This window comes from Papaver somniferum, chromosome 7, assembly GCF_003573695.1.
Source record: "Papaver somniferum cultivar HN1 chromosome 7, ASM357369v1, whole genome shotgun sequence".
Lineage (NCBI taxonomy): Eukaryota > Viridiplantae > Streptophyta > Magnoliopsida > Ranunculales > Papaveraceae > Papaver > Papaver somniferum.
The window spans coordinates 145,616,734-145,688,822 of NC_039364.1; the positions used below are offsets into that span (position 1 = coordinate 145,616,734).

The 72,089-nt window shown below is 37.9% G+C and overlaps 1 long non-coding RNA gene across 1 annotated transcript; it reads right to left on the reverse strand.

The window, feature by feature from the left end:
- Positions 1-24,538: 24,538 nt before the first annotated feature.
- On the reverse strand, positions 24,539-26,891 carry LOC113293042. The gene is made up of 4 exons (XR_003332018.1): positions 26,413-26,891; positions 26,001-26,079; positions 25,666-25,890; positions 24,539-25,272 (listed from the first exon to the last, which is right to left on the reverse strand). It is a non-coding gene; the product is annotated as an uncharacterized LOC113293042 (long non-coding RNA).
- Between the last annotated feature and the right edge of the window lie 45,198 nt (positions 26,892-72,089).

Sequence of the window (72,089 nt, forward strand, 5' to 3'; positions counted from 1 at the left end):
GTGATAGATAAGTTCAAGTCTCCACATAACTTTTAGTCGATGAATTTCCACTAGTTCCTTGAGTAGTTCCTCGTCTTTGTATGATGATCGCATGGATTCTTGATCTCAACTATACTTTATATCCTAGTCCGAGACTTAGCTAATAGTAGACTAGAAATCAAGACTTATAGTTTTGATCGCTAACATTGACAAACATGCTTGAGATAGCAACGCATGCGAGTTCGACCGAGAAGCGCTCTAACAAATTGATAAACCGTACTTATATTCCCGAAGAACATCCTAGGGTTATCAATCACCTCACAATAATCTTAATCGATTAACGAAACAATATATTGTGGAATCACAAACGATGAGACGAAGGTGTTTGTGACTACTTTTCTATCTTCCCTATTGGATATATAAATCTCAAGCCAATATTATGATTGCACTCAATCACGATAGAAACAACAAGATTAGATCACGCAACTACAGAGAACATAGTTGGGTCTGGCTTCACAATCCCAATGAAGTCTTTAAGTCGTTAACCTACAGGGTTTCGTGCAAACCCTAAGTTTAAAGGAGAATCGACTCTAGCTTATACAACTAGTATCACACAGGAGGTGTGGGGATTAGGTTTCCCAGTTGCTAGAGTTCTCCTTTATATAGATTTCAAATCAGGGTTTGCAATCTAAGTTACCTTGGTAACAAAGCATTCACTATTCACCGTTAGATGAAAACCCGATTAGATTCAAGCTAATATCTTTCAACCGTTAGATCCAACTTAGCTTGTTATATACAAATGAAATGTAACTTCATTTAGGTTTGAGTAATCGTACCTAAACCTGTACACTTAGTCGGTTCAACAATAGTTAACCGATGGTTAGCCATATGAGCACTTTTATATCAATCTTATTCATCTTTACCATAACTAGCTCAAATGACTCAAATGAACTAGTTAGAGATTTGTTCAATTGCTTAGATCTTATAGAATTATACAAGACATAATCGAAGCAAAATCGGTTTTAATTCACTCAAATCGATTCATGAACATTATAACCACAGTTTGCAAAGATTGCATTCCTCATGATATAAATGTTTTAGTTCATGAACAAACCGATTTTAGAAAGTAACCTACCTAAGTATGGAAACGGATAAGCGTACTTAAGTAACCGGATTGAATTTGTTTTTCACTTTCAAACTCCGGCAGAAATTCACGGACGTGAAACTTCCGCCAGGTACGCATACTTACCCAGATTTCCATCAACCGCTAGTACGCGTACGTGTACGCATACTTTGGGTTCTCGGTTTTTGACTTTTACACAAATGTGAGAACACTATGTTTATATCCAAAGATGGTTACTTGTTCTAAATTCTCATTTCAATCGCTGAAACTTTCTTAGAGGATGTTAAAATAGTTGTTATTCATAAACTATTTTCATCAAAGTGATTTTCAAGTTATTGAAATAATCACATGACTTCCGTCACGAGTAAAGATGAACTTGGCTAAAGTGAAAGCTTACCAACACATATTTCGATAAATAGATAGGCGAGATAAACTCGGCTCGAAATAGCAAATGTGTATAATTGAAGTCTATATAGCAATACGACTTTTGCCTCGAATATAAAATAGAGTAGATAGACTTTTGAGTGGTAGAAAAGTTCAAGTCTCCACATACCTTTTGTTGATGAAGTTCCACAAGTTCCCTTGAGTAGTTCTTCGTCTTCAATCGATGAATGTCGTGGAGTCTAAGGTTCAATTACACTTATTATCCTAATCCGGGACTTAGCTATAAGTGGACTAGAAATCAAGACTTATAGTTTTGGCAACTAAACTTGACAAACAAGCTTGAGATAACAACGCTTGCGAGTTCGACCGAGCAATGCTCTAACAATCTCCCCATTTGTCAATTTTAGTGACAAAACTATCAATACATATGGAATACAAAATAAATAAACTTTGTAGCTTCTCATCCAAATGCTCGATCTCCTTGGTTCTTCAATATTCCTCGAAATCTTCGTCACTTCCAAGTACTCCAATGATTCTAAAGGTATTCAATTCAGCATCATCGTTGTTAAAGATCTGTAGCTATAACAATGACAAAACAAAAATCTCAATTATTGTTATACGGTGTCATAGTATTATTACACAACATCAAAGTTCAATTGTACCACAACTTCAATAACAATACTATGATGATATGTATCACCCACTTTTAGTCAATACTTCATCTCACATCAAAACCACTCCCCCTTACATAATGATCTGAAAACCATATGTATTTGTAGTGTGAACTACATATTAATTCCCCCCCTTTTTGTCAATAAAATTGGCAAAGGTACGAAAATTAGTGGGATTCTAATGAAATTTCCATAGAGATACTTCATGACCAAAAGAAAAGCACATATCAACTTTTTTAGATGCAATCATATAGTCGAAACTAAATGCATTTATCAAGGAGTTTATAAAGATACAAGATAACCTCTATAATATTCCACAGCCGCACTCCCCACAAAGATTTGGAAATTAAACACAAGTTCAAATAAGAACTCTCCCCCATAAAATGTCATTCCTGAAAGAACAACAAGAGCGACCTTACTTTCACAAGAAAAGAAGGATTTCAGTGAAACCTTTGATACCTAATAGAATTGTAATATATGCATAAACAAATATGAAATTGAAACAACACTACACTGGCGTTCGAAGCCTTGATTGCCCAAGAGATATAAATGAGTCCATGGGAAAACGACTAGAGAACTAATGAACCAAAACAACACCTATAGACTGCAGTAAGTGTTAAAACGTAGCGTTATCTAAAGGTTTAGTGAGAATGCTAATTGTTGTTCAGAAGGCACAAATTCCATATTGATGATACCATTTTCGTAGAGATCTCTAATAAAATGATACCTTATATCAATGTGCTTAGTTCTTGAGTGCTCAACAGGATTCTCAGTGATGTGAATCGTACTTAAGTTATCACAAAAGATCTTCATTATTCCAATGTCAATTCCATAATCAGCAAGCATTTGTTTTATCCATAGAAGTTGAGTACAACACGAACCTGCAGCAATGTATTCTGCTTCGCATGTAGACAGGGATTGTGATTTTTGTTTCTTGTTGTGCCAAGCCACAAGATTCAACCCAACATAGTAAGAAGTACTCTTTCTATCTTCTACACATCATGCCCAGTATGCATCTGAATAGGCAGTAAGATCAGTGTTAGTATCAAAAGTATAGGATAGACCATACCCGCTAGTATGTTGAATATATCGTATGATCCTCTTGTATTAGCAGTAGAATCTCTTCCTCCAATAATACTGTTGGGATCATGATTCCTTTGAACCCAGAGGTGTCGTGGAGGGACACGTTCTTGTTCAGTAGGAGTAGCCTGATCAGTGCTCTTATCCTCGTCACAAGAAATGTCAGGATCAGTAACAGTTGGTATGACTTCAACTGATTCTGGGATTTCTTTGACTTTCTCAATTGTCTCGGTTGGAGGCAATTCAGCAGGAGGATTATCATGATGAAAATTACTAATATCATCAATGATAACATTAGCAGATTATATCAAAACTCTAAAACCATGACTATCGGAAGCATAGCCAAGAAAGATACCTTCATCACTTTTAGTATCAAATTTCCCTCTCTGTTATCGATCCTTTAGAATGTAGCACTTACTTCCGAACACTCTGAGATAGTCTAAGTTGAGTTTCCTCCCGTACCACAACTCATAAGGAGTGTTTAGAGTTATAGACCATAGGTAGACACAGTTGATCAAATAACACGCTATGAAATCAGCTTCTCCCCAAAACCCTGAAGGTAAGTTTTTGTTATGGAGCGTTACCCTGGCCATTTCCTGAATGTTCCTATTCTTTGTTTCTGCAACTCCATTAGCTTGAGGAGTAATGGGTGGTGAGTATTGTTGAATAATCCCCAGTTTGTCACAAAATTCAAACACCTTAGTGTCCTTGAATTCAGTTCCACGGTCGCTTCTAATTCTCTTTAGTTTGCGACCTTGTTCATTCTGGATTCTATTAACAATAATCTTGAATTCATCAAGGGTTTCATTCTTATGAGATAGAAATGCTACCCAAGTGAATAATCATCTACCGTAACTAAAGCATACTTCTTACCCGCAACCGTAGGTTGTTGAATAGGTCCTAAGAGATCCATATGAATTACATCAAGTGGAGATTTAGTGAGAATATCTTGAGATGATTTATGGTGAACTTTCGTTTGTTTACCCTTTTGACAGGCACCACATACACCATCAATCTTTGCATTTATTTTGGGAACACCTCTAACAAGTTCTTTATTAATGATCTTAGTTAGAAGGCGATAATTGATGTGACCAAAACACTCATGCCAAAGATGTGTAGATTCCACCTTAGTCAAATTGCAACAGTTACTGAACTGAGTATCAAGAAGATAACAGATGTTTTTACCACGAGTTCCCTGAAAAATTACTTTCCAAGTTTTGTCTACAATGTCACATACATTCGCATTGAAGACAACTCTATGTCCTTTGTCACAGATTTGACTAATAGAAAAAAGGTTCGCATTCATACCTTTAACGTATATTACATCATGGATTTCAGGAACGCCGGGAAGTTTGATCGTCCCCTCCTTGCTTATGTAGCAGCAACTCCCATCTCTAAATGTTACCGGACCTTCTTCAAAGTCGCTTGAAGTTACAAACCACGAGAGATTACCAGTCTTATGTCGGCTACATCCACCGTCAAGAAACCATTTGAAAGAGCGGAGTTGATTTTAGAGCAAAAGCTCCCATACTAACACTACTATCCCGTTTAGGATTTATTGTTAGTTTTGTACACCCTTTTAGAGAAGTAAACATTTGTTCAATTTTCTCATGAAGATTACTTGCAACCTTTAAACTTTTACGGAAAGATATACATATATGTTGAAAATGATTGTAAGAGTCATAGAACATACATTGACCAACATCTTTAATCTTGTTTGAGTAGTTCTGAGTCCCATCAGGTTTCACAAAGCCTAAACCTTGCTTATCATCTGACTTGCAACCATTCTTCAGAGAAGAATAAAAGGAGGTATTCAAATACATTGAAGGAATTTTGACAGATTTCAAATCCTTATACATTGCAATTTCTGCAACAAGATCAGAGTTGATCCGGATTTGTTCATCCAAATTTTTCTGGAGAATAACAAGTTTTTTCAGAACTTTCTCTAAGATCATAATTCAATCCTGGTGAAGCGTTTATAGAGACTTTACTGTCCATAGAGTCAGATCGCTACATACACAGACTTATGAGGTCTTTAAACGTGTTTGCCTGCTCTGATACCAATTGAAAAAGCGGGGGTCTAACAACCACACCCAATATTTTGATCAGCAATCTGTATGGACTAAATCTAATATACTTACAAGAGAATAAACTAAACAGTTAGATTCAATCTTAAGAAAAGTATATTAAAGAGTTATATCTCAATCTCTCAATTCAATCTGCAATCGAACATGTTAGAGCATAGCTCGGTTGAACCCACCAAGCATTGGTATGTCAAGTTTGGTTGTCATATTTTAGTGAATCAAAACTCATGTTAAGAGTCACTTGATTATGTACTAGAGTCAACTTCGCATAGGTTAGCTTGAAAGTATTAGGATACAAGATTTTACAAGTGTTGCGAAGACTTGAAAATGTGAAGAAGCAAGGAGCTACAACGACAACATTATCCTTCCACTTGAGGTTAGTGATATTTGACTTGAACTGTTTCATTCCCTAACATATCTTTCAAGTCGTGCATATTGAAAACAAAACTGCGAAGCATGTTTGAACTCTAGATAGACATAGTATTAGGGAATACAATACGAGGTTTATTTCTTAACTATTAAACTTTGTAGATAAGACATCGACATAATCGTTTAAATGCTATTGTGATTATGTATGGGTATGAGGTGAATATTTTATCCTAGGGAACAATGTTTTACATGTGTTCTAAGGAAGTAAATTCATGAACTTGGTTTGTGAATCGAAAAAGGAAATCGCCAGGTGTTATTGGTATTGTTATTCATTGCATATCTTGTGAACAACCAATATGTGTGATTAGTATAACTGTTCATGACTTGTTTGTGTTCTTGGTAAAACTATTCACAAAGGCCTGACTTATGTATTGGTATGATCGAGTTTGTGGTTTTATGTCTGACCAAATCTGGTAAAAGGGGAACCGATCCTAGTAAGAGGTGCAATACATCACAAAGGAGAATCAATCCTTGTATGAGGTGCAGCAAGTTTATAGCAAAAAGGGGAACCGATCCTATGGACATGTGCAACACGTTTTTAGGCAAAGGGCAACCGATCCGATGGACATGTGCAACACATATAAGTTAGATACTATATATATGTGGGTAACGGATCCTAGTACCTAGTCAACCGAATTTTGGAAAGCTAGTGTGACTATGCACAATACTCACATGGAGGTAGAACCGAAACTTGTTTTGGTAGAACCGTTACACCCATGATTTGTGATTGAGTGTTCTTAATCAATCGCATAGTTCTTGAAAGTCAGGTGAACCAATTCTAAACTTGTTTGGAAGTGTGGAAAATTGGTCTCAAGGTTGTAAGTATGAAAGAGGACTTACAAAGTAAGGATGTCGACATACTTTGAACACGTGCTGTGAAAGTTAATCTTTAATTGTTCAAAGTTATTCCTAAATAGCTAAGGGAAGAGAATCCCAGGATTGAAACATAAATAAGTTAAAAAAAAAGATAATTAAGGTTATTAATTTTATTTTTAGGAAAATAAGAATTAGTAGTGTGCATTTACTAATTAGAGATTTTCCAAGAGATTTCGATCATTATTTTTGGACAGAGCATTTCCAGGAATTATGGAAACCGAATTTGTGCTTTAATGAATATCTTGAGAATTTTTTAGGTTTTGGAAATTCCTTGGTGTCCAAACTTCCTTTTCTATAAATATTGAAGTTTGCATTTCTAGCAAACTAATCATTCATAACAGCAAACTACCTCTTGTTGTGCTGCTACTGGTGAAGCCGCCTATTCGGAGAGGAGAGTAACCTAATTAGGCGAAATCTCTTATGTCCGCTCGTTTTAAATTCTTCTTTGGGATTGAGAAGCTCTATTAGTACCGTTGGTGGGAAACTAGATAATTACGATTTATGTTTTGTTTTCGATTGATTTGATTGACTGACGGTGGTTGAACTTTGATTGCACCTAGTTTGTTTATGCTTGAGGATCTTCTCTTCTGATATAAGATTCACTCAAACTAGTTCAGAATTTCGACATGGATCTTTAGACTGTTGCTAGTTATAAAGACGATCTTGTGATAATCCATTGTTAACAGACTCCGTTATGTGCGTGATTGATCACAAGAGATTCAAGTGATTGTGTGCAAGTATTTATTGAAGATCTAAGAATATTTGAAGACAAATAAGATATTGAAGATTTCTGATTTGAGGTTCATAATCTTTGGTGTGCACAATACTTGTTTCGGTAAAAAGAGGATCCAACTATAATCGATTTTATCTTTGTGATAGAATTGGATTGATTAGTTGAGTAGATCGACATCAACACAATTCTTTGGATTAAGAGTGTTGTTGGCAAAATCTTAACGATTACTTAGGCAATTGAACATAAGATAGATCTAAGGACCCGACGGAGGAGTTTATGTTAAGATAAACAGAAAAGCCTTTGTCCGACTCATATCACTTGGTTGAAGAGAGTGGATACCAAACAGATTTGTTGTTCCTTTACTATTTGGAATACGAACCAAAGGAATTGTTCCAAGTACGTGACTTATTCATAAGTTGGAGGCGTGGGAATACAGACGGAACTAGGTCAACTATAGGTTTAGTTGTTTGGTATCAACTATACGAAGTTAGGTTTAATTTTGTGTAGCGGATTAATCCTGAGAGTATTCAATTTTGGACAAGGTTTCGGGGTTTTTCTGCATTTGCGGTTTTCTCGTTAACAAAATCTTGTTGTATCATTTACTTTTATTTTCTGCATTATAATTGTTTTATTATAATTGAAGTAAATCACACAAACGTTAATTCCTATTTACTTGATAAGTGATCCCATTGTGGTTGGTTAAGTCCTAACCTATTTATCAAGTAAACATACTTTGTTGTTGTATTGTCTCGATCTCGTATCCATAGACGATCACACGAAGTGGGAACCGATTAGTTGCATTGTTTCGACTCAGTCCATAGACAATCACTTTCGGAGAAAGGACTTATAGGTAGGAAAAGTTTTAGATTGAGGTATATTTGGGTACCCTCGTCTTTTCAATTGGTATCAGAGCAGGAAAACACGAAAAGAGCTAACAATCTATGTTTGGTGCGATCCAACCTATAAGAAATTGAATCTAATGTCTGATCCAGTTAAAGTTGAGCAAGAAGATGATATACTTCTTAAAGGGTGTTTGTTTTCAAAACCTGATAAACAACTCTGTACTGTTAGTTCACCAGTGGAACACAACTCAGGAAATATTAACCATGATGTGTTAATGAGAAAACAAATTGTTGAGGCAAACAAGTCAGATTCAGATGACAGTGATGAGATTAAATTTTTCATAAAGCTTGCTGAAAAATATAATTTAAAGGATAATATCTAGTATCCATCTACCGAAAAGATCGTCAGAGATTCCTTGATTCATGTAGATGCTGAATCTAAAGGACTTGAACTTTCTCAAGCCAAAAAAGATATATTAGTCAAAACAAGGATACGTGATTCTAACCTCCAGAATCTCTTAACTAATATACAACATTATGATTCTAATTGTCTAACCACTCACAAAAATCATGATGGATGAGTTTCTAGGGGTAATATTATGACTAGTATCCGGTCAAGACCATTTGTCATCCATGATGACAATGATTATCTCTCAGACAGAAGTAAAGATTTCAGATCATGTTGTTTTGTTGTTGATCAACTGTCTAAGATTGAATCCAGGAAACAATCTCATCAAATGATGATGTCATGTTCCAAGAAATTCCTGGGTCGATATAAGAGTTCTGGTTATTTCACAACTCAAAAAACTTCAAGTCACGATTATGATTTTGATCATCGAGTTGATTATTCTATTAAATCATATCACTCCATCTGTGACACAGTGAAAGAAGTTTATTCTTGGAAGAATCTGAAAAGGATAGATATTTAAAAATATCATGATGGATCATGTTCCATAAATTCTGAGCTATCACTGGCTCACTCCAACAACTGATGTTGGCCTTTGGAATTTCCCTAGATGTGCTCAATCCAAATAAAAAGGGAAATTCTTAATAGGAGCACAAGAATTTGAAGAACGTATAATTTTGTACTCCTGATTATCTAAAGTATTTTATTTTAATACTTGGAATATATTTTTATCTTTGGGAAGTCCCTGAGAAAAGTTTTTGAAAAATATTTTCAGAACTTCTACGTCATACTGTTTCGGAAAAAACTCTTATGTTGTTTCCAAAAGTATATATTTTCACAAATAAAATACCGAGATTGTGTATTTCATTCTTGGAAACCAAAGTTGAATTAGTATATAAAAACCATCTATAGGACCGATACTCTTATATGTTTTGTTTACGGTCAAAGATGGGTGAAAATACTATTGACATTGAATCTCAACTTCGAAAACTTGAAACATTTCCAGTTGAGTTCAAGTGTTATTTCTCAAACGAACATAAAAAGAATCATATTTCTTTTTAGCTTATGTTTATGTTAATGGGAGATTTTAAAGTGGCTCGTTAGCTTTTGGGAACTGCAGTAGTGAATGAAAAATTGCTCGAGTCAAACCTCTTGAAGTCGATTGTGGAATTGAATCTTATAAGTAGGAAAAAGTTTAGATTGAGGTATATTTGGGTAACCTAGTCTTTTCAAAACAAATAATAATTTGTGAGCCCGATTGATTAAGATAACTCCTATAATATTCCACAACCGCACTCCCCACAAAGATTTGGCAATTAAGCACAAGTTCAATTAAGAACTCTCCCCCATAAAATGTCATTCCCGAAAGAACAACAAGAGCGACCTTACAAATTACATGACATGAAACATGAATTTGTATCCAGAAAACTCAATTAAATTAACCTCAAAGGAACCTTAATGATTAATTTAATCAGAAATGCTCAACATAAGATAACTTACGGAGCCGTATAGTCCTTTTCACATAGAAGTGGATCAGGGAAAGATCAATACTGCGGAATATTCAAAGATTCATTCTATTTTTCATCAATATTTGCATAATAATATCATAGACTTAACCTTTGACATCAAATTTCATTCTATTTTCCATCAATATTTGCATAATGACATAATAGACTTAACTTTTGACATATATGGGACAATCATAGGTCATGGACGTAAACACACATATCCCATAACATTATTTCCAATATATAAAACCAATAAAGATTATATACTTCAAAATCATCTTCCAAATAAACTTTAGAATTTAAATAAATAAATCTAAAAACATTGCAAGATGAAAATCGTTGGCAATAGCTATGTGTAATCACAATATGTGTTATTCCAAACCTTAGTTATCCTTCTTAAAACACAAGAATAAATTCTTATAAGAAGTTTCCTAGACAAAATATAAATCAACAAGCTAAAAAACAAAAGAACCCATAAACCAGCAAAACCGATCATGAACTGAAATCAAGAAGCTCTCCCGGAATCCTCACGAGTCTTGAGACCTTTGAGCTTGTGATTGACAACATCCACTTCTTCTTCTTCAGAGAAGATATCCTCATTGAGAAGATATTCAACACGTATCTTCATGAGAACAAGGTCGGAGTTAACCTTTTTCTCTTAACACATCGAGACCCTTCATAGTATCAACGAGCTGCAATTTTCCTTTCTCAAAGTATTTAAGAAAATCATGAACCACTTCGGCCGAAACCATCTCATCATTCTCAACATCTTGATGAGTATAGGCATAGTAGCATGAGGCATCAGGATTTTGACCATCAACGTCTACTAGGGTCCCTTTGGACTCGAAACCAATACCTTTATCAACAAAACCTCTTGCACAATCACAAGTGCGAGAAGGTGAGGACATTCTTGACATAATGAAAATAACCAGAGTATGCGTTCATGACTCAATAGGTTTGGTATTTAAATGGTTTCTTAGTGATGGTAAATTTTAGGGTTTGTAGAAATGGTTCATGGCTAGCAATATTTGGTTACCCGTACGAACACAATCCGAATCCAACAAAAAATATAAAACTGTAACGTACGTTTCTACAAGGTAAAACGAATACAGCAAAATTTTGCTACGTGAAGAAATTCTTTCACAATTTTTGGCTCAATAAGTTTTATATTTCCTTATAGAGAAAAATTTAGAGCACAAGAGTATCAGACAACTTAGTTGCAACAAAAACTTTTTCAAGAAAAATAAAAAATAGACAGTCGAAGTGATTCTCGAGACAAAACAATACTTAGACAAATATATCTGTAGACAATAGTTTAGATATGGCCGATAAGAAAATAGCTCAACTAAGCATACGAGATTTTACCAATAAGTGTACCTGATTATTATCAAATCTTACTCAACAGGATTTTTCATGAGTAAATATTCAACCCTTGTGATTAATTAAGATAAGTATGAGCTTTATACTCATCAAATGAATATTATTCATGGTTAATCCTCTTTTTGCTTCTAATTTTTGGAGGAAACCTTTTTTTATGTGAAAAAGTATCATAAAACTTACTATCATCGATGTATGAGACTAAGTTCGAATTCTTACCAGAAGAAGTTTGTATGGAGGATTTTGACAGTCTGTTGATAAGATCCTCGTATCCTTAAATTATCAGATTAAGGTTGTCCTTCATATCTCCAATGTTGTTTCCACCTACTAGTACCTTTCTCACATCTTGAACATCATCCTTCACTTTAGGTTGAGAAGGACCTTTCCGAAATCTCCTTCACCGATTTGTATTGATGCTACAATTTGTCTGAACTTTCGACGAGCAAATTGAACTGACTTTCCCGGAAGAATTCATAGGGTGAGTACTAAAACCAATAGGTTTTGACATCCGAATGTCATTTACACCTTTGAGTATTAAGTCTAAGGTGTGCTGAAGTCGACCAAAATAATTGTCTTTTAACTCCAGTTTGATCTTTTGTTGAACTTGTCCTTTTGAATCACAAAAAAGACATACCTTCAGATCACCGGAGTGATTTGAGTGTGTAGCATTAGTAACATCTTAGAAGATTTCTTCCTTCCATAAGATGTGGTAATTCCTTGATCAGAGGATGAACCAAGCATACGTTTAGCAATATGAAGGGTTTGCAGTTTAGCTTCTGGAGCTGTTTCCATTAGAGAAACATGATTAGGACTAGTCACGTTTTCTAATATCATAACAAAGTCAGAAGTAGTTGGCATGACAGACTCACCAGAACGTCCTTTATCTTGAATAGAGAGATTACTCAATAGTCATTCTATTTCACGGGCATCTTCCTTGAGTTTAGCCTCGAGTAATGTTCGGGATGAACAAACTACATCATTTTCCTCACGAAGAACCCTTAATTTGGAATCACGATCTTTTACCATACCAACCATTGTATTGACCTTGTTTTTCAGTATGTTGATTTCAACTACCTGGATTCTAACAAGTTTTAGAATCGTTGCACTTTCTTGGGATACTTCCCTCTTTACTTCAGAATCAGATTCACCAGTAAGATAATCAGGATAACACATATCAGTACTTGTCTGTTTCGTAGGAACAAAATGTTCATCTATATGTGAGATCGATAAGTCTTTCTCTTTAATAGATTTCATGGAAACATAACTTTTGTCCCTGGTGATGCGTTTAACAGAGATAACACTACTCTCCACAGATTCAGATTGCTATAAACACAGCTTATGAGATCTTAAGCGTGTTTGCCTGCTCTGATACCAATTCAAAAAACGGGGATCTAATAACCACACCCAATATTTCGTTATGGCACTGTATGACTCCAATATAATTCAAAGAGAATCAACTAGACAGTCAGACTCAATCAAGGAAAATTCATCTAAGAGTTATATCTTTGTTTCTCAATGTAATCAGCAAATCAAACAGATACAAATCCACGAGCCTTATTATTATGAGAAACAACATGAACGGTACCAAAGACCAATGTTCAAGTGTCAATCAATTTATACCAACAACCAAAGGTTGGATTATCTAATTGATTGAACTACACACAACCTGTGATATTTTAATTATATAGAAAATATAACGCGGAAAAGAAATAACATAGACACCAGAAATTTTGTTAACGAGGAAACTGCAAATGCAGTAAAACCCTGGGACCTAGTCCATATTTGAACACCACACTGTATTAAGCCGCTACAGACTTTAGCCTACTACAAGTTAACTTCGGACTGGAATGTAGTTGAGTCCTAACAATTCTCACACTGATCAAGGTACAGTCGCGTTCCTTACGTCTCTGAATCCCAGCAGGACTTTACGTCCTTGATTCCCTTATCTGATCTCACCCACAACTAAGAGTTGCTACGACCCAAAGTCGAAGACTTGATAAACAAATCTGTCTCACACAGAAAAGTCTATTGAATAGATAAATCTGTCTCCCACATAAATACCTATGAGTTTTGTTCCGTCTTTTGATAAATCAAGGTGAACAGGAACCAATTGATACACCGGACTTATATTCCCGAAGAACAACCTAGTAATATCAATCACCTCACAATAATCTTAACCATATGGTAGCGGAACAAGATATTGTGGAATCACAAAGAATGAGACAAAGAGCTTTGTGATTACTTTTTATCTTACCTATCGGAGATTAAATCTCGAGCAAATATTAGAGAAAATAGTACTCAATACGATAAAACAGAGTAAGATCAGAACACGCAAATAAAGAGAAAATAGTTGGGTCTTGCTTTAGAATCCCAATGAAGTCTTTAAGTTGTTAACCTATAATGGTTTTAGAAAAACCTAGGTTAAAGGAGAATTGTCTCTAGTCGCAACTTGTATCACATAGGAGGTGTGGGGATTAGGTTTCCCAGTTGCTAGAGTTCTCCCTTATATATTCTTCAAATCAGGGTTTGCAATCAATGTTACCTTAGTAACAAAGCATTCAATATTCACCGTTAGATGAAAACCTGATTAGATTCAAGCTAATATCTTTCAACCATTAAATTGTCTTATCTTGTTACACACAATTGAAATATACCTTCATTTATATATGGGTAACCGTACCTAAACGTATACACTTAGTTGGCTCAACAATAGTACCGAAGTTAGCCATATGAACACTTTCATATCAACCTCGTTCATCTTAATCACAACTAGTTCAAATGACTCAAATGAAACTAGTTATAGAGTTTTTCAATTGTTTATATTCTCATAGAAGTACACAAGACACAATTGAAGCAAAATCGGATTTGATTCACTCGAATCAATTCATGAACATTATAGCCACGGTTTGCAAAGATTGCATTCCTTATTATTTGAATGTATTTGTTCATGAGAAAACCGATTTTAGAACTTAACCCACTCAATTATGCAAACTGGTACACATACCTAAGTTCTCGGACTTGGTCTTGTTCGCCAGTATGCAAAAGGGTACGCATACTGTCGTTCATGACCGAACTCGGTAAAAATCAGTATGCATACTATAGTTCCCGGACTTCAACTGTTGAATCAGTACGCATACGGGTATGCATATTAAATTCCCGGACTTGGATACACTTGCAACACTTAGCATACAAGTACGCATATCGTGCTATATCCAATCAATGGTTAATTGTTATAAACTCCTATTTTAGTCATTCAAACATTCTTAGAAGACGAGAATAGCTGTCTCACACAAACTATTAGCTTCAAAGCAATTTTCAAGTGATCAAATGACCAATACGAAACATTCTGAGTCTACATAAAATGATTGTCTCACACAAATCATATAAGATGTTACCAGGCGATTTTCACATGATCATCTTTTGACTTTCGTCAAGAATAAAAGATGAACTTGGTTAAAACGAAAGCTTACCAACACATATTTCGATAAATATCTAGTTAAATTAAGATCGAAATATCAAATGTGTATAAATTAAAGTCTATACATCTATACGACTTTTGTATAAATAAGAGATAAAATATAAATAGACTTCTGAGTGATAGATGAGTTCAAGTCTCCACATACCTTTTGATGATGAAGTTTCACAAGATCCCCTTAGTAGTTCTTCGTCTTAAATCTATGAACGCTGTGAAGTCTAAATCTCAAATACACATTCTATCCTAATCTGAGACATAACTATAAATAGACTAGAAATCAAGACTTATAGTTTTGACGACTAAACTTGACAAATAATTTTCGACCATGTGAAATCGTCGAAACAAAGTTGATATGTTCTCTTTTAGTCATGAATTATTTCTTTGAGAATTTCATAATGATCCCATAGCTTTCATACCTGATATTGACAAAATGGGGGAGAATAATTTGGTAGTTCACACTACATACATATGGTTTACGGATCATTATGTAAGGGGAAGTGGTTTCATTATGAGATAGAAGTATTGATGAAGGGGGAGTGATACATATCACCATAATATTATTGTCAAAGTTGTGATGAAATTGGACTTTGATGCTGTGTAATAATATTATGACATTGTATAACAATAATTGAGAACATCTGTTTTCTTATTGTTATGACTACGGATCTTCAACAACAATGATGCTAAGTCGAACACGTTCAGAATCGCTTGAGTACTTGGAGTAGCGAAGAATTAAAGGAATGTTGAAGAGCCAAGGAAATAAAGCATGGTGGACGAGAAGCTACAAAGTTTATTTATTTTGTAATCCATATGCATTGACAGTTTTGTCACTAAAATTGACAAATGGGGAGATTGTTAGAGCATTACTCGGTCGAACTCGCAAGCATTGCTATCTCAAGCTTGTTTGTCAAGTTTAGTTGATCAAAAATATAGTCTTGATTTCTAGTCTACTTATAGCTATGTCTCGGATTAGGATAGAATGTGTAGTTGAGCTTTAGACTTCATGGAGTTCATCGATTGAAGACGAATATCTACTGAGGAGAGCTTGGAGGAACTTCATCACCAAAAGGTATGTGGAGACTAAAACTTATCAATCACCCAGAAGTATATTATGTTCTATCTCCTAATGCGACTAAGTCGTATAGCTATATAGACTTTTACATTATACACATTTGATATTTCAAGCTGATTTTAACTCGGTTATCTGTTTCTCGAAATATGAGTTGAAAGCTTTTGCTTTAGCTATATTCATCGTATTCTTGACGAGTTTAGTTGGAGACAATTTATTTGTTGGAAACTAAATATTAAGTCAAAAGATGATCATGTGGAAATTGCCTTGAAACATCTTACATGATTTGTGTGATACAATCATTTGATGTCGACATGGAAAGTTTCGTATTGATCATTTGATAACTTGAAAATTACTTGAAGCTAATAGTTTGTGTGAGACAACTATTTTCATCTTCTAAGGATGTTTCAATGATTGAAATGGGAGTTTAGAACAATTAACCATGTCTGGATAAAACACGGTTTGCATAACTAGTATGCGAACTGCTTTGTAGTGATTCTGGTCCGGGAATTTTGTTTGTGTACCTAGTATGCAAATGGTTTTAACTGTAAAGGTCCGGGAACCTTGTTTACGTACCTAGTATGCGAATGGTTCTACCTGAGTTGGGTCCGGGACGGCTGGTCGCATACCTGGTATGCGAACGGCTGGACATGCCAAGGTCCGGTGCTGTTGTTTGCGTACCTAGTTAGAGAACACAATGGTTACGTTATAAAATTGGTTAAGTATGTTTCTCATACTCATGAACTAAAACATTTATGAATTAAGGAAAAAAATCTTTGTAAACCATGGCTTAATGTTCTTGAATTGATTCTTGTATAAGTACTTTGTACAATTACGAATCAATCACATTTTGTTTCAATTTGTTCATATATATATATTTCTATGAGATACTGGACAATTGACCAACTGTATTTGAAACACAATTAGATTCATTTGATTATCTTTCATGTTTGACTGGTCATCATATTTGATCTAGAAGTGTTAGATGAATATGCATGGTTAAGACAAAAGTGTTCATATGGCTAACTTCAGTTAACTGTTATAGAGCCAACTCAATATACACGTTTAGGTACGGTTAGTCATATCTAAATGAAGGTATATTTCATTTGTGTGTAACAAGCTAAGACCATCTAATGGTGGAGATTAATTGCTTTATGGGCTTTTTTATGAAGTGACCAAGTTTTTGTACAATATTTAATAAACTGACCGTTTTTTGAAATTGTTTTATAAATTGGCCGAGTTTGACATTTTCCATCCCGTTTTTTTGAAAAAACGGGTGACACCGGTTATCTCAAACGCACCAGTTGTAGAAGACTTAAAAGCCCCTAAAATTTTGACTAACCTAAATTCGTCTCCTGTTTCTTCTTCCCCGACCTTCAATTCCTTCTATTCATCTCAAAATTCAAACGATACATCTCTACAAAACCAATTCTAATTAAAAGTATCCAGAATATCAAATTCATTCAACTGAAAATGAAAATTTATATCCACATAAAATTACAACCATCCAATTCACGCAGTAGCAAAACAACTTGATTGATTTGTATGGTATGAATAAAAGATTATATAATCAATTTCATCACTACCCCATCACCAAAAACAAAAACAAAGCAGTACTTTTCATCACCATGATTCGATGCTTATCCAGTACCACCCATAGCAACAAAGCGAAACCACCAAGCTACAAATCACGACCTTACTTTATCAAGATACCATCAAATGATCATTACAAACCAAGATCAGATCCAACAACACCAAATAGTCATAAATCAATAAACCCCCAATTTTGAAGAACCCTAAAATTCGATTTTTACTCCATGTAAACATTAATACAATTAACCATCTAATATGAATAATACGAAGATAAATAAACACTGGGTTTGATGTACATACTCAAATCAAAGACCCATATTGCTTCAATTTACAATTTCCCTTCTTCGTCATCTTTTAATTTCAACTTTTATAACCGTAGTCGAACAACAAAATCTGTAATTAGGAGTTTGTGCCGTCGATTGAGATTCACAGGGTTGGTTGAAGATCTGATGTAGCAGGTGCTGCTTGAATTAAATTGGATGAACTAAACAATTGATGATGCAGCAAAGGTTTTGTATGAATGGGTTGAGCTAATTGACTACGAAGAAGAAGTTGCTGATGATGTAAATGAGAAGACCCTATTGCTGTTGATGAAGAACAAGATTTAGATAATGGGTTTTTGAGCAGATTTACCTGTTTTGGTTTTGATGGCAATAGCAATAACAACATACCTAAATGAAGAAGAGGTAGTACTGTTTTCTTTAATGTATGCACTTGTAAGGATAAAATGGTCTTTATACCATGAATAATTGACTTAGTCAATTGAGTAGACCAATTTGGTGGGTCCAAGTGTCAAATTTAACGGAAATGCCACTTTATAAAAGATTAAATTTTTTTGGCCGGTTTATTAATTATATGGTCGGAAGTTGGTTAGTTTGTTAATTTGCCCTTGCTTTATTTTTAAGCAGACTTAGCTTAAATCTTAAATCTGGATTTTATCTAACGACGAATATTGAATGCTTTGTTACTAAGCTATCTTAGCTTTGATTGTAAGCAACCATGATTTGAATGACTATATAAGGGAGAACTGTAGCAACTGGAAAACCTAATCCCGACACTTTCTTGTGTCCTAGTTGCGTATTAGAGTCGATTCGCCTTTAACCTAGGTTTTTTACAGAACCATATTAGGTTAACGACTTGAAGACTTCATTTGGGATTCGTGAAGCCAGACCCAACTATTTTCTTTGTAGTTGCGTATCTGATCTTACTTGTTCTATCGTATTAAGTACTATCTTCTCTAAGATTTGCTCGAGATTTATCTCCGATAGGTAAGATATAAGTAATCACAAAGTTCTTCATCTCAGACTCTGTGGTTCCGCAATAACTTATTCTACTACCATCTAGTTAAGTTATTGTGAGGTGATTGATATTTCTAGGATGCTCTACGGGAGTGTGAGAACGAATTATCAATTGGTTCCTGTTCACCTTGATTTATCATAAGACGGGACAAAACTTCATAGGTACTTCTGTCGGAGATAAATTTATCTATCAGAATAGAATTATCTGTAGGAGACAGAATTATTTATAAGTCTTCGACTTTGGTCGTAACAACTCTTAGTTGTGGGTTAGATCAGCTAAAGGAATCAAGTGCGCAGAATCCGGCGTGGTTCTAGAGGCGTAAGGAACGCGACTGTACCTTAATCGGTGTGAGACTTAGTTAAGGCTCAACTACATTCCAGTCTGAAGTTAACTTGTAGTAGGCTAGTGTCTGTAGCATCTTAATACAGTGTGGTATTCAAATCTGGACTAGGTCCCGGGGTTTTATGTATTTGTGGTTTACTCGTTAACAATATTTCTGGTGTATGTATTATTTTTTTTCCGCATTATTTTTTTATATAATTGAAATATCACAGGTTGTGTGTAGTTCAATCAGTTGATAAATCCGACCTTGTTTGTTGGATATAACTTGATTGACACTTGGGCGTTGATCTTTGGTACCGTCCAAGTTATTTCTCATATCAATCAGGATCATAGATTTTTATCTATTTGATTTTCTGATTGAATTGAGAAATAGAGATAAAGCTCTTTGATATATCTCTTGATAGAGCTCGCTATTAAGTTGGTGCTCTCAGAAATATATTAGAGGTTAGTCCATACATATTGTAGAACGAATTATTGGGTGTGGTTGTTATACCCCCGTCTTTCACTTTCTTACCTCCTTGAGACACATGTCTTCTTTATTCCTTATTACAAAAATGTCATTCCTTTCCTTAATAAGTTATCCTTGGCTCCTTGGTCAAACACCTTTTACCCTCATTGACCTCCTAATTCTCCATATTACCCTTGGATATTATATTTAGGATCGGAACAAACCACTTTTTGGACCGAGTCGAGTCCCCAGTCCCTTTGTGGACTTGAGCTTACAAATCATGTAATGACCTCTTGGACAAAGTAGTGAATTTTCATGTATTAACATTAGTCCCCTGACTGTTGAAGAGGCGTAGTCTCATCACCAGTCATACCAGTTGATAAGGTATTACTCAAGATGAGTACATCGTTTTGGACGTAAGTTTATTATGTGTGATGACGCGTACATCTAGAGAGAAACTTAGTTAAAATGTTTACGCGTTACTTAGGAACAAATATATTTGATAGGTTTAAGAAATAGTGAGGTTTATCACGCAATCTGTCTCATCTGTGGTCAAGGTCACCGGGAGGAACTATAAACTTCGAGATCGGATTTTCGTATAAGAAGAAATTTGTGTTCAACTGTCTTAGCGTTCGGATATAAGTGAGGGTAGTAGTAGGGTTTCGCTTTTTCTCTCCAAAAATCATGAATTTTCTTACTTCTAGTCGAATCGGATTTTGTGAAATTATATCTCGTTTTCCAAAGTCAATTCTTTGGCTATGGAAGTCATGTCTTGGAAAACTATTGTTTTGATTATGGTGATGTTAAAGGTAATTCTCATGGTTTAAGCGATCGAACACTCGTCATCTAATGTTGAAGGGTTTTGTTAATGCTTGTAAGTTGTAATTGGTTTTAACATTAACCATTATATGCTTAATTACATCGTCGTACTGATCGACGGGCATTAACCATTACGAGGATGAGTTATGCCAATTAATTCGTAATGCAGAAAACTATTGAGAGAAAACGGTGTGTTGGATATGCTTATTTACTTTAAAGGGTTTTGGCATAAAGTAAAAGTTAGAGAAAACGGGTGATTGTGACGCGCTTATTTGGTTATCCCAAATTAATTTGGATTTTCATTTTCGCGGCATAATTTGGCATTTAGTATCCATTTTTGAGAAGTTCATGAGGAGTCGTTGGTGTTAGTAATTTAAACGTCAGTATGAATGAGGATTATTTTAGGATGCTAATCGGGTTTCGATCTCCGCTAGTAATAATCCTGCCTTGCATATGCTTACTTCTTAAAGAATTCATGTCATGTGCGATAAGTATTTGTGTAAGTATGATGAGTGTATGAACGTATTACTAGTCCACTCGCACTCCCCCCTCCTTTTTTGTTTTTTCCCTTTTTTTATAGCAAAAAAAATAAAAAGAAATCTTTATCCCTCCCGTATCCCCCACTTTTTTTTTTGATAGGGAGAGAGAGTAGGAAAGCAGGAGAACTAAGTGTAATTACTTCTCTGTAGAAGGGTAGCTGACTTTATTATAGGAGACGCGGCCCTGACTTCTCTTGTGGAAGGAGCGGCTCTGAATTCTCTGCGGAATGAGCGTCATCAAATGGACCGATATGGAGGTCATTCTCACCACCATAGTCAAAATTATCTGGTCTGAAGTGGAGGCCGCTTGGGTCATTTACCCTGCCACATTTATTGGTGTTGGGTGTTGTATTGGTCGAATAAGGGGACTTAGTCCTCCGCCGCTCTTTGTGGCCATTTGTAATTTTTGGACAAGGGGATAGATGCCCGTTGTCATCTTCTTTGTTGATGTATTTTCATAATTATCTGGACTGGGATGGAGGTCGCTCAATCCGTTACCACCATCGTAGTCATGTACATTCATGGTCGACCAGATGCACGAAGCAGTCTGTAACCTTTTTACTCATTCATTTATTGTCGATCAAATGTGCGAGGCTCTCTGTGACCTTTTTACTCACTAACACATGGTCGATCAGAGGCGCGAGGCTCTTCGTGACTTTTTCATGTATTGAATCAATAGCCATCCGGACGAGCAGAGCACTCCGTAGACTTTTTTATGTTACCGATCAGATGCATGGAGCAGTCCGTGGTTTTGTATTTGATAGCCGACCAGATGTGCAAAGCACTCCATAGACTTATTTATGTTACCGATCATATGCGTCGAGCAATCCATGGTTTTGTATTTGATAACTGGCCAGATGCGCAGAGCACTCTGTAGACTTATTTATGTTGCTGACCAGATGCACGGAGCAGTCCATGGACTCTTTTATGTTTCCGATCAGATGCACGGAGCAGTCTGTGGCTCTGTTCAGCGGCCTCTGCGAACCATATTTCAATTTGGTATCTAATCATGAAATTCAAGACAAGATGATATTGATGCTTTTTAAAGTTATGAAGTGCCAACCTACACAACTAGGTTACTCATGGAACATAAATATTGATATTCAAGTAACCTTTAATTTAGGTGCTTAATGATTTTAATTAAAAAAATATAAGAGATGTACTTTGAACAAGCGGAACAAGAGTAAATAGGAGTTTAAGGAGAGAATTTGCTAAAGCGGCTATCTATCATGTGGAGTGAAGGATTAGAAAACAAAATAATTGAGAAAGTCCACAGGTAAACAGGATGTAATATAAACAGACAGACACTTTTTATGCTTTAAAGTTAGAAAATAAGCCACACTTTAATGGTATTTACAAGTGCCCATTTTGAAATATCAAATCACAATAGGTGTTATCCAGGCAATCACCCGGCATAAATAACAGTTGATCAAAGATTCAATAGTAACACGCAGTGTGTCAATAAATTGACACAATATACATGTGACTAGGTTTGTTTCTATGATTTACGCTTCATGCTTTACAAAAAATGTAGGGTTTTGTTAACTTGTTCACCATGCACAAGTTAAAAGCCTTTAAATATTATTATTTTTGCCTTGTATTCGTAAATGTTCCAGGGAATCAAGGTAGTTCTTGGTTGAGAAAAATTTTTATTGGTTAAGCAAAAATTTTAGAAAAAAAAAAAATCTTTCCTGTTTTACCTTTCAATGAAGTGTTATTTAAATTAATTACAAGGGAGTAGCATCAGTAGATTGCTACTTTTCACAATGACTATATAATCTCTTCGCATTCGCCACTCTAAAAGATTATCATTATTTCCAGGTTCTTCCTTCCATTCGAAACACTAGAAAATTCTATTGTTATATCAAATGATTTTAAAATTAAAACTATTTCTTACATGATTTGTAGATTTCTGGGTCTAATTAGTTAAAACATGCTAAACAAAAAAAAAGAATGATCATACACACTTAACGTTTTTTATTAATAGAATAATCCATTACACATCCATAACAAACAACAACAGAAAAAAAAATCATATTATAAATCTGGATTCGAGAAATTATGATCCCATTTTATTTTTTTTTAAATAAAACTCAAACCCAACTTGCCAAACCCTAAGTATAATATCTACCTATTTTTCTAAGATCCTACATATCTAAGGAAATCTGTTTGAGTCTCCAATCTTATAATTGCTTTATGAATGTTGGGAAGAATTTAGATGAGAAATTATTAAAAAAGAGGACGAGACGAACCAAAGAGAGGATGAAGAGAAAAAATAAATTAAAAATCCACTTTCTTATCAATGATTCAATGCCATTAATTACCTTAGCAAAGTTATTATCAAAAAACTCAATGGGTATATATGAAAATTATTTTTATATTTAATGATATAGTTATATCTAAAAATTATGAAAACAATAACAAAAATACCATTTATATCCCTCTTAACTTGTGCATGGGAGCACAAGTAAACAAAACCAAATATGAATGTGTTGTAAATGTGCAAATGTATTCTTCACCTAAACAAGTGTTATGTGCACATGTATAATAATTACGTAGACTAATCATAACGGAACATGTGTTGTTGAATAGAGTTTTTTCTATTAATTCCAAACAGCTGTAGTATCGAAAATAAAATGGATGAGGTCAAGTTAGGGGTACCCAAAAGATGTGGTGCTTTGGGAATGAAACGATTTCACTATGATGGAGAACTGGTCCAGGAGTAGTCGTGTCGCCTTTTGACCTGGCACGCCGCACTTTCTAACTACATCGTTCCATCTTCAGTCATAAGTTGTGATTGTTGGGCAGTAGGTGGCGGATGCACTCATGCCTCGTAGTAATTGACACATAATACCACACTAGATAGTAACCCGTGCTCTGCACCGGGATTGTAGTCTGATTTGCGTTCGGTCAGGAGCTTGTTCACTGTTTAAGACACTGAGCCGATGATAAGGCGCCAAGCTTTCGCAATTCTTAATTAATGCATATATACACACAAGTTTAATAGTTAGCATGAAATACACTTTTCCAATTTTCATAGCATCGATGATCAACACAGTTTCTTCGTATTATTGTAATTGCAATTGCATTGTGGTCTGGATATACAAATACCCTGCAGGCCTGCAGAACTTTCATTAACTACACGGATAAGTAAGCATTACCAGTATAAAACAAATCAGTTGTGTCAGTGGGCTATCATTTATGCTGTACGGAGTTTGATCCATTCACAATGATGTTGGCATGTCACATTTTCCAAATATCCTGGTCCTCTAAATAATGAATGGTTCGAAGGAAATGAGCGGTACTCTGGTTTCATAACCTAAGTAGAACTAAAAAAAAAGATCCAGTTTTTGTTACCATGTTTGATTTTTTTTTTTCTGTTGTTGGTGGCAGTTAGGGCATACTTTCTTCTAGGTGAAACATGGTGGTAGTTAGCATTGTGCAAGCATTTATAATGCAAAATAGAACCACAAAGAAAAATCCAACACATGAAACTTGCACTTGTTGAATTGTTTAAACAATCAATTGGGAAACCAAAAGCAATTCCTCCAACAAAAGTGAAAGTTGGTAATTCCTTATTACTATTGCCAACTTAGCTATACCATTTATAAGCATAAATATAAGCAAAGCAAAGTAGCCCCCAGCCTCTCTACCATTGTCATGATTGATGTAAGAACCGTTCCACTGTAGGTCGTGCACGTCGTTTGCCTTCTTAGATTTGAGCCAGAAAAGTCCTTATGAAGCCTTGATACCAACTTTAATCTGCCTTTCTGAAACATCTCACAATGCAGCAGCAAATCACACCCCTATACTATAAGCCCTAACACCTTTAATTTACCATAAGTTCATAATTCGGATCAGAAAAGCCCTTATTCTTAATTAAATATTCAATTTTTATCCCCACGATGACAACACCAAGAATCTTTCTCTGTACCCATGAGGAGCTTCACCCATATACATGCTAATGACTTATGTGAAGCAGAAAAAGTATCTCACAGAGCCCTGGCTTATATAAATAGGTTCTAATTACTTCAAATAACATAACAACAACAAAAAATATTATAATTCTAGAGAACTTACTGCTTCCACACAAAATTTTCGAACCAAATGTACTCTAAGGAAATGAATTTTTAACCTGCTCATCATGCCACCACATTGCGCAGGTGACCGATTACATTCATTGCAACCACATGCCCCTGAAAATTGAAAAATGATAAAGAATAAGAGAAAGTAAAATGTTGTCAACATGTAAGGTTCAAAAGGAATTAACTAACTGCTTACAAAACCTTATGCCTTAACAGCTGTTTAGTTATGTTATTGACATACACATACATCACTCAGGTTGAAGTTTTGTTTTCCTAATCTGGGCCATATTTTTTCCTACCCATTATGGTAGTTCAGAAACATAGATTATTTTAGTATTACGGCAAACCACTTATATTAATGTTCAACTACACAGTCATGCCTTGTTTGCAAATGTTTGTACAATAGCAACCGATCTCAAAGTGTCACTCATTTCTAAATAAGAAAACAAAAAGAGAGCAAGTGGGCAATTAATGATGACATCGTTTAGTCCAAGGCGTTCATACCTTCTGGTATCTATGTTTCTGAATCCGAAATGCTATTCGCCTTCCTATTCTCCACCTCCCTCTAATCTAAGCCTTACATCTCTATCGAGATTCACATTCAGGTTTAGGTGGGGTTCACCATTCCCTTAATATGGGGTTTAGATTGTAAGGAGGTAAATAAGAAGGTGGATTACAGGGAGTTGAATAACATTGCCGTTTCTAAATGATATCTTGACCATCACCATCCTGTCCATAAACATAGAGATCGACATTACAAAACATGTAAAGTTTATTCCATGGTTATCACACATAAACTTCTGTTAGTTATTAGAAATGTATAATAGCATTGGTACTACTTTTTTCACATTAAGTGGATAATGATTAGTAGATGGTTGCTTATGTAAATCCATTACGCCGTTGTTCTGAATCTTCACACTGCAAAAATAAAAAATGTAAAAAATCCTCTCATTCATTTCCTCAGTTTCATATGAAATTCAACATGTGTGTAATAATACCAAATCAATTGCATTTTTATACCAAAAATCCGAAAATAAAATTGAAAATCCACTTTTTCACAGACGCAGTTGTACTGCAAAGTGCAAACCTTAGTTTATATGACTACACTAAAATCCTTCATTTGTAAGATGAACAGATCAAAGTTAAAATAAAAATTGTGACAGGTTTTTTATCTCTACAAATCTCAAATACAGATGTATTTGAAAGCCAAATTGGGAAAAATTAAATGAGGGAATGATTAGACATGTTTACCTGAATATTAGAAAGAACAATGCATCCACTTTAGTAATTAGCAATTGTACTGCACATATCAAATGAAAATTTAAGAACCCACAAAAGTATTTGTCCAATGGAACTACAAAACGTAAGATATTATCGATCTCCAATTCATCGCTGCTCACTTTGAAATTTCAAAAAACCTAAACAATTTTAATAAGGAAGCAGAAGGAATCATTATAACACAAATACTAAGCAGAAATTAAAATCATACGAATTAGATAGACAGGGAGACAAAAAAAAATATTAGGGTCTTCACAGCAAACAAAAAAATCAAAGATTAAAAGAGAAACATAATACATGGATTATGATTTTTCATCTCTGCATGATTTAGTTTTGATTATCTAAGCAAACAAAAAAACCAAAGTTTAAAATAAAAACAGAATACATGGATTATGATTTTTCATCTCTGCATGATTTAGTTTTGATTATCTATATTTCTCTATATCGGTAAGAAGTTGGGATTAGTTTTGAAATTTTTGATTATAGTGCTCCTACACGTAGGAAGTAGTTTAGGAAGTGGGAGACTTGGGTTAGTTAGGGTGGGTGGAAACTCTGACGTGGGTTAAATTGCGGGTGTAAATAAGGTGTATAAATAGTTTAGTTTTGGCTTTTGGGACCACAATCGATGAAATAGCTCTAGTTTACAATATCTACACCGTAAGTGTCCACATAATTTTTTGTGGGGTCAAAATGAATGAGAATAGAGTATTTAGTTTCGATTATCATCTTGTTGGATTTGTAATCGTATCATGCACTCATAAAATTAGTAGCCATCCCTCTTCTCCATATATTTGAAGTTTATTTTCCGTAAAGCATTTAAACTGGCCATAATAAATTGTTCGATGATCGTACGCTGAGATTTTAATTATAAATTAAAATAGGTGATTGAATGTAACTTTGAGATTATTATTATTATTATTATTTTTGAAAACCCTAAAAAAGAATTTTGCATATAATCAAAGAAATTAAGAAAAGGGTTAGAACTTATTTGTATAATTATTTGGGTTGATGAGATTCCTGATCTATCAGCCGATGGTGATTCCCCTTAGTATTCTTTTTGAATCTGGGAAAGGCGGATAAGCGATGTGGTGGATTGGTAGTTGGAGAAGGGGAAAATGGTTGATGTAGTTTAGTAGTGCTGCTGTAGTGGCGCGACAGTGGTGGACGCGGAGGTGGTTTGAAAAAAAAAGAAGGTTTTTCCAGTAAAGAGGGCCATGATTGAGAAGTTGTGAAAAGAAGGAACAATGAAAATAGAGAAGTGAGATAAGACAAGAAGTGAGGTGTTGATGTAGAGAGGAAATTCGAAGAGAAAAGAAAGACACGGGTGAATGTGAAGGACGCGGAAAGAAAAATGATGAACGGCTATAACAGAAGGCGTAAGGTTGAGAAGAAGGCTCGAATGTTTTAGGGTCAAATGTGAATGGGCAGTTGTTAGTACCCAAAAATTACTTCCAGACAACAAAATTAGTCATAAAAATCCAAGGTGATCATTTGTGGTATAAAAACCTAGGGGTGTAAATAATACCCGAAAATATTCCGCCTGCCTGTATCCGTCCGAGCCCGTCTTTACCCGAAGTAGCCCAAAGCCTGTTATGGCCCGTCATGGACCACCCGGCCTGGATTAATTTATTGGGCGGTCTCGGGCTTTTATGATGCCCGGCCTGATACCCGGCCTGGTGCCCGGCCTGAAAGCCTTCTATGTACCATTAATCATTTAATATCCTCTTAAAAGACTTAAAAGTTACAATTTTATAATTGTCAATTTTATGTCAAGAAAAATAAAATATATAATTGATTTTTTACTTATAATTAACCTTTTCAAAACATTAATGGTAATATATTTTCTTATTAGAAAGTTTATTGTACTCTAATTAATTATTTATTATAGGCTAAAATTAAATATTTGTCAGTGTAATTTAAATATAAAATAATACTATCACTTATGATATGCGATGTTGGAAAGGAAAGGATATTGTATTTAATACCGTTCATTTGAAAATTTAAACTTAAAAAAAAAAAAATCAAAATAGTGATCTGTCCGGCCCGATCTGGCCTGCCCGTATAAAAAGCGGGCTTTGGGCGGTTTTTGGGTAGCAAATTATCTACTTGTGCCCGGCCTGTCCGGCCTGAATTTGTTTACGGGCTCACAAATATTAAGCCTGGCCTGCCCGGCCTGTCTTAGTTTTTGGGTCGGGCAGCCCGACATGCCCGAATTTACACCCCTATAAAAACCCCGTTAAATGTTGGGATCCATTAAAACTCCATCTTAAACAAAATTAATACAAAAACGCCAAATTCTTAAAAGTTGATACAAAAAATCCAAATTTTAAAATTGGTTTCATCAAGTTTTATGATGAAACCAAAATTGGTTTCATCAAATTCTTTGAGGTTTTTATGTTACTTTTGTTTTTTTGGGGTTTTTGTGTTACTTTTGTTTTGGTGGGTTTTTTGTGGATGGAGAGTGACATCTTTGGGGCTATAACTCGCGGACCGTCTGGGCAAAGCAAATGCACCGATGTGGTACTTTCTTTTTAGGTTCGAAATTCAAAATCGAATAGGACAAGCCTAAACTACGATAGTAACCGTTCCGTCCTGCTTCGACCACGAGCAGAGGAAAATGGGTTGATCTTAAGGGAGGGAAGCAGACAAGTTTTGAGAAATGGCAATGGTATTGAATTATGTGTGTTGGGTATTGAAAACTATGAAGAATAACAGAGCTTTTTTGGTATGAAAGCTTGTTATGTTTTCTGAATAAGCTATGTATCATATTTATAGTAGTTTAGAATACAGAATGCCAATAAGTAGTGGAGGTCGTGAGTTATGGAGAGATGGAGATGATGGGATATTGCGAGATAATTTAGGTAAGTTTCTGGAAATCCCTTTATGTTGCGCCCACTATCTCTCCAACTGTTGTAACCGTCATACCACTTTATCTTTTCACATGAGGTGTTGCCATGCCACATGTTTCCGTAGGCCACTAGACCAACACCCCATGAAGAATCTCCCCATGTGACGTATTTTGATGTTCCTTAGGTGTTTTGGATGAATTATATATATATCATCTTATTTAGGCTAAATCGTAAGGGTTGATATGTCATATGCCTTTTAGGCGTGTTAAATTGGAGTTGTTGTGAAAACAACTTAGCCAAGGCCATCCGTGGTATTAGGGCATGCTTGTACCCTGTTGAGACGTACCATAACAACTTGGTGCATTGCGGCTAGTTAACACGCTATAATATAGCATGGGATGCTAATGGCATAAAAGCGGCATAGTGCGTGCGTGTTTTGTGCCACAACTAAAATGGAGAAAAATATTCCATGCCATAATCTACGCGTGAGATACTGGAGTACTAAATTACCACGTGGCCTTTGAATGACCTATTTATGGAGATAAAATAACAAGTGGCGTAGTGGCCCAAAAGTGGCAGCACGTTAGCGCCTGATTTGGTAAGTGTAGTAGTCTACACTGATAAAAGGTTCTAACAATGGTTCACGTGAAGGAAAGGGAGGAGATGAAGATAAGAAGATCAGAGAAACAGCAGGAGATAAGAATTGAAAATTAAGATTGGAGAAGAATAAAAGATGGAGAAATATAAAAGATTGACAGAAGAAGGAAGAAAAAGCTTTACTCAATAATTCATGCCACAAAACAACAATTCGAAAAGAATAAAAAGGACAGTCACGTGAAAAAAAGTTACAACAAAATAACTAAAGGCATCTGTTCAAGACTAAGGGCTAACAAGGAGGGATGCCCATAAGGAGGGACATAACAACTACCTAATACTCCACAAGATTCTTGTCCTCAAGAATCAACTTAGGAAATTGGTGATGGATAGTCAGAGTATCTTCCCATGTAGCCTCATCTGGTGTGGAGTGCGCCCACTGAACTAAGACCTGTGGAATAGGTTGTCTGTTCTTCATGAGTGTTCTTTTGGCTAGTACCTGCAAGGGAGTAACCTTCAGAGAACTTTCTTTATCAGTGGATGGCAGAGAAGTCTAAGGAAGAATGCCAGCACCCAACTTGAGCTTAATTGAGAGACATGAAAAACAGGGTGAATCTTAGAGTTGGGTGGCAGTTGCAATTTATAAGCTACACTGCCAATCTTCTCTAACACTTGAATGGGCCCCCAAAAAATTGCTGCCAACTTGAGGTTTCTTCTAAGCTGTACTGAGGTTTGTTTATACGGCTATAACCTGAGATATACTAAATCTCCCACCTGAAAAGATCTTTCCACTCTTTTCTTGTCAGCTTGTTGTTTCATTCGATGTTGAGCTTCCACTAAGGCATATTTAAGTAAGTCACTCATAGCCTGTCTTTTCTGTAGATACTCCTCAGCAGAAGAAGTAGACATCGCAGGTGAAATAGATATGCCGAACTGAGGTGGCGGATATCCATATAAGGTCTCAAAAGGGGTAAGCTTCAGACTTGTGTGATAAGTGGAGTTGAACCACCATTCTGCAATTGGAAGCCAAGTGACCCATTTAGATGGTCTGTAGCTAGTCATGCACCTCAGATAGTTTTCTACAAAAGCATTAACTCTTTATGTTTGCCCATCAAATTGTGGGTGATAGGAAGTACTTAAATGTAGTGTTGTGCCCATTTTGTTGAAAAAATCTTTCCAAAAGTTGCTGATGAAAATGTTATCCCTGTCTGACACAATAGAGCTAGGAAGGCCATGGAGTTTATATATGTTATCCAAGAATAGCTTAGCTACAGATGAAGCAGTAAATGGATGACTCAAGGGTAGGAAATGACTATATTTAGTGAATCTGTCCACCACAACCAAAATTACCTCTCTGCCCTCAGATTTTGGAAGTCTAGTTATGAAATCCATGCTTATGTGATGCCATGCTTGGTCTGGAAAAGGTAATGGTTGGAGAAGACCACCAGGAAAAGAGTTGGAGCTCTTATGTTGCTGATAACTATCACACTCCTTGATGTACTGGAATAATACCCTCTTGAGACCCACCCAATAGAAGTACAGTTTAGATTTTTGGTAACTAGCTTGAGTTCCAGAGTGCCCTCTCACAGAAGAAGAATGGATGGCTGCCAAAACTTGAGTTCTCAAATCCCCAGTAAACCCAATATAAATTCTGCCATTGTATTTAAGCACCCCTTGCTCCAATGTATATAAAGGAACTGCTGTTGGATTTATGAGTAACTTGGGAATCAGATCAAGTGCAAGGGTGTCAGAAGAATAACTCTGAATTACCTCTTGAATCCAAGTTAGTTGTAGTTGAGAGATAGCAGTACATGAGGCAGTGGTAAGTTGAACTCTAGAGAGTGCATCAACCACCCTATTATCAGTTCCCTTCTTGTAAGATACTTCATAATCATAACCAAGTAGCTTAGATAGCCACTTTTGTTGCACAAAAGAATGCAGTTTTTGTTCCATGAAATACTTGAGACTTTGGTGGTCAGTAAAGATGGTGAATTTAGTTCCCAAAAGATAAGGTCTCCACTTGGAAACTTCCATAACCACAACCATTAATTCTTTTTCATAAGTTGAAAGAGCAGCAAACCTGACCCCCATGCCTTTGTTGAAGTAAGCAATTGGTCTTCTAGTCTGCATTAGAACTGCACCTACTCCATTATCACAGGCATCAGTTTCAATCTCAAAGGGTTTTGAGAATTCATGCAGTATCAAGACAAGAATAGTTGTAACAACAACTTTTAATTGATCAAAAGTTGTTTGTGATGCAGAGTTACATTGAAATTTATTCTTCTTTAGGAGCTCAGTAAGTGGTTTGGAAATGAGGCCATAATGTTGAATGAACTTTCTGTAATATCCAGTGAGACCTAGAAATCTTCTTAAGGATTTGAGGGTTGTTGGGGTTGGCCACTTCAACATGCATTCAATCTTTTGTGGATCAACAGAAACTTCTTTTCCATTGATAATGTGACCCAAATACTCAATCTAAGTTTTTCCAAAGGAGCACTTGCTCAGTTTTGCAAACAAGGAGTGTTGTTGAAGAAGTTGAAGAGTAAGCTCCAAGTGTTGCAAGTAAGATTGTAGGTCATGACTCTAGATTAGGATATCATCAAAGAAAAGCAAAATGAACTTTATCAAATAAGGTTGGAAAACATCATTCATAAGTGTTTGAAAAGAAGCTGGTGCATTGGTTAAACCAAAGGGCATTACTAAGAATTCAAAATGACCTCGATGTGTCTTGAAAGCAGTTTTGTGAGTATCGGCAGGAAAAACTCTAATTTGATGATAACCTGCTTTTAAATCAATCTTGGTAAAGAATTTAGCTCCATGGATTTCATCCAATAATTCCTCTATAAGTGGTATAGGAAACTTGTCCTTGATTGTGAGAGCATTCAACTTCCTATAATCTACACAAAATCTCCAACTTCCATCCTTCTTTTTAACTAAGAGAATTGGTGAAGAAAAAGGGTTGTGGCTAGGTTGTATAACCCCTGTGGATAGCATTTCCTACATAGTTTTTCAACTACTGTTTTTTGGATATAAGGTATTTTGTAAGGCCTTTGGTTAGGTGGTACAGAAAGTGGTTTGAGTGGAATATGGTGGTCATGTGCTCTTGAAGGTGGTAGGGAGGTAGGTTCAGAAAAAACAGAAGTATAAGATTGAAGTAACTCAGTAATTTGTGGAGGAGTAGGGGTGGTAGTGGGGTTAGCAGAAATTGAGTATAACCGACCTATCATCCCATGCTTATTTTTCTTAAAAACATTGTGGGCAACACTGGCTGACATCATGGAGATTTGAGCAGACTCATTATGACCTTGAAGTGTGATATTGTCACCCTTGCTAGTTAAAGAGAATGTAAGTTTATTAAAGTAAAACTTGACTGGACTGATTTCTTTCATCTAATCCACCCCCAGTACCATGTCACATCCACCTAGAGCAAGTACTCTGATATCAAACTGAAATTGATGGACCTGCATTTGCCATGAGAGATGGGCATCTTGCCTGACTTAATAATTTATGACCATTAGCTACAGCTACTTGAAGAGGAGTTGTTGGCTCCATGACACATCCACATAATTTGGCTACCTCAGGGTCCAAAAAATTATGGGTGCTACCACTATCAATGAGAATAGTAATGGGCTTCTTCTTAATGACACCATGACTTTCAATAGTGGAATGAGATATGTGACCAGCCAGAGCATGTAAAGAAATTTCAATCTCCTCCTCAGTGGTGGTAGTTGGTGGTGAATCTTCTGGGGAACTGTCTTCTATTTCAAGAATCTCCTACTCATCAGCATCCAACATAAACAATTATTGTCGAGTACATTTATGACCAGTAGTATAAACTTCATCGCAGTTATAACATAATCCCTTCTCCCTGCAAGCTCTCATGTCAGTATATGATAGTTTTTTGATTGGTGGAAGGGTTGAATTGGCATGTGAAGTGGTGGGAGTGACAGGTTTATAATGTTGAATTGGGTTGAAAGAAGAAGGAGAGGTTTTAGTGGTGGTGGAGGAGGGAACAAACACAGGTGTAGGTTTAAAAGGAAACTTGTTCTTTTTAGCAGTTTTTATCAACAAGGCTTCCTGCATACGAGCTAGATATATAGCTTGATCTAATGTTGAGGGTGAGAAACATGCATACATAATTCTTCTTTAAGATCACTTATAAACTAGAAGTAAAATAGTCTTCAGGAAGGTGAAGAAACTTAGCTATCATAAGAGCTTTAAGCTATTCAAAGATTTCTTGATAATCAACAACAGAACCATTCTGACTGAGTTTGTTAGATGCACCTACAATGTTATCATGACCAAGTTCTTGGAAATGAGAACAAATATCCTTAAAAGAATCATCCAAACAACAACAAGTTTGCTTTCATGATAGTATTGAAACCACACATCAGCTCTAGTATCTAAATAAAGAGAAGATAAGTTTACCTTTTGTTCGTCATCCATGGTGTGCATCTGGAAATACTCTTTACATTTTCTGATCCAAGCTCTTGGTCTGTCGCCATTGAATCTCGGAAACTCGATCTTAGGTTTGGAATGATAGTAACTACTCTCCCCATTAGATGTAGAAGTGCGGTGAAACCCACTGTTGTCTCCATGGTAATGAAAGAGAGGAGTGCGAAAAGCGCCACCAGGAATTGACCCTATTATTCCTCCGCTTTGATCTACACGATGTTCACCCTGGTGAGTAGATCTCTGATCTAGAATTCATTGAGCAAAAAGGACATTCTCTTTAAATACTCTTTAGAAGGTTGCTTGTGATTTTCTGTAACTTGTTGCAGAAGGTCTTTGTATTTTTGATCTAAAGTGACAATCGTCTGAACTAAGTCTTTCTGTTGGGTAATGAGTTCTTTTTGCTGGTATACTAACTCATATTGCTTCACAGAAAAATTTTCCTGGTTGGTTGAAGATTCAATCTGTTTGAAAGTGAGTTCATCCAGACGTTTATATATTTCTTCTAACCTCTCTCTGTTAGCCATGAGAATGAAAGAAAGAAAAAAAAAATTCACAGGATTGCAACAGCTCTGGTACCAATTTGTAGTGGTCTACACTGACAAAAGGTTCTAACAATGGTTCACGTGAAGGAAAGAGAGGATATGAAGATAAGAAGATCAGAGAAACAACATGAGATAAGAATTGAAGGTCAAGATGAGAGAAGAAGAACAGATAGAGAAATAGACAAGATTGACAGAAGAAGGAAGAAATTTACTCAATAATTCATGCCACAAAACAACAATTCGAAAAGAATAAAAAGGACAGTCACGTGAAAGAGAAGTTACAAAAAAATGACTAAAGGCATTTTTTCAAGACTAAGGGCTAACAAGGAGGGGTCATAAGGAGGGACATAACAACTTCCCACTACTCCACAAGATTCTTGTCCTCAAGAATCAACTTAGGAAATTGGTGACGGATAGTCAGAAATCTTCCCATGTAGCCTCATCTAGTATAGAGTGCGCCCACTGAACTAAGACCTGTGGAATAGGTCGTTTGTTCTTCATGAGTGTTCTTTTGGCTAGTACCTTCAAGAGAGTAACCTTCAGAGAACCTTCTTTATCAGTGGATGGTAGAGAAGTCTGAGGAAGAATTCGAGCACCCAACTTGAGCTTTAATTGTGAGACATGCAAAACAGGGTGAATCTTAGAGTTGTCCACGACAGTTAAGAGAGGAATGGTGGGGTCATAACGTGGCCATGAGATAAATATGTTAATTCATAGACTAGGGGAGTTGTAGTGGCATAATTTAAACCCAAGGAGATGTGTGTCATGTTGTGGGACTAAGGTGGCGCTAAGAATATCTTAACAAGGTGCGGTCATAACACGCCAAAGCTATCCAAGGTGATTAGGACCGAAATATCTAGATTTTACCTGAGCCATTAACCTTTATAGCACATGTACAACGTTGTAGCATGTTAGTGGCCAACCATAATGGGTGGGCCAATGCATATTCAAGTCGTGGCACGTTTTTGGCTAATTAGGGCATATAAGTGGTATAATTTGGCCATAGCCGTGAATTAGGGTTTAGTCTCAATTCCACCAAAGCCATTGAAGTTGGATTCATATTTTAACATTAATGGTTGGAACCAAGTTGTATTTATATGGGGATAAGGTGAGATCAAATCTCTTAAAGCCGTTGATTGGTCGTGGCCCCCTAATAACGCATTAGGGTTTTGTACTCTTGGCCATGACGTGTGTATGGCCTGTGGGAGTTTTTATCTCAACTTAGATTGGAGAATTGGAAGTTTTGGACGTGATTAAATTTCCATAACCATCTAGGTTGGGATTTCTCCTAGTTTTTAGGATCTAATGGCCTAAAAGTAGAGTTTTAGGTTGGACAAGACTCTCATTAGCGCGCCAAGGAATTGTGAACTTGGCCACCACGTGTTTATAACATGTGGGAATAGTATGATATGTGTTATGGCCTTGTCCGTGGTTGCCAAGATCCTAAAATAGCGCGCGGCTTATGCGATGGACTTGGTCGTGGCTGCCAAGGTCCTAAAATAGCACGCGGGACAATGTTGTGGCCTTGGCCATAGCTGACAAGGCCAAAAATAGCACGGGGGGACCATGCCGTGGAATTGGCCATAACTTCCAAGACCGAGAATAACGCGCGGGACCAGGGCCGACCCTCCCCTTAAAGCAAGCCAAGCCTTTCTTAAGGCCACACATGGGAGGGGGCCACAAATTATCAATCATGATAGATAATCAAATGAATCTAATTGTGTTTCAAATAGAGTTGTTAAATTGTTCACTATCTCAGAGAAATATTCATGAACAAATTGAAACGAAATCGGTTTGATTCGTGATTGTACAAAGTACTTATACAAGAATAAATTCATGAACATTAATCCACGGTTTGTAAAGTTAATTGCATTCTTTAGATCATAAATATTTTAGTTCATGAGTATGAGAATCATACATAACCAATTTTAGAACTTAACCATTGTGTTCACAAACTGGGTACGAACAACAGCTTCGGACCTTGGCCTAGTCAAGCCGTTTGCAAACCCGGTTCGCGAACAACCGTTCCGGACCCAACTTAGGTAAACCCGTTTGCATACTAGGTACAGAAACAAGAGTTCCAGACATTCTCAGGTAAATCCGTTCCCATACCAGGTACGCAAACAAGAGTTCCGGACCTGAATCATCACAATACAGTTCGCATACTGTATATGCATACCGTGTTGTATCTCGACATGGGTAATCGTTCTAAACTTTTATTCCAATCATTGAAACATCCTTAGAAGACGACAATGGTAATCTCACGCATACCATTAGCTTCAAGTAATTGAATGATCAATACGAAACTTCCCGAGCTAACATCAAATGACTGTCTCACACAAATCATGTAAGATGTTCAAGGTAATTTTCACATGGTCATCTTTTGACTTAATATTTAGTTTCCAACAAATAAATTATTTTTAACTAAATTCGTCAACAATACGATGAACATAGCTAAAGCAAAAATCTTCCAACACGTATTCGAGAAATAGATAAGCGAGATAAATTCGGATCGAAATATCAAATGTGTATAATGTAAAATTTTATATAGCTATACGACTTAGTTTCATTAGAAGATAGAATTGAATAGACTTTTGAGTGATAGACAAGTTTTAGTCTCCACATACCTTTTGTTGATGAAGTTCCTCCAAGCTCATCAGTTGATCTTCTTCTTCAATTGGTGAACGCCGTGAAGTCTAAAGCTCAACCACACATTTTATCCTAATCTGAGACATAGCTATAAGTAGACCAGAAAATCAGTATATAGTTTTGATCAACTAAACTTGACAAACAAGCTTGAGATAGCAACGCTTGCGAGTTCAGCCGAGCAGTGCTCTAACATTTTCATTTTCCCAACTTTGAATAACACTTCCATTTTTTTTTACTCGAAATCTTGAGTGCAATTTTGTGTCTCTTTAGTATGAATTCTCATTACCTGAAAACGGGGTTCCATTGCCCATGAAACAAGGTCCTTGCTATTCTTGAGCCTGTGCTAAACTAATTTAGCTTCAGCTTGCTCGCAAAACTTGCCCAAGTATTGACCAAGACCATGCAAGGAATGTGTTTTTTTTAATAATATTTCCTCTAATCAAAGCCAAGGTTTAGATTGCCCGTGAGTTTGCGCAAGTATCGATTAAGATCGTGCGAGGAATATTTTTTTGAAATATTTCCTCTAATCAAAGCCAAGTTTGGATCGGTGCTAGCCTTGTGAGAGTTATTGTTTAACAACTCTGACTAGTATGTGCCAAGTTTGTGATTGATGATACCTATGCGAGTGTTATTGCTAAATAACTCTGGCTAGTATCATAGTGTGTGTATTATGCATTTATTTGTGAATTGAGCATTTGCATATGAATTGTGCATGTTTTGCAGGACCAGAAAATACGAATAATGCAAAAAAATTGAGCAATCGTTTAGGCTTACCTTATGAGTCGTGAATGTATCCACCATCAGAAATATGCATCTCGTCGTCAATTTTGAACTATTTCCTAGTTGTTGGAGTTCCAAGTTTTGGGCTTCAAATCGCTGGTCATCACGCAATATAACTTCCTTTTTGCTAGTTTATATATCAGGTGCGGTCCTTTACCAGACGCCCCCAGTTGTTTGACTATTGTGAGTAAAAATCGCAATGATGTGGGTCCAATTTTTTTTAAACTCATGCAAGTTTGAACCCGGATCGATCCAAAAGAACAGATCGTTGATTGGATCAGTGAGCAGTATCACTAGTTGGACCAACGAGCTACACTACTATTGAACTAGCGACTTGGAATGCTTGGTATAACGAGTTAGATCATTGGGGAAGTGTTGAGTTTTATTGATGTACCAAGAGCACGTCTTGGAAAGCTTAGTTGTGGGGCGAGCAAGTAACACTGAAATTGGCATAGTGATATATTGATGATGTTTTCCGTTGATTTGATGCGAGTATACAACTTAGGATTACTCAATATTTGTGATGCTAGGCTAACAGAGAGTGAGTACGCTGATTATATATACTGCAACTGACGCCGACCATTGATATTTCTCTCGATAGGCATGTCATTATTGACAACTACCATCCTCACACGTGTATGGTGCATGCATTTCCTTCTTTTACCCGTTACTAGAATACTGTATCCATGTTGGAAAACATTGTAGATTACTCACATGTAAGCCATTCGAGGTTATTAGCTTTCATTTGCAGGTGACACTCAGGAACGATAAACTTTATTTTGTGTTGCTTTTACTTTCTCTTGGTTGTGTTTATTTGAGCGTTGGTTTTTGTCGTGATATTCCTTCCGATTTCTTCCGTTAATATATGCTCATTTAGCTTCTGCTCGTCGAGGTATTCCTCCCGCTCGTGCCTGTTGTTTTGCTAGTGGTTCAGACTTGATCGTCCTTCCGATTCCTCGACGATGCGATGACTTTTGAAGTGATCATTCAGTCGTCGGCATTCCCTTGCAATATTATCAGCTTCTACATCTTACCTTTCATACAATCCCTGTCTCATAACGTGATCATTATGCACATTTTTCCCCCGCCAACCCTCACATGAAGGTCGTGCACGCTAGTGTGGAGTGATACTTCCATACTACTGGGTATTACTCCTTTGCAGTCTCTTAACCAACAAGGCCTTCAGTAGTTTGTTTTCCTTCTCCAACTCTTGCAATATTTCGCTCAGATTTAGATCTATAGGTGTCGCTCTAGTCCTATCTACTTGTTCAATACGCGAGGCTAAACGAAAGCCTTTATTGGCAAGATAGTTTAGACGCGAGTTTAACATGTTTGTTTGATGTTGATCTATATTTCTTGAGGATATGTTCACATGGTACCTTCACTTAGAGAAGGAGTTGTAATGCGTACCAAACGATTTCCGTACTTGTCTATATTTCTTGAACTCCCCGTACTTTTGCATCCACATTGACGTTCCCATCACTTCAACTTGCTTATGATGTAGCCATGAATCTTATTATTTTTATTTTTATTTTTTTTGATGATTCCTTCTCTGCCCCACGGTGGGCGCCAAAAGATGTTGTAGCAAAAATATTCCTACAATATTCCTCGATGTTTGTATTTGAAGATGAAATTCTAGCCATTAGATGGTTTAAGATTTTTTTTGAGATTCGTACATGATGATGAAATATGAAGCTTTGGATGATTTAGTAGTATTCCTCGTTTTGTGTTCCTGGTAGATGAAGAAATTCTAGGTATGATGAATCATCTTTTCACTGACTTTGCCTCTCCAAGCATTATTGATAAATGAGAGTGGGAGTACCTGCAAGGACACTCCGATGCCCCAATGAGTAAGAGTGACAACAGGTTTTTATGCAGAGAGAAGGATTAGAAATGTGTACCTTTCCAGTTGGAATTCAAGTTCTATTTATTGATTGTAGATGGATTGTATCTAGTCGAATATTCAGTTGGATATATTTTGATTATGTATCTCGACCAAATGCTCTCCAAATTCATCATGGTCAAACCAATTCCTCTTTTTTTAGGGATCTCTAACCTCCAGGTTTGAATATTTACATGGTCTTACCAGTAATTGATTCGTCTTTATTTAAGGATCTGTAACTTCCAGATTTGAATGTCTACCTAGAAACTGATTCACTTCTTTTATTAGGGATTCAATGGATCTGGTCATTTGGTGTAAAAGGATAATTGCTGACTGGGCAATAATTATCCTTCCAACCCGAACGCCCGATACTTATCCCAGGTAACATTATTGGGGTGAGGCATTTGGACCCATATACCAAACTATATAGTCCAAACAATAGGTATGGATAAAATATTAGATAAAAGATGTATCCAAGAATTAGAACAACATCCCTTTTTGTCGCTAGTGAATTCGTAGCCCAAACCATTTGTCCAATACAACCCAGAATGCTTCACGAAAAAGAAGAAAAAAACCCAAAGAGTCATTCATGAAGCCCACCCATCTACAAACCCAAGATCCTATTTCATTTTGCTTTACACTGGAACTACACTGAACCTAAAGGCCAGTAAAGCCCATCCACACAAAACCATCAAAATCTGTAATGTACTGATGTCGACCTGGATTTGGTCACCACTAACCTCCTCAAAACTTTAATACAGCCTTTGTCATCCCCGACAGAGTCCCCATCGGACATCAGCATATTCTCACGAATCTCTCCTACGACCATACACAATTACTCTCCGATATGGCATTCTTTATTGGTTGTCAAACTACATTAATATACTCCTACTTCTTAATTGTTTTTATTACATGTGAATACAAATTTTGTGACGTCGGCTTCTGAGTGGCAGTGTCCAAAGATAGCGTTTGAAAACATATTCATAAAAACAATGATTTCGTGAACATCAACCGCAACAGTCAGAAGAAACTAAACAAATGCTAGAAATGACGCAGTATGCCAGTTGCTTGCAAGCAATACTATGCATTTTCGGTTTTAAACAAGCGTTCAGTATAGACGCAATGTGAGTAACAAAAGCCCCGGACAACTCAATGTCGCGAGGCTTTGATTTGGATGTTGTAAGATTGTGCATAATTGACCGTCAACACTAATGACGCAATATAAAATTGACCGCGTACACAAAAAGAAGGATTTGTTTAATGAATGTGGCCGAGCTATTCCCAAGGACTAGCAAATCGACATAGCAACATTTCTGGAACTTATGTCATCTACTTACCGGCTTCTCTCATGCATAATACGTGTGAACTGATTTTCATTTATTAAACTAGTTAATTTGAATACATACAAAAAGCATGCACATTTATTTGTTAATACAAGAAGTACGAACCCATTCTCAATTATATAATCCAGACTTGACAGGGGTAATACACAGATTAGTTGGGGTATAACCAATTTTAAGTGGACTCCTTTTGAGGGCTAAGGGAGAGTCCTAATGGGTGAAGTTACAATACTACTCTTATCCTTTATAATTCTTATTACCCTAATCAGTTATCATTTTCATTTCATCTTCATCTTCTCCTCTTCTTCTCCTCCACCACTATCTTACCGGCTTCTCCGCCCCCCACCATTGAAAACTCGTCGATTAATTCGTCGTAATCATCGATTCGAAAATTTCGATTAATTTTCACACATGGAGCCACCACGGCCGAGGCCTAGTCGTATGAAAGGAGAAAATCGAAAACCCAATGAACCTGGTATTGCAAATTTAGTTGAAAGGAAAGTGAAGAAAAAAACCTTCGAAGAAGAAGAAATCAGCGCCGCTGAAACCGAAGAAATGATGCGATTAAGAAAGTAAAGGCCTACTTAAACTCACTCCAGTACTTCAATTTCATGTTTGCATGTCAAATTAAGTCAGATAAATCGAATGTGTGAATTTGTAGTTACTTAGCCCGCAAGGTGTTTGTTCCACGACCCTGCCGACTTTTCATAGTTAGGGTTAGTCGGCAAGCTCTTAGGTTGAAGATCTTGCCGGCTTTTGAATACATGTAACTACTTTTTACAGAGTCGGCAAGGTATTCAACCTTAGACCTTGCCGGCGATATTTTTTTTTAGTCGGTGGGTTATGATATTTTACCTTGCCGGCAGATTGTTTTGAAAATAGTGATTCATGATGCCTAAAGTCGGAATGGTATTTGGATACCACCATGCCAGCTGCTTTTTAGCCGGAAATGTATGGGTAATGGACCTTGCCGACTAATTATGTGGAAAATCCTTGTATCTACTGTGTTCATATTTGTTATAAGCCGGCATGTTATTTGAATAAGACCTCTGCCGACTATAGTTTAGCCGGCATGTATATTATTGGTCGACCCTTCCGACCATTGTTCCGCCGGATTGGTTATATATGTCGACCCTGCCGACTTATGAATTTTTTCTTAATTGTTATTGTTTAGGTTGCAAAAGGCAAAGAAGAAAAATTTTACTCCTCCCTCAAGACCTCCTCGAGTTGGTGAGAAACTCTTGACTGCAACACATCGAGGGGCATTAGTTGAGTCGGGAACGCTCAAGATCTGTGTACGGGATGATTCTCAACCACCACCTGATAGACACATTTTTGTGTCCGATTTGTCTCGATTCTATATATTGTTAGGGCTCATTTTTGTACTTATTATGGTGTTTTATTTATTTGTAGGTATTTTTGGCCAATAAACATTTTTGGAAAAAATTGGCTCGAAAAGTTGTCGGAAAGCACCCGAAGGACATTTGCTATCCGGACTCTCACCTTGGATAAGGGGTAACCTAATTACTAAGGGGCATCCCATTTCCAGGCAGTTGCTAATCGCACCCCTACTCTGGATAAGGGGCAACCATCTTCCACATTTCAAAAACCAGGTTTTGGCGGGAAAATAGGTGCAGTGAAGAACAGTTTTGGCAATCGTGATTTGGAGGAGTTTGAGGTCGATTAAACCTCTGATTTTCATAGGATAGACTCCTTATGGGTCTAGGAATCTGATATGGGTGTTTAAATCGATTAGACTAGGCTCAATCGACGAATTTTTCTCACAACAGAAAATATGGAAAGTCACGTGTGTGACCTGTTTTAGGGAATTTTAGAGAGATTAAAGCGCTGTAAACCTTCCCAAAGATTTGTATCTATCTAAGGAAGAGTTTAGAATAAAAAGGAAAGCTCAGAAATGCGTATAAATTCTAAAACAAGAAATTGCCGCAACTTGGCCGTGAAGAGAAGGAAAGAGATTTTGGAAGATTTGGGAGAGATTTAATCGGTATTTTTGATATAAATAGATGTCTTGGGTCATATAGAAGAGGTGTCGAGAGTTTGGGAACCTAAGGAGAGCCAGAGAAGAAGAAATCAGAGCTTTACCAAACTCTGTTTCTCCTGCTGCTGCTGCTGAAGAGGAAGAACGCGAAGAACATTGACGCACAGGAAACAGTCGCAGAACAGTGTCGTTGTTTAACAGCTGAAGAACATTAAGTTGTGCAGGGCAGTCGTATTCTAGGGTCTTAAAATCAGCGACAAAGCAACAGTTTTTCTGTAACATCTGTTTTGCAACACCAATACACTGTTACAAACAGTCTGTGTTATTACTTTTCACTCTTTTAATCATCTTTTGAGCAACAAACACATATTTTGAGATCATGATTAATATGAGGAGCCAAACCCCATTGCTGAGGCGATAGAGGAAGCTATTTTTCCAACAAAAAGTGGTATATTCTACTTTATCTTTTTATTTGCAATAATTATATGATTATTTGCCTTGAACTATTATTGAATATGATTTTTATTTGAGTGATTGTGATCTATTTTGATGGAGTATGCTTAGTTTTAAGACTTTTGATGCTTCATACTTGGTATTTACAATTATTACTTTTGAAAATCTACTTGTTGCAATATTTTAGAATCAAATTAAAAAAGAAAATTGCATAAATATAAGCATTGGTTTAATCACTTTGAACTTGGAAAATAGTGGAATCTTAGCCTCAGTGTTTCTTTAGTATTGATATCATCTTTGACTGAGTTTGCTATAATTTTTAGTGAGTTTTCTATTTTAATATTAGAATTTAAGTCTAATTAATATCCTTCACAAGTCTGAGAATCGAACCACTTTTACCACTATCTACAAATCACATCACCACCGGAACCAAATGATTCATATGAAACTCCAGATGAAGACCAATCAATTCCATCTGGTAGAAGAGATGATGATGATGATGATGTTGAAAGAACTCGGGCTGCTGGAGGAGGCAACAATGATGATGATGATGGTAATGGAGATAAAGATAAGGATAGAGAAGATGAAATTTTTGAAGAGGAGGAAGAAGAAGAAGCTAGAGAACAAACTCAAGCTAATGATCAACAAACCCATGCTCCAACTACAACTGAAACCGGAAAGAAGAAGAGGGTTATCACTAAACTAGTTGATTTCCACATGCCTCTCTCTCACTTGAAAGTTACACTGAAACCATGTGAGCCTCTAAAGGGGACCCCAGAAGATGGTGGAGATCTTCTTTTTGGATACAAAGACTCATGGGCATGTGAAATCCAAAATACCGTCGTAAGTAATCTCAATCCGTCTTTGTATTTTATTTAAGTGTATCTATCTCAAATTTTATTCAAGTGTTTGTATTTAATTTCATTTTGTGTTTTTGGTATTTAGGATCACAAGCATGCTATCCGTCTCTTGAGGAGTCAAGATTCATGTTCAGTGATTAAGAAATGGCCACTTGACAAGGAATGTGACGAGGTGCAAGCGATTGTCAAGAACTCCGGGTTGTGGATTGCGGTGGAGAGTTCGATTGTTGAGTATGATAGAGTTACCGTATCTGCATTCTGTGAGAGGTTCAACGGAGAGACTGATACAATGTTATTCCCATTCGGTGAGATGGCGATAACTCCCGATGATGCTCATCAAATTCTATGCCTCGAGGTTGAGGAAAAATCAATCAGTGATGGCTACGATGATGGAATTTCTTGGGACAAGATCTTCGAATTGACCAAAGATTTGTTCGGTTGGAATCAGGTTGAGACGGAGTCTATGCTTGTGATGAAGGATGGTTATCTAAGCAAGAAGTTTAATCTGAAGAAGTTGAGGGACACATTCTCTGGGACCAAGGAAATATATGATAAAGAAGGAAGGGTGGACTTGGTGCGAATCAATTCTACCGCGTCAGCTTATTTTCTATATGTCATGGGCAAATGTATCTTCCCGGCAGTTCCAGAAGCTTGGTCGACTGCAAGTATATTCAACTATTGCATCCCTCTGATCAGATGCATAACTATTCTTGGGATACTGCGGTGGCCGCCTTCTTGAACAATAAGTTGACAAAGGCTTCAAGGGCACTCACTGCGAGTCAACGAAAATCTATGTCTCTTTCAGGTAATTTTATTGTCTACATCATTTATATTTGCAAAATTCTCGTAAGATAAGATTCTTACTAAACTTTGTGTTTGCATAGGTTTAGATATATGAGCACTTCCCTAGTTTAGTGAAAGGAAACCCCTACGTCAAAGTGAATGAGAAGCTTGCTATTGATAAGCCAAGAGGACAGAAATACAGTTTTAAGGGTGCTCAAGATAAGGATATGCCGCAGGAGCTTATCAAAATGCGAATCACGTTGGAAAAATTGACTGCGGATGAGGTAATATTTGATCCGTATCGAGTTGCTAGAAATGAAGGTTTAATCCAAAGGAGAGATGATGTTGCATTCTACTACGGTCCCTTGTTGTAACCCCATGGATTTTCAATATACGATCCAAATCGGGTAATGCGACAAGTGGGTTACGTCCAAGAAGAACCCCATACGGTGATAAACCGTTCTTTAAAGTGGTAAGGGGATCGTGCACCACGTCCCAAAAAAGTATTGGCGTCCATTACGCTCCAGCACCAGTTACATCTCATTGTAAGGAAAGACAAAAGTATAAAATCGATACGAGTCTTTTGGACGAAGTGACCGAAGGTCATGAAGCTCATGAGAATTACATGCCGTGGTACTTTGGTTTTGCTCGTCCTACTGTGATCAGGGAACAGAATGCTGAACAAGTGTCTCGTAAGAGAAAGATGGCAGCGAAAGACCCAACAACAAGTCTTAAGTTCTTTGTAAGTATTTTAGAGTTGCTCTTAATGTTTTAAGATTACATTATCGAATCATTCTATTAATTTTTTGTTGTTTAATTGAAAATATAAGGAGCATTTGAAGACACTTGTGAAGGTGATGTATTGCGCGAGAGACAGAGGAAAACCTTTATCGATTGAAGAGAAAACCAAGAAAATTCACTATGCTAGCAATGTTGACAATGAGGATGCCACCGAATTGTTCCAGCAAGCTAATGATGAAGTAAAGAGGGAAGCACAAGCCAAGAGGGAAGCACAAGCCAAGATGAATGCTGACAAAAAGAGGGCTCGTACCCGTGGTGGTGGTGGTGGTAGTGGTGGTGGTCGTGAAAATGCTAAACGGGATCGTGGTCGTGGTCGTGAATGAATGATTCCTAGTTTATTTCTTTATGTTGTGGTAGACGAATGTTTTTCTTAAGGTTTATGGGACGTATGTTTTCGTATTTTGGACAAATGTTGGATTTCTAGTTGTTGAATGAATGGTGTTTTTAGCTATGTTAAGTTTCAATAATTTCGCCGGCATGCTTTTGTTAAGTTATATTGCCGACTAAACCAGGGCCGACAAGGTTGTGAACTGCCAGATTGCCGGCCCCGACAGCTTCAATGGTGTAGTTACCAGGGTCGGAAATGTAAGCAAATTAATACCTAGCCGACAATTGTACAACCGTCAAGGTATTAAATTATCGACCCTTCCGACTATGTGTTGCAGATAATACCTTCTCCTGATGTCCTAAAATCATAAGGTCGGCAGGGTTATAAAAATACGATCTTGCCGACTATATAAAAGCTAGCATGCTAATGACCAAATACCGTACCGACTGTTATACAGAAGAAAATGAACTCCTGATTGCATAAAATCATAAGGTCGACAGGGTAATAAAATTACGAACCTGCCGGCTAAACTTGGTCGGCATATTGGGGAAACAATAACCTAGCCGGCGAGTTCAAAATTCAAATTTTTTCAAGTACAACTTCATTGACTGACTACCATAACGGCCATATTTGGGCACCATCCTATAAATACACTAGTTATCTTTACAAAACAACACACACCTATTTGCATATACTCTCCAAATCTCATATCATCATACATTCCATCTAACTCTCCCAATACCTCTACATACAACAATGGCATCATTCGATTCAAATGAAGATTTGGCAATCACCAAAGCTTGGTATGCGGAAACTCGAGTGTGAAGGAAGTCCGTAAGGGTGGATGCCGTAACCTTTGAGGCTAGGGTGTACAACAAATATAGGCAAGAGTTTGGGAATCCTAATGGAAGAAGTATTCAACAAATTCATGATAGGCACCTAGTCATCGAAAATATGATACTTGCTTATTTATCTATCCAAAAGCCGATTTTCAACGCTACCCACTTTAACTTGTCCATTGAACAATTTGTAAATATTTTGTGGTTTATTTTACATGATCCATGTTGTTTGATTTTTCTACTAAACACCACTAAAAAATTAAGTTTGTGTTTTGTTTTTGTAGCATGAAGTCGTCAGAGCGCGCTACTTGGAGGAAAAGGTGGAAGCATTCGCGTTCGCTGCAAGCAATCAATTCATGGTATCCAAAATCCCGGAGTATGCCCCGGAGATGATGGAGGGTGTATCGTCGTCGGATTCCTCGGACGAAGATTGATGGCTTTAGAAGTTTTTGTGTAGGTTTTGTGTGTAGATCTCTATGTAAACCCTCATGAGACTATAACTCGTCCACTAGGGTTGCCTAGGGGTTCGAATTGCATGAATAAAGTGAATTACAACTTTCCATACTTTGTTTTCTGATGTAGTTTTTAAGTGGTAGTAAAGTTCGTTCAACTCGGATTATGTAGACTCAATTTTAGACTCAAATTAAAATAGAAAAGTTAAAAAGAAATTATATTCAAGTTTATAAAAAGCACTGAGACTTTGGATTCCACAAATCTCCAATTTTTATGTGATTTAATCTAGTCAATATTTATGCAACTCTTTACGTTTAAAGTGATTCTAATATTTTCGCCTAGACAAGTAGATTCTCAAAACAATAGTTGTAAATCGAAATCATGGACCATCAAAAGATTTAACCTAAGCATGACCCATCAATTGAGAACACAACCACTTAATCAGAATCATATATTCGATTTCAGTTCAGTGCAAATAATCATAAAAGAATTACGAAAATTAAATTAAATAGAATTTACCACATAATAATTGGAAAAATGGCTTCCTCCGTCGCCTCAGCAATGGGGTTTAGCTCCTCATATTAATCACTTGCTCAAAATATTTGTTTATGGTTCAAAAGTTGATTAAAAGATGAAAAACTAGAACTCTGAATGTTTGCAACGGTGTATTGGAGTCGCAAAACGAATGACTGACTGTTACAAAGAAGTTACTGTAGAAGAGTTACAAATTTGAGACGTTGTTCTTATTTGCAACGGATGTTCTTCAGCAGCAGCAGTAGAAATACGGGTTTCCTGCAACTTGATCAATTCGCCTCTGTAGTGTTACAAACTCCTCTGCGACTGCTCCAATAACTTCCTTTTCTTCCCTGGGACTTAAACACACCTTTTATACTACTCAGAAACCTAAAAATAACGATTAATTCTCTCTTTTTCTTTTCGTGCAAGCCACGACAATAATCTCTTCTGCCGACTTCCTTAATCGTTGCTGAGACTCCCAAACCATCCTAAACTCTTCCTTAGATAGAATACTACCTTAGGAAACAATATCACGCGTTTAGTCTCCCTGGAATTCCTAAAATAATTCCACAAAGTTTCCGTGCAAAACTCAAAATCTGTTTCCTTTTTCCGGCTTATCCATCCCAATTCGATTGATTCCAGCTCACATACCAGGCCTTTTTAGTTGAATCACGTCCAGCCCAGCAAATTTCAGTGATTGAATCTCACTAAAACATCTTCGAAATCCAATCGAAAGTTTGGTTCTTCGCTGGTTATTTTTTCACGCCTTTTTCTGAATTTAAACGAAGAAGATGACCTCCCCCTATCCTGTGCCGGTATCCCTTTAGCAGCTTCATGGAAATGGATGCCCCACACAACTTTTCGAGCCGATTTTTCCAAAAATGTTTGTTGGCCAAAAATACCTACACACACATAAAACACCATAATAAGTTCAAAAATGAGCACTATCAATATATAGAATCGAGACAAATTAGACACAAAAATGTGTCTATCAAATACCCCCAAACCTATTATTTGCTAGTCCTCGAGGAAAAATAAAATAAAATAAAATCCTAACTCACTGACGCAGGCATCGTCGATTGCATTTAGCGTATGCAATAAGCCTTTAAACCCCTAAGTGTCCCTAGTGGCGGAGTGTTGTCTCCGGAGGGCTTACAAGAGGTATACCCACAAAACCTTTACTCTAGACCTTAGCTATCTACGCAGAACCTTGGAAGGCACTAAAGAATCTCCTTGGTTGGCATACTTATTGACTACAGGAGGAAGTACCCTGATGCGAAATTCCAATTGTTGTACACGATTTTTCACTCAAGCATACTAAAATTCATATAAAGTGACAGAGCTCTACTCAGATAGTCGCACTATGGACATCAATATCCAGAGTCAAAACTAATCACATGGATAGATCAAGAAGATGGATATAGAGAAAAACATAGATGGTTTTGATGTTTACTAAGTGACCGGCGTTTCCCATATCTGTCTGAAGGCCTCCGCCAAAATGAACCTATCCTAATGGATTGAGATACTAGTCTGAATAATATCAACACAACTGGCATATACAAGGGAACCAGTGATCGATAATCCTAATTCTAGTTCAACACAACTGGCATATACAAGGGTACCAGTGGTCGACTTTATTCACTTTCTTTTTTTCTCTCTTTTTTTTTAACCTTTTTTTTAACCTTTTTTTTTTGATCTGTTTGGTCTAATTGGTCTGGTCTGGTCTTTTTTTTTTCTTTGTAACTCAATCACTCTAATTCACCCTAACATTGGTAACAACTTGAATCGTGGGCCTCACCTATCACTTACAGAAACATGGTTTAAAAACAAAATAAATAAAAATAGAAGTGAAAAGGACTCAACGAGATATGGTGAAACTATCATGTTATTTCTAACACCTGAGCTCTGTGCTTTTATGAATAGACTCTTCTAGATGTTTCCATCTAATCAGATTGGTTCCTCAACTCCTACGATCAAAATACTTCCATCCACTTAGATTAGTTAGTGCAATCCTCAATAGGCATAAATTTCTAGGTTCTGGAGATTATTTATTCATACTGCAACTAAAAAGTTTCTCCCATACCCCCAAACTTAAATCTAACATTGTCCTCAATGTTCTAAAGATAAAATTAAAAGCATGAACAAGGAGAAACTGTTACCATTTGAAGCAAAAGAGATAAGGACAGATATTACCATGTTGCATGAGATTGGGTTAACTCCCAAAAAGTGATAAATTTAAAGTCTTCAGCCAGACGTCAAATACCACAAAATGGCTAATTACCTTTCAAATCATATATCAATAGTCGAAACAACTGTGGGTCAACAAAAGCAAATAAAATTGCCACAATTATCAGACAACTGCACCAAATCAGAAAAATGAACAGACATAGCACATCCTCATCCATGGTTTCCTGCAAGACAACTGGGTTTTTCTGTTGTGCCCATTTGGGCTTCATATGAGTGTCTTGACAAATTGACTCATTCGAACAACAAGTCTTTAGAATTTCCTCCTGGACAATATCAGGAGGATTCGGTAGCGGAGTCGGAAGTGACTCAAGTAATACCTCAGGTACACTAAGCTCGAATCCCAAGTTAGGGACTTCTAATGGAGATAATTGACCATTACTACCCCCAAACTTATGGTAGTCAGTATTCTCGGACAAACCTCTAACTATTGCTTGAATTTCTGGATCCTCAGAGTCTTTAAAATACTCAAGAGCTTCTTCTAGTTCATTACCCCCAAACTTAGGGTCAACACTACTCTCTGTAAGGCCTAGCACTATGGCTTGAATCTCAGGGTCCGTAGAGTCTTTAAAGTACTCAAGAGCTTCTTCTAGTTCAAAAGTTTGGTCACCTAACTGACTTAAGAGAATTTCCTCATCAAGTTCATCTAAGGAATCACCAAATAAAGTGTCGTCCCAATTATCCTGAGTTAGATCCTGAACTAAAGTGCTAATCATATTCACTTCTTCTAAATCATCGGAAGGTTGTCTATTAACATTAAAGACATTTAGTTCAGTGGTCATATTACCAAAGGATATGTTCATAAGTCCGGTCCTACAGTTGATGACAGCGTTAGCTGTGGCTAAAATGGGCGACCTAAAATCACCGGTATTTGAGCACTAGGATCCTGAACAGGCTGAGTATCTAGAACAACGAAATCCACTGGATAAATAAATTTATCAACCTCAATCAGAACATCCTCTATGACACCACGAGGTATTTTGACAGACCTATCAGCTAATTGCAATGTCATTTTAGTCGGTTTCAACTTACCAAGACCTAGTGGTTGTATACATGATAAGGGAGTAAGTTCACACTAGCTCCTAAGTCAAGCAATGCCTTATCTACTGAATAATTACCGATCACACAAGATATGGTGGGGCATCAGGGTCTTTATACTTAGGGGCTGTTTGGTTCAGAAGGATTGAACTTACCTGACCAGCTAAAAAGGCTTTCTTATGGACATTAAGCTTACGCTTTCTGTACAAAGGTCCTTAAGGAACTTGGCATAAGCAGCATTTGCCTAATTGCTTCTAATAAAGGGATGTTAATGTTTACCTGCTTAAATATCTCTAGTATTCGTTGAAAGTCGACTCTCTCTTTGTTGGAGCTAACAACTGTGGATATGGGGCTTTGGGTACAAAATGAGACCTGTCGGAACCACATTGGCATCACTAGAAATTTTATCGGTTTCTTCAGTTAGTGGCTCCTTCTGGGGCTCATCTTGGGAACTAGAAGGTGGATCTACAGTATGTCCACTATTAGGCATGGATACCTTATTGTCTACCGTTTTACCACTCCTAAGGGTTGTGACAGAATTCACTTGATTAAATGGTTTTGCACCTACTTCATTAACTCCTCTAGGGTTGGGTATCGGTTGACTAGGGAACTTACCTTTTTCTCTTAGAGACTCATTGATCAGACTAACCTGGTCTTTCAATTCAGAAATGGCTGACTATGTTCTTGTCCTATCCTATTACTAGCTTCTATGCTTTGTGAAAGCAATTGACGCATATTTTCAGTATTTTGAATAAACGAGGTGAGAGTTTCCTCTAGACTTAAGATTTTCTTATCAGACTGATTCTGAAACTGAGTTGATCCTGAAGTATTCTTAGTATAGCCAAAACCTGGGGGAACATTAGAATTACTAAACTGACCTTGGTCCTTAGACCATGAAAGGTTCGGATGGTTTCTCCAACCAGGATTATAGGTTTCTGAATATGGGTCAAACTTCTGACGGTTATCAAACCTAGTGTTATTATAGAGAGCATTGGCTTGCTCTTTATTATTCTGGCATTCCCAAAAAGGCTCTACTCTACCACTAGTGTGACCCAATTCTAAAGCTTCTAACCTTTTTGCTATAGCAATAATTTTGGCATCTGATTCATAGCCTCCTTCTACCCTATTAACGTTTCCTCTACCTAGAAGAATTGTTCTCTTGGGTTCCCTACAATATTCCCATTGCTGGGTCTTTTCGGCGATTTCATTCAAAAATTCCATCGCCGCATCAACAGTTTGGTTTTCAAAACCACCAGTGCATAGAGACTCAACCATGGTTGTTGTCGAATAATCTAAACCCTAAAGGATTTGAACTAGCCTAACCTTTTCTAAACCATGATGAAGACATTGGGCTAATAAGTCATTGAACCTTTCCAAATACCTATATAACGATTCTCCCTCCTGTTGAGAAAATGTGCAGATTTGCGTCCTAATAGACGATGTTTTGTGCCTAGGGAAAAACTTGTTCAAAAAGGCAGATGTAAGTTGTTCATATGTTTCTATTGAACCGGAAGCCAAACTATATAGCCACAATTTAGATTTATCTTTCAGGGAAAAAGGAAATAACCGAAGTTTCAAAGCATCATCATCAAGGTCTCTAATCTTTAGGGTACTACAAATTTCCTCAAAATCCCTAACATGGAAGTATGGGTTTTCATTTGCTTTCCCTAAAAAGATTGGGAGCATCTGTAGGGTCCCAAGCCTAAGTTCATAATTTGCTTCAGTTTTGGCTAACCTGATACAAGAAGGACGAGTAGTCCTAGTTGGGTTCAACAAAGCTTTCAAAGTTGCCATTGCTGGCACTATCGGGATATTTGGGATTCTATGCAATCACAAAACAAGGCTGACTCAATCAAATCAAACCTAATTTTCTAGCAAACAAAAAGCATAATGGTTCCACTTAGATTGTTTCTAGACCATCTTCTATTCTTTCGAAAAGGAACTCGTTACAATCTGAGAAAACCCCTCTGGAATCAATCCGAGTCAAAGTAAGTTGAATCGAGGCGAGGGAAGCGGCGCAGTCACGCATTCAACTCACAGAAACCATCATGAACTTCGAAGTATGCTCAAAAGAGTAACCAATATTTTTCGAATGACTTTCCTATTAAGCTCGTTACCCTATCGGTCTCGTTCTAGTCAAAATTTTAGGCTTAGGTTCGCGTTTGGTTTCGTTTTCCTAAGGCGAGCAAGAAGAGAACGGAGATGAAATCCGAACCCTTATCTTGTATGGCCAGTCCTTGCCCTTTACTAGGTAATTAAATCAGCCATTTTCAAGTCCTCAGCATATATGCAAACGAAGGAATACATTAAACCCGCTGACAGGGGATTCACGGGTGTTTCGAAAAAATTACCTCCCGTACCAGAAGGGCGAAGAACCGCTGAAGTCGACCCGGGCCACGACTCCTATGTCATGTACGAACCCGAGAGGGTTTTTATTTAAACCAACCCTTCCGTAGGGTTTAAAAATAATAATGTCCCAGTCCAAAAATAAAGTCCAAAAAGTGTCCAAAAATAAAAAGAAAAATTACAAAAAATAAAACCCTATTTACAGTTTCTAAAAATAAACCAAAATAACTATATACAAAATCTTCTTCTTCACTCCTTTCGGATTCCTCTTTTCTTTCCTTTTTTGGCGATGCTTTCCTTTTATAACACTTTTTCTTTCCTTGTAGCTTCACTCGAAATCTGAAAAGAATCAAAAAATACCAAAGGCGTAAAAGAGAACAAAAATTCTAAAAGAGATAAAATAAATCTAAAACCTAAAACCTAATACAAATCCGCGTCGGCGGCGCCAAAAATTGATGTAGTTTTTAAGTGGTAGTAAAGTTTGTTCAACTCGGATTATGTAGACTCGATTTTAGACTCAAATTAAAATAGAAAACTTAAAAAGAAATTGTATTCAAGTTTATAAAAAGCACTGAGACTTTGGATTCCACCAATCTCCAATTTTTATGTGATTTAATCTAGTCAATATTTATGTAACTCTTTACGTTTCAAGTGATTCTAATATTTTCGCCTAGACTAGTAGATTCTCAAACAATAGTTGTAAATCGAAAGCATGGACCATCAAAAGATTTAACCTAAGCATGACCCATCAATTGAGAACACAACCACTTAATCAGAATCATATATTCGATTTCAGTTCAGTGCAAATAATCATAAAAGAATTACGAAAATTAAATTAAATAGAATTTACCACATGATAATTGGAAAAATGGCTTCCTCCGTCGCCTCAGCAATGGGGTTTAGCTCCTCATATTAATCACTTGCTCAAAATATTTGTTTATGGTTCAAAAGTTGATTAAAAGATGAAAAACTATAACTCTGAATGTTTGCCACGGTGTATTGGAGTCGCAAAACGAATGACTGACCGTTACAAAGAAGTTACTGTAGCAGAGTTACAAATTTGAGACGTTGTTCTTATTTGCAACGGATGTTCTTCAGCAGCAGCAGTAGAAATACGGGTTTCCTGCAACTTGATCAATTCGCCTCTGTAGTGTTACAAACTCCTCTGCGACTGCTCCAATAACTTCCTTTTCTTCCCTGGGACTTAAACACACCTTTTATACTACTCAGAAACCTAAAAATAACGATTAATTCTCTCTTTTTCTTTTCGTGCAAGCCACGACAATAATCTCTTCTGCCGACTTCCTTAATCGTTTCTGAGACTTCCAAACCATCCTAAACTCTTCCTTAGATAGAATACTACCTTAGGAAACAATATCACGCGTTTAGTCTCCCTGGAATTCCTAAAATAATTCCACAAAGTTTCCGTGCAAAACTCAAACTCTGTTTCCTTTTTTCGGCTTATCCAGCCCAATTCGATTGATTCCAGCGCACATACCAGGCCTTTTTAGTTGAATCACGTCCAGCCCAGCAAATTTCAGTGATTGAATCTCACTAAAACATCTTCAAAATCCAATCGAAAGTTTGGTTCTTCGCTGGTTATTTCTTCCCGCCTTTTTCTGAATTTAAACGAAGAAGAAGACCTCCCCCTATCCTGTGCTGGTATCCCTTTAGCAGCTGCCTGGAAATGGATGCCCCTTAGTAATTGGTCACCCCTTATCCATTTGAGGGGTCCGAATAGCAAGTGTCCTCCGGGGGTTCCCCGCGCAACTTTTCGAGCCGATTTTTCCAAAAATGTTTGTTGGCCAAAAATACCTACACACATAAAACACCATAATAAGTACAAAAATGAGCACTATCAATATATAGAATCGAGACAAATTAGACACAAAAATTTTCTATTGGGTATAACTAAAGGTCAGCAAGATTACATTGCCAATTTTTCAACAGCCGGCAATATTAGAAAGTATTTGCATGCCGACTATATGTTAGCCGGCAATGTTAGAAATTATTTGCACGCCGACTATATGATAGCCGACATTGTAGGAAATATTTATATGCCGACCATAAGATAGATGACCCAAGATAGTTGACATATTCTTCATTCATAGACCATTTCGACCAGAAATAGTCGACGTTTTCTTCACCCGTAAACCATATCGGCTATACTTAGTCGGCACCTTATTCAAACGTCGACCTTGCCAGCCAAAGTTAGTCAGCACCTTATTCAATCTTCGACCTTGCCGACTTTTCACATTTTGAGAACCGAAAATTTTGATCGAAATCAAACTCATAAGACAGGCAAAAGGTTTAATCTACTGAATTCTTATTTTCAAAATTTTAATCTTAACTCAATTAGTTAAGCTAATCAGAATTTTTAGTGTTAATTAAACAAGGGTATATTAGCCATTTATCTTTTATACTTTAGTTTTAGCTTCTTGTATTTGGGCCTGTATCTTTTTCATATCAGTTTGAGTCTCTTGTAATTTGGGCTACCTATTTTGCATTTTCAATAAATTTTTTGTGATTCAGAAAAAAAATAAAAATATTAGCCATTTAAAAAATACATGACTAAGGAGTGGCCTGTTTACTTCTAAATGACCCAGGTTTTATCTCATTAAATATACCCCAATTAATCTGGGTATACCCCAGGCTAGGTATATAATCACACCCATGCTTAAAAATAAAAAAAAAGTTTATAAAATCACATCCCAACAAAATTCAACCCCGATGTCATGAAAAAATACAACTACTATACATAGTTTTGAATCCTTCTTCTTTCAAACTAAAAACTTCAAACCAAGAACCAAATTTATGACGTGAATGCTCTAATACTTTGATCAGTATAATCTTGCTTTTATCATCAACTAAACAAAATATTGGCAATTAAATAGGATTATCCAAAAGCGGATAATGTAGACTTTGAATCCCAACACCAACATTGCCAACATATAATGTACAGCTACGGAGAAGAAAAATTTGTGATGTTGTTGGAAGTTCCCAAGGTCATTTTAAAAAGGGCGAATCACACGTGCATAGAAAGCCAAGTCAAACCATGAGTCACCGCCATCGCCAAGTGGAATCGACGTGGCTGGGCCCCATCTTACTCTAGACAGGCCAACGACCTTCTAAGCTGCTGCACTAGTCTCCCACTCTCCCCTTAATACCAAACCCTTTCACATTAATGGGTTTTATGTATGACATATCGATATACATGCATGCATGCGTGTATGTGGTCATCCATGTTACATTCGACTTATTCATTAAGAATTTCGTGGTAACTGAGTCAGACGCGTGAATCGGTCCTTTACGTTGAAGGTGGCTTTGGTCGATGCTAATGGACCCTATTCGAATCTGACTTTTGACATCGTAATCTTATCCATATAGACATAAAAGCTGCGCAAATGGTGAACATCGCGGAGCTGTCTCCCGAAATTTCTCGCGATAGTGAAAGAGAAGTGAGACCCACTCTGCCACATACCCATCCTTATGCTAGAACGACTATAGTTGAATCTGTTATCGAGAGGAATCCGGGGCAATTTTGATGTGTGTCTAGCATCACTCTACAAACCGATGGAAACTACTCAAGTGGTATATATGTAAATGATATCAGAACGTTGGTTAGGAGTCCACCGGAATACGTTTTCCACTGACGCCGCAAAATAGACGAAAATGAATCTTTCTTGTTGATCCAGCTTGTCGTGAGAACATCATCCAATAAAATACTACGAAAATAACCATGACGATATAAATAAGTGGATTATTGTATTGCGTATTTCAATCATTTGGATTCTTGGAAGTATACCAAGTGGACCATAATTTATTTATTAAATTTCTCTATTTGCCCGGGATATGATATTGTGTTGGGATTACCGACTCTCTCATTGAGGTGAATTCCCCCATGGCAGTCAAGTCATTTTTCTTCTAAGGGGTGTTATATGTTATTCTAGATTGGAAGAATCTTTATTTAAGGCTTCATTCTTTTTATTCCCTTCTCCATTGGATCTTTCTTTTGCTTTATAATAAGGGTTTGTTTAATATGCATGTCAGGATTTGCTTATGAAATTACTGACAACTGCGGAATAACGGATTTTGAGATATTATGATGAATAATAAGTAAACCAAGCACAAGCTACTATGAAAATACGAGAAAGATAAATCAACTCACAAGACACAAGATTTATAGTGGTTCGACCAATACATACAACGTGTATATATTGTCTACGTACACTTTGAGCCGCACCAACTCAAATCCACTATGAAGAAAAACGATTACAACGTCGTGTGAATCCCAGCAAACTCTTGGTTACACCATAACAATTACCCGAGACGATAACCTTGTCTCTTGTTCCTCACCAATATGCTCTCACAACAAAACCCTAGCTTTAGCCCTAAAAGCTATACAAGAAATCTCTCACCGATCTCTTAATCGTTTTCTACACGATACAATTATACAAGGCCTAATTACCTATTTATATAGGTTACAAACTTGACCACCAAGAATTCTAGCCTTTTTAGGAAACCCCTTTCCTAAAATATCACGGCTAAGTTTAGGAAATAATTAATTAGTCCTCAATTAACTAACAATCTCCCACTTTGAAGACTCATTTATTGTCTTCAATTCTCCTTTTCTTCAACTTTGGATTTGACGGTGCTAAAACATCTTCATGTCAGTGTGGCTTCCCTCCGAGATCCTCATTCTGAGAGAACAACTAAAGCCTTGCAGAGTTTTAGCTTGTCTGATGTAACTCCCTTGGTAAACATATCCGCCGGATTCTTCGAACCAAGAATCTTCTCGACCTTTAACTCTCCCTCTTTTAAGAGATCCCGAATGAAATGATAACGAATATCTATATGCTTCGTCCTAGCATGATATGCTGAGTTCTTGGCTAAATGTATAGCGCTTTGACTGTCGCTAAACGGAACACTATCTCGTTGTTCCTTTCCCAACTCATCTAGCAAACCTCGTAACCAAATCATCTCCTTGCTCGCTTTTGTTATTGCTACGTACTCCGTTTCCGTAGTAGACAATGCCACCAACTTCTGTAAACGTGAGTTCCAACTCACTGCAGCTGACCCCATAGTATAAACATAACAGGTCATACTTTGCCTTTTATCTACATCACCTGCGAAGTCTGCATCCACATAATCCCTCAAGATAGAACCACCTTTTCCATAACACAATGGTACGTTTGTGTTACCTCTCAAATACCTGAGAATCCACTTCACAGCTTCCCAATGTTGTTTTCCTGGGTTGCTTGCATATCTACTCACTACTCCCACTGCATGTGCAATATCTGGTCTCGTGCACACCATATCATACATTAGATTCCCAATAGCCGAAGAATATGGTACGTTAGCCATGTACTCCTTTTCTTCATTTGTCTTCGCACACTGCATACTTGAAATACAAATTTGACTTCCAAGTGGAGAACTAACTGGTTTACCATTCTCCATATTGAACCTTTTCAACACTCGTTCAATATATTCAGCCTGACTAAGCATAAGTACACCTCTATCTCTGTCTCTTATGATCGTCATACCAAGAATCTGCTTTGCTTCACCAAGATCTTTCATAGCAAACTCACTTTCTAATTGTTTCTTCAAATTCTCAACTTCTTGTAGAGATGTTCCGGCAACCAACATATCATCCACATACAATAATAATATGATATAGTCAGAACCATACCTTTTGAAGTAACAACAATGATCTGCATTACACCGTGAGTAACCACTTCTATGCGTGAAGTTATCAAACTTCTTGTACCACTGTCGCGGGGCTTGTTTTAATCCATACAAACTCTTCTTTAGCTTGCACGCCATCTCTTCCTTGCCTTTTACTATGAATCCTTCTGGATGCTTCATGTAAATTTCTTCATCTAGGTCACCGTGAAGAAAAGATGTCTTTACATCCAACCGTTCAAGGTAGAGATCTTCAGAAGCCACTAGACTTAACACTAGTCATCTTCACAACTGCAAGAAATATCTCGTTGTAATCAACACCAGGTTTCTGCAGGAAACCTTTCACAACCAACCTCGCCTTGTAGAGAATATATTTCCATTTGCTTCAGACTTCATCCGATAAACCCACTTGTTATGCAACGCCTTCTTACCTCTTGGTAATTTTACTAACACACAAGTTCCATTCTTCTCAAGTGAATTCATCTCATCTTCCATAGCAAGTTGCCACTTGCCTGAATCATCAACCGCCAGTGCTTCTTTAATATCATCAGGTTCACCTCCATCCGTAAGTAATAGATAATTCAGAGCATACCTTGGGTTTGGTTTTGGAGTTCTTGACGATCTTCGTACTTATTGTAGAACTGTAGGAGTAACTCCCACTGCAGCAGAAGTCTCTTCTTGTACTTCTCCGCCATCAACAATATCGTGCTCTTCTTGTACCACACTTTTTCCAGAATCATCATCAATATCGATATAAAACTCCTTATCGACGTTGCTTGATCCGACATATTCAACTTGTGTTTTATCCCTGTCCCTGTACACCTCATTCTCATTAAAAGTGATGTCTTTACTTCTAATAACTTTGTGACCCTCGTAGTCCCAAAGTTTATACCCAAGAGCGTCATTTCCGTAACCAAGAAATATACACTTCTTTGCTTGAGCACCTATCTTAGACCTCTCACCGGGACTAAGATGAACATAACCAACACAACCAAAAACTTTCAAATATGAAAGATTTACCTTTTTTCCGTTCCAAACCTCCTCTGGTATTTTCATATATAATGGGCTACTAGGTGTCCTATTGATTAGATAAGCATCCGTCTCTGTTGCATGTGCCCATAAGGTCTCGGGCAAACCAGACTGCAACCTCATGCACCTAGCACGTGCATTCAACGTCCAATTCATACGTTCTGCTACTCCATTCTCCTATGGCGTCCTTGGAACTGTCCTCTCCAAACGAATTCCATTTGTAGCACATAACTGTAAGAAGTCTGTTTTGTCATACTCACCACCGTTGTCTGACCTTAGACACTTCAACTTCAGACTATTTTCTGTTTCAACCAAAGCTTTCCACTTCTTAAACACTTCATACACCTCAAACTTATTCTTCATGAAGTAAAGCCACACCTTCCTTGAGTGATCATCAATAAAGGTGACATAATATTGGAACACGTTGTGAGATGCAACATCAATTGGTCCCCATACATCAGTATGAACCAAATCAAGCTTCTCACTTCTCAAGGCTCTGCCACCTCTGCTGAAACTAACCCGTTTTTGCTTTCCAAGAACACAGTCTTCACAAAAACTCATATCAACAGACTTCACCTTAGGTAAATATCCTCCCGAACATAAAATCTTCATGTTCTTCTTACTCATGTGCCCTAATCTTCTATGCCATAAGTTAGTGTCTTCACCACTACTAGCCACTGCTAAAGTAGTTCCATATGAAGTCCGGTATAGAGTACCGACTCTAATTGTGTTTCGTAAGCACAACTTCACAGTTATCATCACAAACTTGGCTCACAGACACCAAGTTCTTCTTCAAATTTGGAACGTGTCGTACATCCTTCAATTTCCATGTCGAACCATTGAATTTCAAGATCACATCACCCAAACCAATGATGTCGCATGCTTCACCGTCACCTAAGAATACTTGGCCGCAATATCCTTCTTTATAAGAGATCATTATACTCTTATCACCCATTGCATGGAAAGAAGCTCCCGAGTCTATAATCCAAGACTCATCTTGCTTGTCCTCAGAAAGTAGTAGAAAACCTTCTGTAATAACCTTCTTGTTATCAGCAAGGACCTTCACCGGTTCCGCAGCTGCAACTACGTTGACCTCTTCTTGATTACCTTTGTTTCCACCATTATTAGCACCTTTATTTTCCGGTTTTCTTACACGCCCAACACTCAACAACACCTCTAGGCCGGGATTGAGATCTCCCTCTAGACTTCCCTCTAGACTTCCATCTAGATTTGTTGTTGTTGCTCCTATTTGAACTCCTTCCTCTATCTTCTTCTTGCATAGTTAAGGCCGAGCTTGAAGTAATAGAACCGTAACCTTGTTATATTCTTCTCTCCTCTTCAACAATTAATCTTTTCTGCACATCATGAAGCTTCAACTTCTCGCTCCTTTCGGAATTGCTAATGGTTGTCCTTGCAGTCTCCCAACTCTTTGGTAATGACGACAACAACCGTAAAGCTTGAACTTCATCATCAAAAATAATACTAACTTTTGAAAGTTGAGAAATAATTGATTTAAACTTCCCAAGATGTGCTGAAACCGCTTCTGCTTCTTGTATCTTCAGATTAAATAGTTGTTCACACGACATAATCTTCCCCGAGGCTGATGACTTTTGATACAACTTTTCAAGTTTATCCATAAGATTCTTCGTACTAGTTTCCTATTGTATGTTATTGTAGACTTCTTCCGTTAGGCATCTACGAATCACGGCTATACACTTGCGATCAAGAGTTGTCCATTCATCGTCTTTGCGTGCTCCCTTTTTCGCAATTCCACCCAATGGATCAGCAAGTTCTTTCTCATATAGGTAGTCTTCCATCTGAGACTTCCAAAACGCAAAGTTTTTCCCATTAAAAAATTTAACCCTAGCTACCGTACTTTCGTTATTATCACCCATAACTCCCACTCCAATCGTACTACGATAAACCTTAAAGCTCTAACCCGAGCTCTGGTACCATTTGTCAGGATTTTCTTATGGAATCACTGACAACCGCATAATAATGGATCTTGAGATATTATGATGAATAATAAGTAAACCAAGCACAAGCAACTATGAAAATACGAGAAAGATAAATCAACTCACAAGACACAAGATTTATAGTGGTTCGACCAATACATACAACGTGTATATATTGTCTACGTCCACTTTGAGCCGCACCAACTCAAATCCACTATGAAGAAAAACGATTACAACGTCGTGTGAATCCCAGCAAACCCTTGGTTACACCGCAACAATTACCCGAGACGATAACCTTGTCTCTTGTTCCTCACCAATATGCTCTCCCAACGAAACCCTAGCTCTAGCCCTAACATCTATACAAGAAATCTCTCACCGGTCTCTTAATCGTTTTCTACACGATACAATTCTACAAGGCCTAGTTACCTATTTATATAGGTTACAAACTTGACCACCAAGAATTCTAGCCTTTTTAGGAAACCCTTTTCCTAAAATATCACGACTAAGTTTAGGAAATAATTAATTAGTCTTTAATTAACTAACAATGCGGATATTAGCAATGCAAGAATTGCCGATTACATGTTGTTCTAATGTCATGTCTAAAAATACATGTAGTCCAATGCTTATTGTTTAGATACAAATCAAATGGATGTAATTAGGGCTGCACATGGTCTGTTTCGGCTCGGTTTCCAAAACCAGAACCGAAACCATTACTCCCGGTTTCTAAAAATTCCATCTACACCGAGCCATTAACCATTGGCTCGGTTTCTGGCCGGTTTCAGTTTATTCCAGAGGATTTCGGTTAATCGACTGTTATGTCAGTTTCCTGAAACTAATAGTTTACAAAAACACACACACAAAAATGGTGAAAGTGTAAAACATTAACTTAAACATTCTAAAGAAACTACAATTAGAGTTGAAGGTGTTCGGAGGATAAATACATAAACATTCGAAACTAAATCAGATCCAGTGTATAATGTGACGCCAACCAGACTTCTTTACATGGGCGTACAAGGAAAAGGCTCCGTTCTTCGTTACATCAGCCTTAAATTTCATACATTGTTTACACTCTGCCAAGGTGGTTTCTGTTTTACGAAGTGATCTCAAAGAAAAGAAGTAGTTTTTCACTTCTTAACGACTTTAGTAACATTTAAAGAAATAGAAGCCTGCATATAAAAAAAATCATATTTGCGTATTAAAATCAGATGACATGTATGTTGCATTCACCCATTCAAGCATCAAACGTTAAGTACATATAAAACAAGTAACTACAATTTTTTCACTTTCATCCATTTAAGAAATTATTCATCTAAACATACTCAGATAAAGAACTTACAACCAAACAACCAAACAAAAAAAATACTCATTCAATAATTCAAGCATTAAGCTTCTTATATTTACGTTGCATTCACATTCACTCAACAAGCAAACACTAGCAAGTAGCAATTACGTCTAACATTGAAAAATCTAAAAGAAGATATAAGACAGTTGCACATAAATCGCTAATACATCAAAAGACAACATGGTCAACAACCTTCACATTCTTAGCTGCAAATGCATCAGGTTTGTCAGCCTTTCGGTTCTCCTTAATGTCAACAGTAAAATCCTCAACATGGAGCTCATCCTCATCGGAATATGAAGGAAAACACAATCAATTCAAATCTCGTACCAGTAACCATATCAAACCTAACGACAAGTAAACAAAATCTCAATTTTCACTGAAAATTAAAATCTAAATCAAATGACCTTCAAAATCAAATCAAGCAACCTTTACATCTAAAACTCATATTTTCTTACTATATCAGTGCTTACAAAAACATTTACCATCAGACCAATTAACATCCGAAGCACCTAAATCCACAAAAATATCAGCAATATACACAAAAAAAAGATCCTCACAGATATGATTCTAACGAACAAAAAAAAAAAACTAAAAATCAATGCAATAGAGAAGAAGAAATGTTACCAGTAGGAACGAAAGTTCTGTTGGATTCCATCCTCTTGTGAATCTTCCTCAATTATTCTTCTTCTTATCTTGTTTGTCCTCCAACTTTTCCAGCACGAGCAAAAGATCACAGAAAACACAAATTCAAGATCTGTTTTGAAATGATATTATTGATGAAATTCAAATCATATATCAAATCGGTAGTTAAATGGAGGGTGTAGATTAGATCTGGGATATTACATGTACAGTTGTTTGAGGGTGAAAACAGTTTCTGCTGGTTTCAGTAATTTCGTGTGATGTGGGTGAGAAAAAAGTCTAAAACCTAAACAATGTACTACAAGGGAGTACTCTAGGTTCGAGAGATCAATCTATACAAGTCCGGCCTAAACCAAGAAATGGTCATTCCAGACTTGCTTCGGTCACAAAGTGGAGGAGAAGGGTTGGATTTGGGGAGGGAATCTAAGAGAGTGTTGAGACCAGAATAGTTGATTCTGGAAGAGTAGTTGTTTTGACTTGTATCATAAAGCGTAAGCCAACAGATGGGAAAGCTAACAGGTGATTTCTGAGTGTTGTATGCTTCTGACCAAAACTTGTTTTCGGTGGAAATAGGTAATGCCTATTTATACAAGTCGAAGTGAAACGTACTCTGGTCTCATTAAGAAATGTAAAACGGGTGAGTAAATGGGAGGAGGTGGTATCCGGTAACGCCTGGGATTGATGTTCCATAAAAGAAAGCTTTTCACCATTACTCCCTGTATTTACTAACCGCCTCATCCTTATGACACTTTCTTATAACGGGCGTAGTGTAGGTCGCACGCTGTAAACCGCCAAACCAATACCGAATGAACATCCCCCAGTTTGTGACATGCGTTGATGTCTCGAGTATTTTCGTGGAAAACATGTAGCACGTTGTTGTTGTCTGGAAAGTTAAGCTTGGGAGACTTGCCGGCTCAGTGGTGACCTTCGACGGTCGAGATTTTGCATCTTAAGAGGAAAGGTAGACGTTGATTATGGTAACCCTTCGTTTAGTAGCCAGTAGCATAAAAGCATGATCAGTATGGATTTAATATGTCCTAGTTTAGGCGCGACCAAAAGTTAGGGTTTTGGCTTTGTTTAGGCGCGACCAAACTAGGGCCAAAGGTTGCCATGCGTTAGCTGATAACCTTGGACGGCTAAGATCTGCACCTTAGATGAAAAAGTGGTCGTTGATTGTTGCAGAACTTAGTTTTGGTAGCCGCATAGGGAATGCCGGTATGGCGTGGCCAAAACTAGGGTTTTGGGCCAAAGGTTACCATGCGTTGTTTGGCAACCTTGGACGGCTAGGATTCACATCTAGGATGGAAGGGTGGTCGTTGATCGTCGCACACCTTCGTTTTGGTAGCCGCAGAGGGAAGGCCGGCATGGTACGGCACGACAAGGTGGTTGGCATGCCATTGGCACATGTGGCATGACATGCCTTGGCGCGGATTAGCGTGGAAAAAACTAGAGTTTTGGGCCAAAGGTTTCCATGCGTGGTTTGGCGACCTTGGACGGCTAGGATTTGCATCTAGGATGGAAGGGTCACCGTTAATCGTCGCACACCTTCGTTTTAGTAGCTGTGTAGGGAAGGACGACATGGTATGGCGCGGCAAGGTGGTTGGCATGCCATTGGCACATGTGGCATGGCATGCCTTGGCGCGGTTTGGCGTGGCCAAAACTAGGGTTTTGGGCCAAAGTTTACCATTCGCTGTTTGGAGATCTTGGACGACTAGGATTTGCATATAGGATGAAAGGGTGGTCGTTGATCGTCGCACGCCTTTGTTTTGGTAGCCGCATAGGGAAGGCCGGTAAGGCGTGGCCAAAACTAGGATTTTGGGCCAAAGGTTACCATGCGTTTTTTGGCAACCTCGGACGGCTAGGATTCGCATCTAGGATGGAAGGGTGGACGTTGATCGTCGCACGCCTTCGTTTTGGTGGCCGCATAAGGAAGGCCGGTATGGTATGGCGCGGCAAGGGGATTGGCATGCCATTGGCACATGTGGCATGGCATGCCTTGGCCCGGTTTGACGTGGCCAAAACTAGAGTTTTGGGCCAAAGGTTACCATGCGTGGTTTGGAGACCTTGGAGGGCTAGGATTTGCATCTAGGATGGAAGGGTAGCCTTTGATCGTCGCACGCCTTCGTTTTGGTAGCCGCGTAGGGAAGGCTGACATGGTATGGTGCGGCAAGGTGGTTGGCATGTCATTGGCACATGTGGCATGGCATGCCTTGGCGCTGTTTGGCGTGGCCAAAACTAGGTTTTTAGGCCAAAGGTTACCATGCGTTGTTTGGCGACCTTGGACGGCTAGGATATGCATCTAGGATAGAAGGGTGGCCGTTGATCGTCACACGCCTTTGTTTTGGTAGCCGCATAGGGAAGGCCGGTATGGCGTGGCCAAAACTAGTGTTTTGGGCAAAATGTTACCATGCGTTGTTTGGCAACCTTGGATGGCTAGGATTCGCATCTGGGATGGAAGGGTGGTCGTTGATCGTCGCACGCCTTCGTTTTGGTAGCCGTATAGGGAAGGCCGACAGGGTATGGCGCGACAAGGTGGTTGGCATGCCATTGGAACATGTGGCATGGCATGCCTTGGCGCGGTTTGGCGTGGCCAAAACTAGAGTTTTGGGCCAAAGGTTACCATGCGTTGTTTGGCGATCTTGGACGGTTATGATTTGCATCTAGGATGGAAGGGTGGTCGTTGATCGTCGCACGCCTTTGTTTTGGTAGATGCATAGGGAAGGCCGGCATGGTATGGCGCGACAAGGTGGTTGGCATGCCATTGGAACATGTGGCATGGCATGCCTTGGCGCGGTTTGGCGTGGCCAAAACTAGAGTTTTTGGCCAAAAGTTACCATGCGTGGTTTGGCGACCTTGGACGGCTAGGATTTGCATCTAGGATGGAAGGGTGGCCGTTGATCGTCACACGCCTTCGTTTTGGTAGCCGCGTAGTGAAGGCAGGCATGGTATGGCGCGGCAAGGTGTTTTGCATGCCTTGGCGCGGTTTGGCGTGGCCAAAACTAGGGTTTGGGCCAAAGGTTACCATGCGTTGTTTGGCGACCTTGGACGGCTAGGATTTACATTTAGGATGGAAAGGTGGACGTTGATCGTCGCACGCCTTTGTTTTGGTAGCCGCATAGGGAAGGCCAGCATGGTAGGGCCAAGGAAAATGACGCGGATGGCTTGGCATAGTGGGGCTAAGGGTTTGGCACGGACGGCTTGGCATGGTGGGGCCCAGGAAAGGTGCGGTTGGCTTGGCATGGTGGGGCCAAGGGTTTGGCATGCCATTGGCGCATGGTGCGGCTAGCATGGTTTTCCATTGGCACAGTGGTGTGGCTGGCATGGTTGGCATACCTTGGCGCGGAGATGTGGTTGGAATGGTTTGCCATTGGCACAGTGGTACGGCTGGCATGGTTGGCATGCCTTGGCGCGGAGATGTGGCTGACATGGTTTTCCATTGGCACAGTGGTGCAGCTGGCATGGTTGGCATGCCTTGGCGCGGGAATGCGGCTGGCATTGTTTGCCATTGGCACAATGGTGCTGGCATGGTTGGCATGCCTTGGCCCGGAGATGTGGCTGGCATAGTTTGTCATTGGAACAGTGGTGCGGCTGGCATGGTTGGCATGCCTTGGTGCGGAGATGTGGCTGGCATGGTTTTCCATTGGCAAAGTGATGAGGCTGGCATGGTTAGCATGCCTTGGCACGGTAGCATGAGAATTAGGATTTGACATAGATGATGTCGGTCAATGTTAAGGGTTCTGCCGTGGAATATGACACATAAAAAAAAGGTACCCTGGTAATTCTTACGTAGGCATGCTGATCGATTCAATAAATGTGCTAATGGTCATAGTGACATCATGTCAGATGTGTGGTTTTACGATTTTAACCATAAGCTAAAAACCACCATCAACATTAAGTCCCCTGCTTAGCTCGGAATGGGAGCATCGTTGTGAGGTAAGCATAAGATGGTGACAGGCTAGGGAAAAAATCGAAACAACAAGTCGTGAAAAGATGGTCAGAAAGGTACGACTAACCTTTTTCGAGAGGTAAAGAGAGTTTGTGCTTCCCGTGTTGGCGGCCTTGCATGATTTGTACTGGTGATGCAGACTGTGGAGTGGTGAGATGAAAATCGCCGTCTTAGTATGGCCATGCATCACCTTGGCTTGGTTAGAGAACATCGTGACGCTGGCTTGGCGAGTTTGTTGGTGTTGGCGCGGCACGATGGTGCAAGGTATGACGCGGTTTGGCGAGGCAAGCATGGCGCGGACGGTGGTGCAAGGCATGACATGGTTTGGTGAGGCCAAGCATGCGCGGACGGCTTGGCCCAATAATTGCTTGTCTTTGCGGGCATGGTTGTCTCTTTTCCTTACGTGACTCACATAGGAAGTTCTTTCCTTACTCAAAACCCCGCAAGTGTTATGCCCGTAGAAAGGGGGCGTTATTCCTTCTCTTCATGTCACCTTGTCGGGTTTTTTTTTCAAGTCTCGGTGCTGGCGGCAGAGAAGTAACAATGCGGGAAAGCGTGTCTTAAACATGTACTTCCACGTTTTCTCACCAAACCCTAGTTTACCTCACGTTGCCAGGCATTCCCTTATGTTCGCTAGTAGAAAACGGTTTCATTAGAATCTGATATCACGCCTCAATCCGCGGCTGGTAGGAGGCTTTCCTATTCTGGACCTCATCGCTCTGATAGTTATAAGAGGTGATCTTGAATCCTTCATTTGCACAGGTCTTACTGAAATCGTGTCTATCCTCTATTCTTTCTCTGGTTTTGTAGCGCATAATGAGATCTTCCAATGACAGACATGTCTCCAATTTTTCGGGGAGAAACTTTGGAATCGACGAAAACCATTCTTCTTCTCATGGGGAGGCATTAAATAGAATTGATTCTCTGTTTCGTGACGAAATCATTCGGGACATACCTTTGGAAAAAGAACGAGAAGGCAGCGAAGCATCCCAGTGCGTTGGGAGGATTAGGTGCAACAAAAACTCTTCACGGCCCACTGTTAGGGTTGGACCGTTTGCTTCTCAGTTGAAACGGCGGAAGACCGAGCTTGTGAAACTTTTGGGTAAAATCAATGTAGCTCCCCTGTCCAGGACGGTGTCATAACCCTTGATTCAGATGAATCGGGAAATTCTCCTCGAAAGGTCGCTGAGAAGACTTCCGAGGATGATGATGATGTTGCGGTTGATGAAACTGAAACAACTTTTGGAAAAGACGGCGAAACTGTTGTCGGTGGCATTGGAGAAGTCGTGATGGCATATGCTAGGTTGGTTTCCGGGGCGGATGTCGGTAACAAGTCGGATGATGTTGCTGCTGAGACGACTTCCGGGTGGGATGTTGAGGCTGCTATTGCTGATGTGGCTTCCGGATGGAACCTTTGCTGCCTGAAAGATTGTTGGGGAAAGTGTTTGAAAAAAGCTCTGACCGAGGCATTGGAAATTCACACATTAGCTTTCTATGACTAGTTTCTTTTTCTTCATTGTTTCTATTCGTCGCTTAGTTGTCCTGATGTTTTGCATACCTATTTTTTTACCCTCCTTGTATTCGCGGCGAAGTTAGGGTTTCATCAATTAGCATCCCGCTTGCGGTTTCTGTCTTAGAATAAAACTTATCATTTTTTTTTGAAAGACCCAAGCCTTCCATTAGAATGGGTTTGTGTTTCTGGTTGTGATTGGATGGTTAATGGCTTCTCAATTATTTGGGATTTGTTTGGTATATTTTTCTGAGATTTGGAAAACTCATTCGGAAAGAAATGTATGCCTTTTGAATAAAAATGAAATCCTAAAAAAGAATACAAACGGTGCATTCATCTTGGGGAAATACAAATATCAAGCGGGAGGAGAAATTGCTGAAGCAATACTAAAGGGAGAGTGCTGGAAGAGGTTAGTACAGCGTTTTATGGATTGAAAATCTTGAGCCATCGCGAGTGAACTATCAGACCTCCTAGCTTGTCTGTGTTGATGAGCTTGCAGTAACCTCCTAAAAGGACGTCTTCCACCAGATATGGCTCGTCTTCTTTTCACTTGGGTGAATCGGTCCAAACAGCTATCTTTACCGTCATCTTCCTAACTTGAAACGAGTTCATTTTGACCACCATATCTCCGATTTGAAACGAGTTCGGGTGTTGTGTAACAGTTTGAATCTTGGTCTCGTCAGTTTCGATGGCAGCTTCCAAATTCTTTGCAAAGCGTTTGAATGGCCCAGCGCCCCACTCACATCTCTTGACAGCGTCCGCGCTAGTAATCTCGCTGAGTCCCCATGACGGAATATGGGAATAAATGACTGGTTGTAGAGAGGATCGTTCGTCCAAACTTACTTGCGTTTGGAATCTATGAGTTAGCGCCAAAAGGTCATCTCCAGATGTCCGGGTTCTATCGGTAACTCACCGATGCAGTAGCAAGTGAGACGGTTTGTTGGAGATTCTTTCGGGTGTTGACATCGGTAGAGGGTATGTTCCCAATTTCTCCTTGTTGTTGAGTACCCACAAGTGCCCCAATATCATGTCGTAACCCAGTTCTTTGACAATGTGGAATTTGCTATGCGTTATAGCGTCTCCCATCTTGATCTCGAGGTTAATGTAGCCGTGCGCGTTCAAGGCTTCCCCTCCCGGGTTCTTAGTCACATATGGGGAATGGGTAGCCTCTTGTTTCGTAAATCCCGCAGCTTTCAGAGTCTTGAAAGTAACAATGTTTAAGTCAGAGGCCGTGTCAATTAGCGTGTTGTCGAATTCAATACCTCTTAAATAGGACGTGGTCAGCAGTCCCCAGTTGTATTTTTCGATTCTGCTCGCTGAGAGAGCTTGGGATCTTGGCGTGGCTTCCGTGGAGGGAAAAATTCGTTTTCCCGACACGACACGACACGATTGAGAGTCGTGAGGATATCTTGGCGCTGTACCTTGGAAAGGTAGAGAATTTCGCATACGTGTTGCATCATGGATCGCACAGTCTCGTGCACGGAGTCCCCAGAGACTCCACAATTCCTCACCGGAAATGAGTCTCGATGTACTCCCTCGTTTCCTAGTTGAAGATCCCCTGCTTCTATCTTTTCTTTGAAGATATGCTTCAGTCTATTGCAATCACTGGTTGGTGAACAAATCTGTGGTAGTGGCAGTATTTGGGGTTTGCCATCTCGGCCTCAGTCGGTGGGCGTCTGGGAGATGGTAGTCTGATAACATCATCTTGAATCCATGCTTCTAGATGGTAGTCTGATAACATCATCTTGAATCCATGCTTCTAAGAGATCGATCACCTCCTCAATGAGAAACGGGAA